Source organism: Amaranthus tricolor, chromosome 1 (assembly GCF_026212465.1).
Source record: "Amaranthus tricolor cultivar Red isolate AtriRed21 chromosome 1, ASM2621246v1, whole genome shotgun sequence".
Lineage (NCBI taxonomy): Eukaryota > Viridiplantae > Streptophyta > Magnoliopsida > Caryophyllales > Amaranthaceae > Amaranthus > Amaranthus tricolor.
Genome location: NC_080047.1, coordinates 140,329 through 212,417, shown reverse-complemented (window position 1 = coordinate 212,417; position 72,089 = coordinate 140,329). Strand labels below are relative to the sequence as shown.

The following is a 72,089-nucleotide window of genomic DNA, read 5'->3' as shown; positions in this document are numbered from 1 at the left end:
AATCACGATTCCTCAATCTCTTCCATCTCATCCACATACAAGAAAACATTGCCTTCCATTCACATTCACATTCACTTTCTGATTTTGCGGTCTTTCCGAATTTTTCTTCATATTTTGAGTTTCCACAGTTTATTTTCTGAAGCGATAAGACGCAATTCTGAACTAACACATTTCATTTTGGCAATACTATCCACAGGAAGGTACTCCAAAATCTTATACAGTTATATTTAAGTTCTGTAGGAAGCCGCATTCAACTAGCCGGACCAACTAAACCCATTTCTTCACTTAGCTCAATCAGCAAGGGATATGAAAGCCCACCCTTCACACTTCTCCAAAAGCAACATATTTTCCCGATTTGGAAATTAATTCCTGTTTCTATTCATTCCATTCAGATCACCAGTATAAATATTGAAGTTTCAAATATAACTCAAACTTAGAAGAATTTCAGGTTCATCCAAGCATACTTGGTGTACATTAGACCCTTTCTTTGGCAAATTCCCGTATATTTTTACAATATTTCCCAGTGACCGAAACTTCAAAACAACATTCTTAATCCTAGAATTCGAATACTTAGGAAGAATGTAATGCAAAGTTATTCGGAAAACTAAAGAAGACCAATACTCAGGAAGATGAAACTGCAGGGTCATAAGCCACAAAACCAGACTCGAACATAACAGCATGAACAACAAGCGCCAATAGCTTATAATACACAACTTTAACCAGCACCATATCCCAACTCCTTCACATATACTTTCTTCAAAAAATTGGAGACACAATACTTGTAATCTTCCTTATCTTCACGTTTACCATATCAGTATCCATCAATTCTCTACTTTATGTGCTACAACCAATCTTATCCTTCTCATAATTTCTAGGGTTTTCCAATTTTGAAATTTCTTCTGATCAAACCACTAACTCACACCAGAAACATTAATTTAATCCAAATTATCACAACCAGTCCTCTAGGTATTCCTCACACTAACAATTTTTACTCACATTTATCTAATTGTACATTATTCAATAAATTCAAAATATGTGTAGAAAATGTAATGAATGGAAGGAATGAAAGATGAAGAATTCCATCAATTGTTGATTTGGAGTGACTGATCAAAGATCGTTGAAGTAAAAATAGAAAAGAAGGACAACCAAACCCTAGCGAACTTCTCGGTGATCACGCCAGTAAACTGTCAAATTGAAACTGATCAATTAAATGCGCGCCTCTTCCTCTTAAGCAGGCTATTTCTTTTCTTTTGGATGGTAGTTTTGACTTTTCACCATGTTGTTAAATCCAAACCCAATTCAATCTAAATTATTTGATGTTTTAAACCCAATACCGAATTCGGATCTAGATAGGAATTTAATTTGAAAATCTGGTTTTGAATTTTTTAAAATTTTCTTTAATAGAATAATTTTAATTAGCCCTTTAATGAAGTTAATATTTATAAGGTAAAATTACTTAGAATAATCCAATATATTTACAATTTTCTTATAATAATAACACTTATTAATTAACCATAAATAATCCTAACTTTGAGGGGTATTTTTCTAGGGTAAACTCGGTAACCAAATGAAATGATATATAAAATTTTATTTTTTTAAAAAAAGATAAATTAAAATAAAATGTTGAAAAAAAATGTTTAAAAAATATTAGAAAAAAATTATGTTTTTTTTGTTACTATTCAGAATTTTTTATGTAAATTTTCAAAATGTTTTTCTAATTTTAAATTAATATTCAATTTACTTTTTTGATGAACTACCCATAAAAATTGAATTGTTATAAGAAAATCATAAGAAGATTGAATTATTCTAGGTAATTTTTTCTATTTACAATTCCCAATACAACTAAATTGAATAACTTATCAATTGTTAATTTGTTAATTAATTTAAGCTTTTGAAAATCACACCATATTACCTGATAAGTGCAATTATTTGAACTTATTTATATCATTTTATACTCCTTAATGATGGTCGTTATTAGTAATTCCGTGATTATTTTGAAGATTTATGCTACTTAACTCGTTTTGGTTATTCATGTTGATTTTGAGTGGTTTTGATTGTTTTAAGCATAATTCTTATGGTTTTGATGATGACGGAGTTCACTAAGAAAGATTTTAGCTTGGGTAAAGATGTTCTACAAAGAAAATGAGCAAAAGAGTAGAAGAGTGTTTATAATACAAAAGTTTTGAGGTAAAATTTAATACATGTCTACTCTTTTGGCCATAACATTTTGATAGAAAGATTGCATTAATGTAAGGTTTGCGGCATTGGAAACTAGACTTCAAGAACTTTCCAACGGTATATTATATGTACAATTCCGAAAATCGAGCAAGAAATGACGATCGTTTGAAGTTTGCAGAAACTGTCAGCCAAAAACGCCAACTCGGCTTCTTGGTCGTAGAAGTGGACGGCGAGTAGGCTTTTTCTTCTGGAATCTGTGCAGCCTATTTTTTAATACTTTAATTTTGTATTATTTATTTTAATTAACTTCTTAGGGATTAATGAGGAACATTTAGGTTAAGCCTTCTTTGAAGAGGAACACAAGGAGGAAAACTAAAAACCTCTTCTCCTTGTTACTCCTTCATCTTCCTCTCCATTTGAACACCATTTTAATTCTTCTAAGCTTTTAATTTCTTGTCTTTGATTTACTTTCTCATTATTAGTTTAATCTTTCTTTATCAAATTTGTATTAGTTTAATTGTCATACTTTAATTGTTTTCTTAGAAATTGTCAATTAATAAAATTTATATTATATTATAGGTTTTAAACGACATTCCGAGGGAAACACGCCCTTTGAGAAATGGAGAGATGCGCGAATTAAAAAACAAGATTGTCGCGTATCTTGCTAATATTTGTCCTTGATAAATTGTAATCAGTATAGATTATTTTTTAGGACTTTAATGTATATTATATATATATATATATATATATATATATATATATATATATATATATATATATATATATATATATATATATATATATATATATATATATATATATATATGTACGTACATAATATTATATTATATATACGAGCGAGAGTTTATTATTACAAAGAGATTATTGTTGATTATCTGTGATTATCATTGGATTAATCACTGTTATTACATTGTATTATTATTAGATTATTATAAGGATAAAATGAAAAAAGAAAAAACAAATGTAAAGTATTTGCTGCGGTCAGAGGCAAAACCGCAGCAAATAATGTCCCACTTATTTGTTGCGGTTTTGCCTCTGATCGCAGCAAATACCCCTTTTTATTTGCTGCGGTTTTGTTTTGACCGCAGCAAATAATGCCCTTTTTTGCTGCGGTTTTTAACCGCAGCATTTAAAGTAGGACATTTGCTGCTATCACTATTGCTGGGGGCCAAAATCGCAGCAAATTAGGTTTTTTCCACTAGTGTTCCTATTTTTGTCTCTTGAATCTTTAATTGTGTGTCTCATAGTTTAATTATTGTTTTTCCTTACAGATTACGTTATTATCATCTTTTATCATGCTTAAATTTCATTCTGGGATTTGTGTTCGTTGTTTCCACCATAAATAGTAAGTAGATTTATTTTCTAGGGTTAGGGTTTGAATCTATAATTCAAGTATGATTTGATGATTGAAAATGTCTATGAAATTAGGATTAAAGTGGTTAAATTGTGCTAATAACCCTAAATTAAATATGCTTTGTTGGACTAGTCAATAAAACTAGCGTGTGAGATTAAGATCAACTTTGCTTTAGGGTAAATTTTAGTTAAATTCTTATAATTCGTTCAATAAAACTAGCATGTGAGATTTGAATTAATAGGGTCTAAAACTAATAGTTAATCAACAGAGCAAGAGTTTGAGATTAACAAGATTGTGTTTAACCACGTAATTAATCTGACATCTTATAAACACTAATGAGAATTTGATCATACAAGACTTTAAGGGATTCCCGACACCCTAGATCTCTTCATCATATAGTTTTAATCTATTTTTCTTATTGCGTTTGTAGTATGATAGCTAAACAACCAACCATAGATTTTTCTCCTTGAGCAATATAATTAGTAGAAATTAGCAAGTTCCTTGTCCTAGCTTCCTTGTGTTCGACCCGCGACTACATGTACAACGTGCGCTTGTAAATTATAATTAAATCACCATATTGAGTATTGACCGGATCTTTTTTCCTATTATAACTTACAAGATAGGATGTGGGAATGTGAGTGCTAGGTGAAAATCGTATTCAGTATCTAACACATGAAAAGTGATATATAATCCCAGGCACTGAGACGATGAAACTCAGTCATTTAGGTTGATTATGGAAAGTGATGTATCGGATGATCATTAATACTTCATATTGTGATCCATTTGCTGCACAACAACAAAGAGGAATGAAGATTACCCAAAAATGTCGACTTTAATGCTATGTGATCAATAAAACTCTAAAGTTCACACTGGTCGGGTAGTGTGTTGTGGTGTGGGTGACTTTCATTTATTATAACGTACAGTGGCGGAGTTAGCTTATGTCTATTAATTAAAAATAAATTCAAGAAAGTAATATCTAAGTCTCAAAATCATAATTTATTGTTAAAATACGGATAATTAATTCCACTTTCATACCACTAGACTACTGCATTCACATTTGTTAATTTATAACTTTAACATAATTAATACTTTATAAGAAAGCAATTACAATTAATGACTATTAAAGGAAGGAAATTAATGACTACTAGTTCCTTAATTCTCCCATTTTCGACTCTTCTTCCACCCGATCGTTGTTTCGGAATTCTCAAGCTGTCAAGCACCATTGTTGACGGCTTGTTGCTTGCTCGTGGCCGGCCCACAACCACTGTTGCCAATACTATCGCCGCCATTGCACCATTGTTACCGATAGTCCACATCCCCACAATCCAATCCCCTATTATTATATTAGGTAAATTATTGAAATTGAATTAGAATTTAGAAATTCCTTTACTTGAACTAGAATTTAGAATTTAATTAACTATTGTATTGTAAATTTGAGTATGATTTGATTTCGGTTTGAATTTCAATTTGCTATAAATTATGATAGAATCAATTTATTTGTGTATGATTTGGGTATTATTTGTTCATAAATCGTAATTTTAATTTGCTTTAAATCATGATAATTTCAATTTTATTTGCTTTAAATTATGATAATTTCAATTTCGAATTAGAATTAGTATTTGTATTTGTGTATGATTTCTTTAATTGTTATTCATGAATAACATTAAAATCATCATTTTAATTAATTTATAAAGTATCAAAATTATGTTGAGTTTCTTTATTCATGTTGTAGTCTTTCAATTTATGTTTTACTTGTTTTTTTTTAAAAAAAAGTTACGTTGTAGTGATTGATGAGAAATAAAAAGTTTTTATTAAGCTCACAAACCCATATTTCAAATCTTAGATCCGCCACTGATAACATACAATCTGTCTCACCAAATCCTGACAAACTACATTTAAAGTCGGACGTTTAATTAATTAATTGAGAAAAAAAGATTGAAAAGTGATCGATCAACATGTTGGGAAATTTAGTGGAGACAATAAAAACGAAAGTGAATAACGCATTATTGAAGAATAAGAAGGAGAAAAAGAAAGGCAAAGGCTCATACATGAAGATGGATAAAAGTGCAAGCGTCAAAGTCGAGATTCGTAGAAGAAAGGCTCCCAAAATTATTGATAACACCATGAAATTAAGCTGCTGATAATCCAACTAACTTCAAGTTAAGCCTTTAATATTAATATATTTATTTCCTTGTTCATGGTTTGTGATTAAATAGTACTCTCTATCCTTTTGAATCTTCTCATTAAGTTCTTACAATCTAAAAGATAAATATAATCAAGGTTACATTTAGAAACAAGTATTTCATTTTAAATTTTAGATTTTAATTATAAAATCATTATTATAGAATTTAAGAATGACAAGATTAGAAAAATCATTCTCGAATCTTCACCTTTAACCATTTTTATAATAATTATGGATTTGACTTAAATCCAAATTTAAAATTTTTATATTTACCAAAACATTAAATTTGATCAAATTTATATTTTCAAATAAAATTTCCATTCTCAAACAAAGAAAAAAGAGTATTCATATTACTCTTTATTCTCAAATCTCAAATTGTAAATTCACAATTCACAAGAAATTTTCTTAAAAACGCATATGTAATCAAAGTGGGGAAGTACTTTTGTAAAATATCATGCATGGTTCCGGAGAAGTTGTTATTCGTGACACGATCCAAACACAGTTGGATCGGTCTGTGTTGTTAATCTCATATTTTTCTCGGCATTTTTGGCATAAGAGGCATCAGGAAGGTAGTAGAATGATCTAGAGGCTTCTAGACTATTGTAAGATGTTCTAGAAGAGCCCAGAACACTCATGAAGGATTTAGAATGTGCTAGAGGCATCTAGTACATTCATGAAGGTACTAGAGTATGCTAGAAAGTACTAGCATACTCTAGAAGGGTCTGGAAGGTGCTAAAAGGTTCTAGCTGTATCTTGTAAATACTAGAACATACTAGAGTAGCATAGAATAGTGTGGTGTATTCTAGAGTGTTCTGAGCATGTCCAGAACCTTATACGTCTTTTTAGACATATACATACTTTAGGAGAGTAGTGTAGAGCATTCTAGAGAACTCTAGGTTAGGGCATTCTAGAATGGCCCCAAGGTAAGGGGGGGCTTGCCTATAAATAGGCTTTTTGGTTCATTTTTGCATTCAAGTTCCAACAAGTTTCCAAAAGCTCTTGTAAGCATTTAACTCTCTTGCAAGAGCATTCTCTTATAAATACAAAGCCTTTTCCCACACAAATACTCTCTTACTAAAGTCTTTTCTTAGCAAGTCTAACCAAACTCATCGGCTTGCACACTTAAAGGGTCGAGTTTAAGGTTGAGCTAGTGCAATCGTTGGTCATTGACACTAGTGCCGCACGATTTTCACTAGGTGAATAAGTGAGCCCGTACACATGTAACTTAGTATTGTGCTGTGCAAAGGAGAAAACGTAGTTTTTGATTGTTAAAAAAATTACTCTCTGTTTTTTTTTTTATTTTACTTTTTGCATGATTTTCAAAGCAGATTTTAAACTTTAATATCTCTAAATAGGCATATATTTTATCTTCAAAATATGTCTCACAAACAATTAGAGAATGTATTGAGTTATATTTTATTGTTTGGTTAAGATTCAACTTTTTATTAGGAAAATAGTTTTCAGACCGTCTTGTATAAGATTGTTTTTAACTTTAAGGAGGTTGACTGCTTAAAATGTCCTATTTATTTTTGCGCTGTCTCTTAAAATTGGATCCTTTATTATATTAAAAGATAAATTTTTCCACTTCAAGAAAAATCATTCAAAACAAAATGTATTATAACATTATATTACTTTAAATATAAAAAGGTTTACTAACAAATCACTTAAAAAAATATTGCTGGAAACCGGGCCTGAATAGCACCAATTAATATTCAAGGCCCATTATCTAGAGGAGCCTTAGGCGGTCGGCTACTCGGGTACCCCTAGAACCAGCCTTGGTTCACAGACGGTTGTATTTTTAATTGGAAATTAATAAAAAAATTAATTTAATAAAATTTATATTGATATGAAACAAATAATATTGTGTATGACTATGTTTTAACCTATAAATTAAAATTAAAAAGAATATATAAATTAAGAAAAGAACAACAGTGAATAGGGGAGTAATTGGTAAAGAACATAATTGTTACCAAAAATACTGTCACAATTTATTAATAACCAAATTATACAATATCAGTACTTCATTAATTTAAAGTTGGATGACAAAAATACTTAAAAGATAATAATAGTAAAATGAAAGGACAAAACTGTTTGAATGAATAGTATTGAAACAAAAAATAAAATTGAGAGTTAAATTAAAAAGAAAAAAGGACGATGATCCTCAATCATCACAAGAGTAACGACGTATACTTTGGTATATATTGAACAGTAACTGAACGAGAACGGGAGCAATCAACAAAGTTATTGTTAATTTGGCTCGATTGAATTGGTTGTAGTTGTGACTGTGATTGTAAAGCACCGCTACCGAAGAATCTCGTTATTGTATCAGCATCATCATTATTTGTGATTGTCATTGTTTTTTTCTTCGCTTTGCTTGATTTTTCTAGATCTGCAATTTATTACTCAATAGGTTTGGTGCGAGCCTTAAGCGTCAAGGATGGATGTTTAATTTATAGCTAATTAAAAGATATATTATCATAGCACCTTCCTATAAATACTCCTTTTTTTTTATTTTTTTGAAAATTTCAAAATATGAGTTGGGCTTCGATTTTCATTTTGAACAAAGCAATTGCCGCAAACTAATTCACAAAATAAACTGCTCAATTATAAGGGAATTTCCTTTTTGAACCCCATTTTTACTCTCTGATATTGTTCAAGTATTAAAAATAATAGAAAGTTTCATATATGGCGGTTATATATTTCTGAAAAAATATCCCAGTCCATATACCATTTCCCACACACATACGTGATCAACTTTAAAGCTTATATAATCAATTTCAAGACTAATGTGATTAGTTTTAAAGCATATGTGATCTATTTTACTATTATAAGTGAATACTTTTAAAGCCAATGTAATCATTTTTTAAGCTTATGTTGTTACTATTAACACCTATGTTATCATTTTTATTTTATTGTGTGATCACTTTAAAACTTATGTAATTGCTTATGTGATCACTTTTAAGGTTTATGCGATCACTTTTAGATCACTTTAAAGCATACGTGAGGTTGCACTAAAACGGATATGGACACGGACACGGACACGACACGGGTACGGAAAAACGCCAACTTAAAAATGGCGGACACGGGGACACGAAAATGGTAATATAATAAATATATCAAATTAAAGATAATTTTACAATCTTTCATTTGATATTTGTAAATAACCACTTTAAAAACATAAAAATCATATAAAATTTAAAAATCAAATTACAAACACATTAAAAAACCACAATTAAGAATTGAACTCTTAAGAAAAAATCACATTAAAAATTAAAAAAAAATTACATGAATTTCCAAAATTTCCTAATCAACCCAGCAACTCCAGCAATCAACCCATTCCTAAATTTCCAAAACTCTTAATCAAAGAATTACATGAATTCACAGTCATAACAAATTGCAAACAACCCAATTTAGAATTACATGAATTACATGAATTAACACTAATTATTTCCACTTGAAAGTCAACAAGATTAAGAATTTAAGATTAACACTAAGATTAAAGATTAGAACAAGATTAATATTAGGATTCAGGAGAAAGAGTGAAAATACCTTAAACAAAATCAAAAATTTCGATTTTAGAAGCAGCAGCAGCAACGCAGCACCAAGTTCGAGTGTTCGTAATCGTCTGTGATGGAGGAGCAACCGGTGGTGGCGTGGTGTGGGAGTACTGGAGCGACGGTGGAGGTGGAGGAAAAGTTGAGTAGAGTTTTTAGGGTTAGAGTGAAAGAGAAGGAATTGAGTGAGAGGGAAACAGTGAGTGACTGAGTTTGAGTGAGAAGAACTTCTCAGTTCTGTTCTTTTGTTTAAAATTAAAATTTTTTTTTTAAAAAAACGTGTCCTCCACTCTTATCGTGTCCTTTGCGTGTCCTAGCCGTGTCCGCGTGTCCGAAAAAATATTAAAATATTGGACACTTCATTTGGCGTGTCGAACACGGATTTTCGTGTGTCCGTCACATGTCCGTGTCCGACACGGAACACGTCTGTCAATTGGCGTGTCCGTGTATATGATCCATTTTAAGACCTCCGTGATTACTTTTAAAGCCTATGTGATTACTTTTAAAACATATGTGATCAATTTTAACTCCACCACCGCCACCACCACAAAACACAATCTCCAATAAACTTAAAGGTGGTCACATCATATCATACAATATTATAAAAAAGTTAGAAAATTCCAAGTGTTATCCTCTAAGAAGGCATAACAAATGTAATTATATTAGTGGATGATAGTTGTTGTGGATGATAGTTGTTTATATGACAATATTTACCTAATTTTGAATTTGATTATTTTTAAAATTAGAGTTAAATTAGGTACAATATGTGGTGTATAATTTATTATAGCAATTCTATATAACTAGCTTAAAACTTTATACATTTTATTGAATGAAAAAGTGATGTATTTAATAAATAATTTTTAAAAATTAGTATTTAATTTTTTCTTTGAAAAGGTCGTGTATTCGATAAATTTAATGACGATAATATATATTTGCATTAGTTTTTGAAGTTATATTTTTATATATTTTAAACTCATAAAATCTTGCATTGCACGAGTTTCTATACTAGCAATCTAGCATATTTTCAAAGTGATCACATAAGCTTTAAAAGTGATCATATAGTAAAATAAAAATATCATATAGGCCTTAAAAGTAATCACATAGTAAAATAAAAATGTCATATATGCCTTAAAAGTGATTATATAGACCTTAAAAGTGATTATATAGTCCTAATTTTAGGACAGTCCTAAACAAGAATTTGGGTAAAAACATAACTTTTTTATAAAGCAAAGATTTAAGGCGGTAGACTTAGCCTTTATGGATTGAGTCGACTCCTGACTCCTGAGATTAGATGATAACTTACCATTTGGAAGATGGAACAAAGTGTGCATCAAATAAGCAGAAAAACTCCAGTCCTGGCTCCGTCGGTAAAGCTCACAAACTTACAACACATAATTGAGAGCCGGTGGTTTCAACTTTCAACCCTTCAAGACAATGTCATGGTTATAGAATTCGTTAACGCCGACATACAAAGTCTAAAATAATGCACTTAATCAAGCAGTATAGTGAACAAAGGGTGCAAGAAGCCCAAGGGTTGGACTTGATGCCAATGACAATGTACACATGTAACTAACACGAAAATTTGAAAACAATAAGACAAAAAATCAAAAAAAGGAACAAAATAGTATAACTTTCATCTTATTTCCAAAACTAAGCGTGAAAATTTCAAACTTGTGGTTTGGGTCTGTTCGCAGTTACTCACTGCGAACAGGTCAAAATAAGTCAAACAGTTATTCGCAGTTAGTAACTGCGAACAGCCCTTTGACTTATTTTGACCTGTTCGCAGTTATTAACTGCAAACAGATAGCTCCACAAATACGCAGCAACTTCCTTTCGTTTTCATTTTCCCATTTCTCAAAACCCTAGGTTAATACTACTCGACACTCTCCTTTCAAAACCAATATTAGACTAGCTTGAATCCATTAATTGTTGCGTTCCTCTTTTAATTTGGCACTTTAAAATTAGTCCGGGATACTCTAGATCGCACAAAGGTAAATTTTATGCGTTTTTTAGTATATATATATATATATGATAATGAATCATCCTCATATTATTTTTACAAAAACTAGACATCTGTATCAGATGCAGTACAAGTTACAATTACGACATTAAACCAATTTGAGCAAAATTATTTCATATATTAGATGCAAAAGGTCCCGAATCCAATTCTATAAACATTCTGGATTAGACGGTTACACCCACAGACAAAAGGTAACCAAGTGCTTACATTCACAAGATTTCACCTCTCCCATGAAGTCTTTGAAATTAGTCCATTCAATCATATATCATATAAACATGCAAAAGGAATACACGAAACTACCACTTCCATATTACAGAGCCAGAGGCTATATTCAAAAGGCGAGGGTGTAACAATATGTCAAAACATATACAAAAAGGACATCATGCAACTCAAACCAGTAAATCTTTTCCAATAAATATCTCTAACACAAAATTAACTCTAACTTTTCTATGTCCGGTTTGTGCCCCTAGCTCAACCTTCAAAATATCACTTCTATATTCGTATGTAAAAGTGATCTTTTGATAGTTGAGCGGGGCGCAAACCAGCTTAGACAAGGACTTACAAAAGTTTGAATTAATTTTGTGTGTTAGACTTAAGGTGCTCAGTGTCCTGTAGAGAGCTTAATTTGTCCACGTGGTCATCATTTAACCATATTACATACATGATTTTAACTTAAGGGTATGTCACAGTAGCTAACAGTGAATTTATTACATATATATCACCAATTGACACCAGATTTTGTCATAAACTCCAAAAAAAAAAAAAGTTAATCTTGCAACAGATTATAAAGGTTTTGCAGAAAGCTTACAGCTACATATAGTCAAACCCATTTTATTATTGGATAAAATGATAAAACCTTCCCTTGATCTAGCAATGTCATTCTTTCTATGAAGACATAAGATCTATGTTTGAATCTTTCAATCCACCATCAACATCAACTGCAATTTGCAAAACCCATCGTAAAGGAGATACAATTATTAAATACATGTTTACAAATTAACAAAATGATTCAACAAAAGCTGGGGTCCTGGAAGGCCTTCAGACATACATTTTAATCATGTGCTCTGGAAAAACACAGTTTAGCGCATAATGCAAACTATCGTATTTACTAAATCATAAAGGTTTTCAAATCTAACAAAAAGATACTAGTCGCATCATAAATAAGTAAAGAAATATGTTTTAGGCCCGTTCACCGTATGGAATATATCATGGTTTGATATTTAGTATAGCATAAACAGGCAATAATCTACTCAGAGCAAGAGACACCCAATTGAATCAAGATGTGCCATATTGCATATACATAATTCTAAACTTTGCAGCTCAAGGAATTACTTAAATGCAATATTTGCTAGTTTCACCGGGGAGCCTAATCGTACATAGGACTCAAGAGTCACCACAAAAGGGAGGAAAAATGCATGCAACAGATTTATGTGTTAGAGCATGCAACAGATTTATGTGTTAGAGCATGCAACTCTACACTACAGCACACAATATACCTGATTGCAGTTGTTCTTTGGAACTTTTACACCTGACGCAAATCCAGCCAATGGAAAGTAACTTCTTTTGAGTATGCTACAACTCTATGAATATGTGAAAAGACTACCAAGAAGAAATTTGATAATAAGTATTAAACTACGGAGTGAGCACGCATATTTACCCTTTTCTTTTTGAAAACTCCATGAATCATGATTCCTGCAAAACAGAACGCATAGAACTTTTAGTAAGTTCATATTCACTCAATCCATACTAAAGAATCTAAGGATAATATACTCATAAACTATAAGCAATAAAGGATTAGAATCTGTCAAACTGTGAAATCAACTTGCAGTGTTACACAGAGATATTGATTAATCTGTGGGCAATTTGATTCCAAACTGAACAAGCCGTACTTTTCTGATTGACATAATACGACTAATAACGCAAATAAATTACTATAAGAATAAATGTCTCCTCATTCATTTACCAGACAATATAAATTTTTCTGCTATTCATCTTCTAGACGACCACAAAAACATTTTGCTTACCATGGTTCTGCTCCAAAGCCAATGCTGTAAGCAACATGCCAACACAAAGATCAATAATAACTGCATGCAACTTCATTAATATTACTTGTATTGTTCCCGAGTAGACCGCCCATTTTCTATACATCCACAAACTTTCTCATTCCTGCCACATCAATAACAGCAAATGTGCCAGAGCATAACAACTAGCAAGCAAAAACAATCAGCACCATAGTCTACTACTACATAGCGATTGGAATCATGACTTGTAGCTTTGCTTGTCCAGATGTCATAATGAGTAAGTAACAGATCACAAGAAGTAACAAAACGAAGAGGGTTCCATGGAAGGATCAGAAGGCAGAGGAACTCATCTGAGGAAGTAAAACTATTAACTCTTCTCCAAAAAATTATCACCACTTCTAAACTACAATATCAAGACAGCGAGACCACATCAAACAATCCTCCTCCTTATTCAATGCCCTATAGGTTATATGTTGTGCCCTCAAAATTGAGGGATGAGCTTTATTCCTCCCAAGATTATCCTTAAAAGGGCTGCCAAATCTAAGTCTCCTACAGCAACTCTCATCAACAGGAAATGAACATAATAAAATGCACTGTATTCCATATCCATATTATAGAAAAGCTTAAAGATGGTTGTTATATACTTGGAACACATAATCCATATGCCTATACAGCCAAGTGGCAACGCAGATAACAAAAAATAGGCAGCTAAACAACAACAAACAATAATATACACAACATAAAGAGCTGAAACCAGTCGGAATTAATCATTGAACTTAAACAATCCCTTTTCATTCACATCTTACTCTTAATAATCAAGTGTAATTCAAATTTAGGGAAACCCATTTACACTTATCAACTAAAAATTGAAAAAGTCAGCAAAATTTCCAAATTAACATCACTATTATATCAATTTATATATCTTTATATAATAACTACAACTACTAACTACTATCACAAAAGACCTACATTAAACCTTACTTAAATCCTCATCTTCGATTTAAGTGTTGTTCTTGCGTAGAAGTAGGAAGCCTTCATCATTTTCATCTATCTCTTTTGATATTCATGCTGCCATTGAGGATTTTCTTCCTCCAAATATCCAGGAACAGTTACTCTTACATCAAAATCTTCCCTTTCATCCATTATAAAAAAGGTCAATCTTTTACCTCCAAAATTACCTAAAAGAATCATTTCTATCTTCCAAAATCAAAATCAATTTGCACACTACGATATTTGATATTAGCTCTCCCGTTCTACCCATATTCCATACCAAGAAAAGAAAGGTGTTTTCCTTCATATTCCCAACATGATTGCTTCATTTACTACATCAAAATCCTCATCATTTTCTAAAATGTGAATCAATTTTCAAAATGTAACCAACGCAGATCAAATATGTAACCCATCAAACCCACATTGTTTATAAGTCAGAGATTGCTTCTTAGGACTCAACACAATCTCACAATTAACAGAAACTTGAACACCAGGTGAATCAAAACTAATAATCCTAATTTTAGCACTAACATCACCCATTACAGTCAATTCAACTTTATCATACATGGAAGCATCTTTGACCAAATCCGACGCATCAGCTTGCATCAAATTAACCCTATCAACAGTGACAACAGTTTCAACATTTTTAACACTATGGGCAGGTTGATAAAACCCAGGAACCACCCCTCTACCCAACGGAATTCCCTTGTACATGACAGTAAATCTGGATTCCCCATACTTCAAGCCAACTTTATTGGGATTGACCGCAGTAAAAAGTAAACGTACCGACAAAGAAAGGGAGACGCCAGCAGGAGATGCAGTGGGTGTAGGAGAGATTCCGACATATTGGACGGCGACTTGTTGAAGATCGTAAGTAGGTTTTTTAGGTTTAACGGCGAGTACGATGACGAGGATGACAGCGAGAGTTAGAAGTGCTAGAAGAGAAAAGAGGAGGAAAAGACAACAACAACAACCTTTGATTAAGGAAGGAGACGATGAAGATGTAGAGAAATATGAAGGCGTGTTTGAGTAGTAAAATTGATGTGATGATGGGGTTGATCGGCGATTTTCCGCCATTGTTGTTGAGGTCATGATTTGAGTATTTCTCTCTCCTCTTTCTCTCTAGTTATTTTGTGAGTGGGGAGAGTGGGAGTGTTTAAAGAAAGAAATGGGAATAGTTGCTTTTTTTTTTTATGGATTCTTCTGCAATTTGTTTGTCTCGATTTTTGTGCGCAGATGACTCGATGTTGAGTGTTGTGTGCTTTTCTCTCTTTTTTTTTCTTTTGATTATTGACTTTTTTGGTGTGGTGAGAAATCAGATCCATTTTCTATGTTGAGTAACAAATGTCAAATCTCATTTGTGTTCATACTTATGACAGGATACTTTGGGTTAATCCAAAATATTTTAGTAAATAACGGTTATTTGTGAGGTTAATAAATTATTCTTATACGGGAGGATTTTAATAGGGTGTGATTTTTGTTATTTTAATTTATTTTTTTAATTTTATTATTATTCTTTTTGTCTTTTTATGGTGATTTACAAATCACGGTGATTGATTAGAAATCTTTAGAGTTAATTTGAGCAATGTATTTCTCATTGGTAAATACTTTTTCCATTTTAAGTTAGTTGTAATATTATAAATACCGCACTAATTCATTAGCATTTTGAAACGACGAAAATAATAGATTAATTTTTCATTAGCACTTAATACAGCTGAAAACCATAGAACTGAAGTTTGTGGAAAATAAAATACGTGTATTAGAGTACTTCCTCTAGTTTTAAATAGTTGTCACATTTTTATTTTTCACGTTCTCTATTGCATAATTTTAATTTTTAATATCTTTACTATATATATTAAGACAAATCAAATAATATTTCACTGCTTTACATATTATATATCGAGAATATATGTTTGACAAATAATAGTTGCAACAAAAATAGTAGCTAACTATTAAATGTATTTGCTTGTAATTGTTGAAAGATTAGTCAAAAGTTGTGTGAAAATGATAGGATAATGAGGAATTGAGGACGCACAACAAAATTATTATGGATAATTTGTCCCACTATACATAGAGTATTGGCATATGCAAATTTCTACTCTATCCTTTTGACATAATTTTTGCAACAAAATTGAGTATGTTTAGGTGCTTTAGAATATATAAACCATAATGTGAGTACTTAACAAATATATAATTTTTGATATAATTAAGTTTAGTGCGCACATAGCATTGTTCCTATTTGAAAATTTGAAAAGTTAAATGTGTTTTCATGTATAAATGTGTTTATAATATAATAAACTAGTCGTAATCTTTAATTTAGTTGGATGCAGCTGCAGCATGAATGCATGATGCATGATGCATGATGCATGATGCCTGATGAAGTTGAGTTTATATCACTCTTAGTTGCATCTTTTAAGGTACAAATAATACTCCTAAGGAAAGGAAGGATCCATAAAGTAGTCATCACATTTTTCTGAGTCCTGCATTTTATCATCATCCATGTGTACCTGATTCACTCAACTCAATTATGCACCCTAACAAAGCAACCATGTCCATGTTACAAGAATACTCAATGACAATGACCAATTCATTCTAATTTACCAAGCATCTCCACAAACAACTGGTTTTTTCACCTAACTTAAAAGCCAATAAAAATAATCAATATTTTCAACTGATCAAACAAACCAACTAAAAAAGCCAACAACCACTTACCATACACCCCATTATTCGATTGCAATCTGATGGTCTAAATGTCTTCATCTCATACTCTTAATTGCAAAGTATACTTATATATCTTTTTATTTTGTTAAACTATGTGAACCAAGGTGAGAGAATTATGAATGCCGATAGTAAAATTAGAGGGATGAAAGGAGGAAATTATTAATTACTTTTGGTTGGAAGATTATAAAGTTTTGGTTGGAAGATAATAAACTTTTGCATGCCAATTACGTTAGTATTCGTTTATATATGGATGATCTAAGCCCATACAAATATGGGCTATTGATGGTAGAGAGTAGAGACCCAATAACTTACAAGATGGAAAAGAAAATTGAAAATTAAAACAGTCACTCTCTTGAGAAATTGTCTCTTTGTGAGATGTTTTTTAGACCTAACTCATTAAAATTTAATGTCTATTCTTACTTTAGATTTTTTTATAAATGGTCTAATTACAAATAGTCTTTCAAAAAGACTATCTCCCACAAAAATTTGTGCTAAATTACTCTACTTGAAAGTTGACAATTTGAGATAGCCAAAAGAAGAACCTTTTTGGTCCCATTAATAATAGCAACTAGCCAACTAGTGTTACCTTAGCACCTAAAGAAGTTCAAAGAATGAAGGAACTGAAATCACAATAGGCATCGATCATTTACCCAAAGATACTTTTGTGAATAGCTATTAAGGGTCTAATTAGTTATAGTTGTGAGTTTGATCTTTGTATATTTAGCTATTTATTAATTAGTTGTATAAATTAAAATTGTTTGGTAAAAATAGTGATTATGATAGTTGTTGAAGTATAATTTATCGAAAAAAATATAAAGAAAATTTTTATCTTATATATTCTCTTATAGGTATCACTGTTACTATCACTATCCGTATCAAAAGCTGAAAAATTATTTTATTAATTTGGGAAAAATACTTCATATTTCATGCAAAGCCTGTGAGTTAGTTTTCCATAAAAAGTTATTTGGTTTTCATTAGCTAGTTGATTAACAAGACAAAGATTAATTAGTAGTATGATAAAATGAACAATCCACGCACTAATGACTAATTAAATCCTTGCCTACCGATTCAATTAAGGATTTAAACTAGAACATGTTACATGGTTACAAACGACTGTTCATCTCAAGCACTATACACAAGTAATTATTGGTGTTAGGATTTTTCTCAAAGAAAGACTGCTAGTCCTTCCGGTAGTAAGATCTATGAAAGTATGGATCTGCGCAAGTAACAATGGACGCCCAAGTCAGTAATAACATGAGATGAGCAATTCCAAATACACAAACTAAAGAATAGAATACAAGTAATAAGTAAAGAAGAAAGACATAAGACATTGATGAAGAATTAATAATAATTTACAATGTTCTTCTAAAACGTATTGCACAGGAAGTAACAGAAACCATAATGCTAATTATACAGTGCATAGTTTGGTCAAGAAGTTCGTTAAACCTTATTTCTTGCAGCATCCAAATTGTGGTAACCAACTGGTAAACCCCATCAATAACCCAACACAATGTCGCCATATTCGCCAACTAAAGTATAATGCTCTCACTGAATTTTATAGCAAATATATATACATGTTGCCATTAACAAAAGAAAGGGTAACTTGATATATGTTTTAAAGTGGAGTGAAGCTTTTTTATGGTTGTCGTTATATGGAAAACAATAATAAAGCCAACAATATGTAATTTCTATGATCTTTCTTCGATGATTCCTTCAGCTCATGTGGGACCTATAAACGTTATATTTCAGTTTTTCAATTTTATTTTTTCTGAGACCATATATTTATATTTTTACAAGTTATTTTTTAGTAAATATTCCATCAGATAAAATGAAAAGTGATTATACACAAAACCTAAAACCGATGGATAAAATGAATAGATTCAGGTATTTTCATATTTGTTTTGAAATATCAAAACAGAAAATTGAAAATATGAGAAGGGAATCACAATAGAATATAGACAGCATTAGATTTTTTTTTCCATTTATACACGTGAAGTTAGCAAGTATCTTTTTTTTGATTAAAATAAAACATTTTGAGACAATTTCAACCTAAACAAAGATTCAAAAGGATATTATCATTACAATTAAGGAAAACTTTAACAATCCTTTTAGTTAGTGCTACTAAATAGTGGTAATGAGAATGATTTATAGTGTAAACTTTCATCAAAAGTTTCATGTTATTCCCATGGTAATGAAACTTTTATAATAAAAAAGTTTTTTTATTTACAAATTTCCATTACCACCTATTTCTATCTCTTCCAAGTCCCAATAGTATTGGAATGAAATTTTATGAAGAAAATAAGATGATTGAAGGTTGTCAAGCATGGCCATTAAGGTAGCCAAGAAATTTTTCAATCAAAATTACACTAATTTTCATTTCCATTATCACGGTTTATTACCGCCTACTAAACAGGCCATATTCAATGAAGAAAGGTGTAATGCCCCCATTCAAGCATGATGGCTTAAATAAGGGACCTATCAAGCTGTGTAATAGCATATTTTCGACTGCATTAAAGGCTAATTTTAGCTAAGCTGTAGTTCAATTTGCCTTGTTGTATGATAGAATATGAGCCATTCAGAAGATATATGGGCATTAGATGGAGATAGCATAAATATGAATGTAAGAGCAAATGAATGATGAGCAAAAAGCCAAATGTGATTGTAATTATATATATATATATATATATATATATATATATATATATATATATATATATATATATATATATATATATATATATATATATATATATATATATATATATATGAAATTCAAGCCTTGGTATTATGAAACTTCTTATTTATGATTTTATAATTGAAATTTATAATTTTAAATGAAATACTTGTTCTCAAACACAAACTATGAAAAATTCACATAAGAATAATAATATAAGGATGATAATGAATTAAGAATGCATATTAGTGTTATATTGGTGGTGGAATCATAACAGCTCTTTAATAATAATGCAATGTAAGACTGATAATTAATGTATCTTTTTATAGTACTATTTTAGATACTTTTATGCCGAGTAGATAGTCTTAAGAGATTCAAAATTCAAAACATTTTATATGAAAGATTCATTTGAACAAACAATTATTGTTATTACAATTACAATCTAATTATCTATATATATATATATAGACTATATAATGTGCACATGGAACAGAGTTGTTTGTCATTGTCAAGATTGTAACTTTGCTATACAACTGTATTTATATCTTTTGTCTCTTAATTCATGATCATTCCAAATATTAAGTGGAGCCGATTTTAAGTTTTCATGGAATTAAGGCTCCACATATTCATAATTGATTCATTATTTATTTGAATCTCAAAAACATATATTATTCCTAATTCAATGATGCTTACTAACTTAAATCATTCAATATTATTTGAGATTAAAAATTTAATTTGAACCCAGTATAACCCAACCTTAATTCTGATTGTATTAATCTGATCCGAAACTAATTTGACTTACTTTTGATCATAACAAGTCTCTCACAACTAGTTATTAACTTGACATATATCTAAACTCAAGATTACATAATTGACTCAAGATGACTAGAATATGAAATTACCGGCCTTAAAGGACTCGACTCGATATACTACTAAATAATAAATGTCATGGTAATATTTATTCTTTTATTAATTTATTTAATAATTAACGTTATATTACTTAAATACCCCTTGACCTTTCGGGTTGACTTTGACTTTCGGTCAACGGGCCTTCTTCTGGGTTTTCCATCTCCCTTGAATGGCCCGTGAATTAGTAACCTCTCAATGCCTTAAACTACCTTCCCGTAAAGCAACTTCCCATTCTTCCACAATGCATGGATCTCCTTACTTCAAGATTGATAACTGCCCACTACTCCCATGTTAGTCCACTTCTCCTCAAAGATAACTTCCCCTTGATTGAATGGTAATCCTTCCTCCATGAGAATTGACTGCCCATGTCTTCCATGATCTTCAACTCCCACTCTCTGATGTAACTTCCCTTCCTCACCATTATATATAGGGGCTACCATCAAGAGGGGAGGGGCATCTGAAAATAATTCTCTCAAGTATCCTTACTCATACCTTACCTCCTTAGCCTACCAAGAATTCCACTAACATCCACCACCGCATCTCCTTGCATTCAGTTTCCAATCACTTTCTTCTTATTCTCATATCCACGTTCTAACTTGAGCGTCGGAGGGGTTTTCCGGGAGATCACCCCCGGACAAGGCTAACGTGTTGTTTTGCAGGAATTCAAGTCACTTCCTCCCACGAGTTGCTCCTCTTGATCACACTTCTACCTATCTCCAGGTATTTTAAGTGTCTTTTACACTTCCTCGTTTTTTTACCGAAACAATAAAATTTACAAATTACAATCCAACTACGCCTATAAAAAGTTGATTTAAACATAACATTATATCATTATATGATTTAATCTTAACTCAACTGCTATATGACCCAATCTACGGTCAATCTAAACCCAAAATGCCTCAATTCGAATTGTATTAAACTGAAATATAATTGATTAGGATTGATATAACATCAATGCAATTTGAATTTAGCTCCACCCACAACTAAACCTATCTAAAGATAATGTTGAATAGGCGTAGAACTAAACATGAGATGATCTTGACTACAACTAGAAGAGGATCAAACATTTAGGCATTGATTCTAATATTTAAGTTAATCTAATATGACCTAAAGAAATTTGACTTGAAAACAAGTAAGAAACCAAAAGGCTGACTCAGGGTCTCAGCCTAGTGAAATCATCCAATATTGATGAACACATATTAGGAAGGGTGATCCATGGTAGCGTGACATACAGTTGACTTGAGCTAACATCATGTTCACTCGTCACTTCACTCATATTCAATTACTTTGAGTTCATTTGCTAAAATATATTTCTAATATCATATTAATTGAATTAAAATGAGATCTAAACTTGAACCTTACTCAATTTTAGAATTGGCTTTATGGGCAATTCATCCTAACTTGTTTTGACTTAAACCTCAACCAACACGATTGAACCCTACATGACTGGAGTTGAAAGTAAATATTATATTATAATTACAACTAATTATGGATGTTTAGACTAAGAAAGTTGCCCATGAGTCAATATGCACCAAAACACACGCATATAAATGAAATATATGTGAATGTAAATGAGAGAATATTTATTCTCATAAATGACATTACAGAAGAAAATATATGATAAGTATATTAAAATATAACAAAATTAAAAAAAAAAAAAAAAAAAGGATTGTGACTCTCCAATTGACAAAGTAATAGAAAAGGGTAAATTTTATTTCTATCCCTTCTAAACAAAGAAGGAAGAATTCTTCAATCATTCCTTTCCCATCCAAAGAAAGTGAAGGAGTTAATAAGTTAGTGGTTTAACTTGTTATCTGACTCATTTTTCCATTTAGTTCCTATTCCTAATCATGTAGGAGTTGGACTGTTGGAGTACCAAATTTCTATCTAACAAGGAACAATTAACTTCAGATAATACAACTTAGTGTAATAATAATATTAAATCAAGAATTAAAGAAAACAATAAGAGCAAACAAACAAACTTTTTTTTTGATTCCAACTTTCAAATTATTTACGAAAAACAATTAAGAGCAATCAAACTTTTGGGAGTTTAATAACTACATATCATGTGAAACAAACCCCTTGAATCCATTGAATTTTGTCTAACTCTCACCATCATCCAGTGACCAGTCCAATTCAAATCAAATCTCCCGATCAAAAGCAGGCGTCCAACAGGCAGCAACAGCACAGAGCAGCCAAACTGCAAATCAAATGGAACTTAAGCTAAGAACAGAGTACAAACTCAATACTACCAAATTGACGACATTAGAGTGCTTTAAGAAAATAAAGTTCAACACAAACATATGAGAATAAATAAGTACAGCTACAACATACAACTTAACTTCTAGGATAAGTGTCTATCTTCTCGAAATCCTATAACAAACAAAGCATCTACCAAGACTGCACATGCTACTATAAAGCAATAACATTTGACTGGTCCTTTAAGCAACAAAGCACCAAAACTATTAGCACATGTTTGACAAATTAAAAATTGACCGGATTTGAAAATTACTTTTAATTACTCAGTGTTATCGATTAATCAGCATTGGGAATATTCTGAATATCACATCTCACAAGCATGACGTTAAGGAAAGTGCCTTTACTTACTAAACTTATGGGAGTGCATGAAGAAAGACTAATGGTGGCTTCCATAAGAAACAAGCCTAAACATGCAGGCAAGTTCTCCTCAAGACTTCACAGATTTTGATTTCACCAGATGAGCACTTCTCAGTTAAAAATTACAAAATACAGGACTTTGAACCAAGTCAGATAATAAAGGCTGCCCTATTATAATATTCAGGTCATTACTTCCAACTGGATAAAATATATGAATTATAAATTGACTTGACTGAAACCAGAAGTTGAAGAGAACATCTCATTCTCAAAAAACACATAAGCCCTAAGAATGAGAATAAAACACTAGGCTATATTCTAATAAGGCTCCAGGCTCCAGGCTCCAGGCTTCAGGCTTCAGCACAATTGCCCTATTCCTCTTTATGATTACAGCCTAATTAAATTAATCATTTGCTCATTGTAGTACCTACCACCTACCATCCACCAATTATTAGCATAACCATTCTATTTCAGCTAATCCAAACACACTGCCACCAAAATTAGACTAAAAAGGGAGATATATTCACATGCCTAAATAAAAAAAAACCCATAAAGTTTACGCAATACATAATCATTGGACTCTATTGTCATCTCTAATCCCAATGATATTGCGAATATAGCACAATTACTTCAAATATGAGGAACATCAACCAACTGGATATTTATTACTCCTTATGAAAACAAGATTAAGGTGCAGTGTTACAAAAAATACAACATTCCTTATGGTAATGTGGTTAAGCTTCCCTGGCTAAGAACATTGTATGAAAATAATAGTAATTACTTATAATCTAAGATTGTTCTACCATTCGGATAAAAGGAGCAAGAAAACCCATAAAGCAGATTAGTATAGTGAAAAAAGGCAATTTCCTATGCATAGATTATAGCCAAAAATTCAAATTGCTGCATCTCCTAGAAAAAATTTGAATCCAATTGTAAATCCAATAATCACTGGTACCTTCTGCACAAAACTATAAATTTCTGCAAATAGGCCAACACACAAGAAAAGTTATCATGATCAAACATGGAGCTATCAATCTATCGAGGATGTCTATTGTTTAAAAATGTGTTATAAATTGTAAGTTTAACTCATAAGCTATCATACCACAAACATACAGTGGAAATTCCAAATCTTCGCAAATACCCTACTAACACATTACATAGAAAGCTTGATAAATTGACAGATAATGGATTGATTGTTGAGTAATATGTACAAACTTAAGGTCATCCAGCAAGTAAATGACAGATTATTGACAAAATACCCCTTGCACAAATCTTCAAAAAGAGAGCAAATTTCGTCATAGAAAAATAAGAAGGCCAAGACTTTGCTCACCCAAATAACCAACCCAACCGAAATTTACGGAGAATTGAAAACATCCAACACAGCCGAGTCAACTCGGAGGACTAGAACAAGTAGAAATTAAAAATTTTGAGATCTAAATCTAAGAAAAAGAAGGTATACCATCCTTCCATGAAACCAACGCTTTGCTGCTGTTGCTGAGGAGGAGGTTGAGCATATTGTGGGGCATACTGAGGAGGGGGGTACCCACCTTGTGGAGGGTATCCATAACCTCCTTGTGGGGGTGGGTAGCCTTGTGTAGGATACCCGGCTGGTGGGTATGCTTCTTTTGGGTATGCTTCTGGTGGATAACCTAATTAATACCAAAAATTCAATCAAGATTAGAAGACATAAATATGAAATCTGAGAAACCCCCCCCCCCCAAAAAAAAAAAAACGACAGAATGAATATACCTTGAGGAGGAGGAACACCAACAGGCGGTTGTTGTTGATTATACATGTTTTGTTCTTTTTTAAAAAAAGGGTTATTACAAATGGGAGTGAAGGTTTCTTTATTTTCTTGAATGTGAGAATGGAATGAGCAGAAGAAAGGAGATAGAAAGAATGAAAGAGTGGAGAGAATATATATGGAGTATGAGGCTTTGGGAGAGGGAGACCGAGTATTAGTAACGTTTTGAGAATTGAGAATTGATATTTAAGATTTGAGAATAGCCGCGTACTACTGAGTACTGACTACTATTCACCCGTCAACGCGGTTCCACCACTTTCTATACTTTCTTAGTCGTTACGCCCTTCCAGCAACGGATAATGCAAATGACATTTGCTTTTGTCTATATCCAAACTACTAAAATTAGTTTGGGAAGCTTTTGGCTTTTTCACAAATATTTTTTAAATTTATGCGATAATTTTAAGTTTTTTAAATTTTAAATATGGTAGATAAAATATTAAGTATTTGGTTAAATTTAGTATTCATTTTTATTGAGTTTTGAAATATGTGGTCAATAAGGATGATCACAACGTTTGTTTTTTAAAAAAATAACATTACGCTGGGTAAAAATAGTGTAAATTTAACGAAAAAATTACTCATCTACCACGTGGAAAAGTTAAAAGGTTAAGGTCACCGCTTGGATTAAAAGAAGTTTGTCTACCACGTGAAAAAAATCAAAAGTTTAGGTTACCACATGAAATTTCACAATTAATTTTAAAAAGTTTGACATTTATCTCAATTCGTTTTTAAAGATTTCAATTTTGTATTAGAAGTAATTCTTAAAGATTTTAACTTTATACATAATTCATTTTTAAAGGTTTAAGAATGTCAACTTGATCAAGAAGATGAAAAGTTTTAATTTTGATATGAAATTCGGGAGTGGAAAGAATTATTGATGGATTTTTTATATGAAATTAGGGTGTAAATTAGATATTGAGAAATAAATTTAGATTTTCAACCCAAAAATTTGAATAATTGTGTTTTGAAGGATTTCATACTCATTGCATTAGTACCATTAAAACATTTTGAAGATTTTGTGAGAATCACAAAGGATTTGTATTTTGGATTGATTTAATAGCAGAAATTGATGTATATTTAAAGAAAAATAGCTACGATTTGTGTTTGTTATGGAAATTTTATCAAGTAAACCTGATGATTATCAAATGAATTTAAAAATAGTTACTATCATATAATAAATCCAATATCTCAAGGTTACACGTGAAATTTATCAAGTCTATACAAGACTTCTATAAATCAAGATTCAAAAATTACCAGCGTCCAAATATCAATTAAAAAATCTAAGTTAATTATGGTTAATTGTAAATCACATAAAAAACAAAAGAAAATTTAATAAAATAATCAAAATAAAATAAAGAAAAACAAAATCATTAAAGTCATTAACCAATAGATACTTACCACCTACAAGTGATTTACTACTAATTTGATAAATGATGTTATTTATTAGTAAATCTCTATATAAGTTGAGTAAAGTCGCCAAGAGCTATAGGCGGATAGGCCTATAGCAAAGGCCACACGGTACATAGATACAAGTCTAAATTACAAATAACCGACATTCCAATCCGAATCGATTCGAGTCCAATGCAACCCAGAAAACTTCCACTCCTTAAACATGCCTGCACCACATCCACCATTACTACCACCCCATCACCACCAGATTCCATATCCTCCTTGGCATCCACCATAGCCAACCTTGTTCTTACCACTGAAAATTCAAAAGTCCTTTCAAAAACCCTTTTATCCCCCACAAATTTTAATTTCTCAGAACCGCTAGTTAACCAAACCCTCAAACTCCTTTGGAATCATGGCCCTAAAGCTCTTCAATTTTTCACTATTCTTGACAATCACCTCCATTACGCCCATTCTCTCTCATCATTTCATCATGCCATTGACATTTCTGCTCGTTTGAAAGATTTCGCTACTCTTTGGACTCTTGTTTCCCGTCTCAGAACTCGTAGATTGGGTCCTACACCATTAACTTTCTCCATTATCACAGAAAGGTATGTTCTTTCTGGTAAACCTGATAAAGCTGTTGATATTTTTTTGTCTATGCATAAACATGGTTGCTTACAAGATTTGAATTCTTTTAATACTTTACTTGATATACTTTGTAAATCCAAAAGGGTTGAAAAAGCTCATGATTTGTTTAAGCTTTTGAAGGGAAAATTCGGGGTTGATGTTGTTAGCTATAATATTATTGCAAATGGGTGGTGTTTAGTTAAAAGGGTTCCTAAAGCTTTGGAGGTTTTGAAGGAGATGGTGGAGAGGGGTTTCAAGCCTACCTTGACTACTTATAACATAATTTTAAAAGGGTATTTTAGAATGGGGCAAACGAAGGCGGCTTGGGAGTTCTTTAAGGAGATGAAGAAAAGGAAGTGTGAGATTGATGTAGTTACCTATACTACTTTAATACATGGATTTGGGGTTTTAGGAGGGGTTGATAAAGCTAGGAGGTTGTTTGATGAGATGATGTGTGAAGGGGTGCTTCCAAATGTGGCTACCTATAATGCTATGATCCAAGTTTTGTGTAAGAAGGATAGTGTTGAAAATGCACTTTTTTTGTTTGAGGAGATGGGCAAGAAGGGATATATTCCAAATTCAATGACATATAATTTATTGATTAGAGGGTTCTGTCATGTAGGAGAGATGGATAGGGCTATGGAGTTTGTGGGTTTGATGAAGAATAATGGATGCCTTCCAAATGTTCAGACTTGCAATTTGTCAATCAAATATTATTGTGATGTGGGAGAGATTGAGAAGGGTTTGGAAGTCTTTGATTTAATGGGGTCTTGGGATTGCTTGCCAAATAAGGATACTTACAATATCTTGATTAATTCCATGTTTGTGAGGAAGAAATCTGAGGATTTGGTCGTTGCTGGTAGGTTGTTGATTGAGATGGTGAAACGAAGATTTCTTCCTACGAAGTTTACCTTTAATCGTGTTTTGAATGGGCTTTTGGTGACTGGAAACCAAGGTTTTGCCCGAGAGATTCTGCAATTGCAAAGTCAATGTGGATTCCTTCCTCGACACTTCAGATTATGAAAATCTAGCTTCTTGACATCTATGTTATTGTGGAGGATTTACAATCGAGGTTGGAGCTGTTGGGATTTAAGATTTCAATAGGTTGGATTATGACTTTATTTGCAGGTTTTTGATTATTGATCCAAAGATATTGTTAACTTGAGGACTGAACTGCAAAACTAGAGCGCTTGCTTAACTGATCACAGTTATCAGTTCACTATAATTTGAGAGGTTGTGATGCATTAGATTCACTCTAGAAAATGGTTGAACTACTCCTTGCGTAATACTATACTATCTATTCTGTCATGCTCTTTGATCTTTCAATGTCAGATATTATGCAGCAGATCCTGCTTCAGTGGATTTGTAGATTGAGGTATGGTTGTGCATTGTGGCTGTCTACTATTTCGAAATCGCTGAAAATTTTCGTGGCGAAATGTGACGAGAATGCATTATTTGAATGTTGCAGATTTCCTGATCAGAGAGTACAATGGTCACATAGCAGATTTGCTTATGTGAATTTCGTACCAGGTACCTCTGACTCCCCCTTTCTTCCGGTCTTTATAATTTATCATGAAAACTATCTGCAAAATGTTGCCTAAAGGATTATTCTACATGTGTAATAAATTCATGGCTGCTTCTGAGAAAATTGTCTTATATCATGATCACTGGAATTATTTGCTACTGCATTGTGCAGCCGCTGTCTTTTTGGCACAATAGCATCTCTGATTTCAGAATTAGAATATAATTTGTTAGAGTGCTTGGATTATTGGATTTGGAAACGAATAGCATTGCATCATATTAGAGTGGTCTGCTTACAAAGACGGAAAACTTAAATTCGATTGCGGATAGAAATAAGGAAAAACAAAAACACATTATCATGTATGCAGGAATAATAACACACTTGTAGTTGCGATGAAGAATAATGAATTTTGTTTGATCTTCCTTTCTCGCACCATAGTCAGCAGATACACTACAAAAAAGACTTCCGACTGTGGAAATTAATAATAATTCAATTTGTATTGCTCTATACCGACTGAATTTTGACTTTTTTTTAACACTTGGAACTCGGAAAATATACATTCGGTAAAAAACTAGTCGGAATTTTTGTCGGAATTCTGACTAACACGCTGCTAGTCAGTGTTTTGGTCAGAATTCCGATTGCTTATAATGGTAGGAAACTAGTTGGAATTTTGACTGTCTTCCTATTAAAGTTCAGTCGGAATAGAACAGTTGAAAAATTTAAATTCGTATTTTTCCGACTATTTTATTCGAATTTACTCAAAAAGAGAAATTTTTTCCGACCGATTTCTGACTGTAGAACAGTTGGAAATCAATCACAACTCACAAGGCAGTAGAGCAGATTGAAGATATGGACCCTCTGACTGCCCATTTTATTTTCTATCAATCTATAATTTTATTCACATATACGTGTTTGTTAAATACTATGCTGAAGTTAGTCCTTCAATTGCTCCAGTTTTCAAGGAGCTAGGATTTTTTTTTTAAGTTTAATGAAATAGGTCTACTCATATTATTTTAGAAAGCAGTTTATAGCTTGCAGATTTTATATGTCGCCCAATTCCTTTGCGGTATTAAGTGCTTTACCATCAGCAGCTGGTGTCATAGGAAGCACCTTCCTGACTTTGTAGTGGGAAGATCTAGGTCACCTAAGATTTCCCTGGTTTTATTAATAGTTTGATATTGGTCCGGTCCTTTAGGATACTGTGCAAGAAAGAGCAAGTATGAGAGATATGGAAGTCTTGGGTCTTCCTCTTCATAGTTCATGAATAAAAGTGTTTTGGTTTTCTTCAGACTTCAGAGAGGTGATTTGTGGGTTCTGGGAGACTTGTAAGGATGGAAACCACATCAGTTCTGACCCGTCAAACTATCAATGCGAATTAAATCTGTTGTAGTTTGTAAAGGAGAATTGTTTGAACCCCAAATTAGAAAATGCTATTTTGGACTCCCGGCAGTACTCTTACTCAACTTTCAAGTGATTATCATATTAGTTGGACGACAAATTTCAGACCTAGCCACTTTTGACTCCACAGTCTACAGTCCACACAGGTTTAAATTTTTTTTTTATTCCAAGCATATTTAGGTTTGTTGTACTAATTTATATGGGCCTTGGTGGCATATATGTGAAATCTCCATAGTCCATTCTTTTGGAAGAGAAAAAAGTTGTATCAGCAAGCCATGCATTCTAATTACACTTGCTGTTTTGTGTAAGTGAACAAATATACTCAACAGCCTGCACACGTGTTCGACTCAAAGTATTGCTATACCTGAAGGCAAAATTGTCTTTAATTTGATTTTAAACTAGTAATCGTTGTTTCTTGGATGTTTTTTTTGGATATGCTTCCCATGAACGTATTAAATACACTACAAATTTGCGCTTATAATTTTGTACAACGCAATTGCAGTTGATGTTTACTAAGAGTCAAACAAAACATCTTTGAACAAAAATGGCGTACGGGAAGGGAACAGTCTCAATACTTTCAACTCTCAACAGTAGACAAGGTACATTTACAACCTCAAGCTGAATTGCGAGTAATTGATGGGAAATACTTGTTGGGAAGCTGTTTGTTTTTCTTGCATATTCCTTGTATCATTTGGAATGATTTATGCCTCTTTATTATTATTACCTCTATTTTAATCTGATGAATGATGTGCATTAATTAAATACTGTTGAAGTCATGGAACACAAGAAATTCATACTAATAGATCTCAATTTTTTGATAATCATTCTTTTAAGTGAAAAAAAAAGAAAAAAAAAAGATAAAAGGAAATAAAAGGGTTCAATTGAAAGATCTAAATAATTTACACAACAATGTAGATGTTTGTTTTCTTGAGGTTAAGAGTTTGGAGGCTAGTTTGTGGTTGAAATACGCGGGTAAGGTGTTAAAAATCAAAGCAGGCATCCATAACGCAGCAACAGCAAACTGCAGACATAATCATAAAACATTGCAATTAAGAATTATGTAGTAGTAGTAGTACTAGTAGTAGTAGATGATAAAAATATGTAACTGAAAAGAATAAATGATTTATATTTATAAGAAATTAGAGTAAATAAATTAGGTTAGTTGTATGTTTAATTGAATATTGATTTATGTGGATGATAAGTATTGAAAGTAAAACAAAATAATAGTCCATTAGTGATGAACTCACCATCCTTCCATGAAACCAACTTTGCTTATTTTGTTGGTGTTGAGGAGGAGGATATCCTGCTTGTGGAGGTGGTGTCGCGTACTGAGGAGGAGGATATCCTGCAGCTGGTGGGTATGCTTCCTTTGGTGTAATTCTGATCTGGTGGAGGATAACCTTAACATCCCTTTCCATCAAAATTAACAAACAATCATTAACTCCCTCCTACTACGCAATTTTCTACCAGTGCTTCTCTTTTTATTCTTTTCTCTAAAAGGAACACCATTAAAGTTTGTGATTTGATTATTATTATTATTATTATTATTATTATTATTATTATTATTATTATTATTATTGTTATTACTATATTATTATTATTATTATTATTATTATTATTATTAGGAAAATTTACCCAAAATAATCCAACCTATTCACGATTTTCCTACAATAATCTCAACTATCGATTAACCATGAATAATCCCAACTATTGACTCACTTAACCTGTGCTGTTGTTGCTCTTGTTTTTACCGGTGCAACAGGTAATTTTCTGGCATTTAGTCAATAGTTGGAATTATTGTAGGAAAATCGTAAATAGGTTGGATTATTCTGGGTAAATTTTTTATTTTTTAAAATATTAATCTTTTTTTTTTATATTCAAAATGACTTACTACAATAGGTAGCAGGTCACCCGGGTGTACCCAAGGCAAAGACCCTCCTAAGTTCGGATTATTCATGGTTAATCGATAGTTGGGATTATTGTAGGAAAATCGTGAATAGGTTGGATTATTCTGGGTAAATTTTCCTTATTATTATTATTATTATTATTATTATTATTATTGTTATTATTATTATTATTATTATTGGGTGTATACCAAAAACAAATCTCATTGAATGAAAACAAAATAATAATAATAATAATAATAATAATAATAATAATAATAATTATTATTATTATTATTATTATTATTATTATTATTATTATTATTATTATTACACAATTTTCTACGCAATTTGAATGAAAACAAAATTATTACAACATTTGAGAGCGTTGATGAATTAAACGTCAAAATGGTGAATTAAACATTTGAGAGCATAAAAATGGTTCCATAAGAATAGAAACGTCAAATGGTGAACTAAACGAAAATTGACAAGAATTTAACAAAAAATGCTACGACAAATAAGGCAAAAACTGAATGCTACCATTTGCAAAAATCTTACAAAAGTTTTACCACTAGCGTTTCACGAAAGTTCGATGCTACCATGTGGAATTTCCCTAATAATTATTACTTCCTTCTATTTTACCCGTTAGTCCCATTTAACTTTTCACCAATTTTTAGATGGTCAAATGGGACCACTTTCCCAACCTCAATTATTCTTATTAGTTATACTCAACTCCATATCAATACTTAATTGCTCATGTGAATTATCCAAAATGGATGTTAACTTGATCCAAACCACTCTTTTTGAGAATTTACTTCAATGATATAACCGGTTTTCAGATACATAATGTTCAAACAAACTCATTGTTGACCTGAAATTAAATATGGAAATCAGAAACCAAATATAACTGATATATTTGTGCAACTGAAACTGATATGGATCCATATGAAATTAGATCATACTATGCTATCTCTTCATATTGTGATTTATTAAGTTTGGTACAGTGAAGCCTAATTAGATGATTAGAACAGCTAAGCAGTTACCTTGATAGATGAACTCCACTACTAGTCTTCTACGATATACATACATATATATATATATATATATATATATATATATATATATATATATATATATATATATATATATATATATATATATATATATATCAAACTACGTTTAAACGATTGAAACTCATCATTCACACATTGGATCAAATAAATAAAATTAAATTCAATTTGTACATGTTTATTTTAATTTAATTAACAAGCATGCCATGAGTACAAATTTAGGTCATACATAGTATAATACAAGCGAAGAAGGTAAGAATTTGATGGTCAAGTGGAAAAGCGATCATCAAAAGCAGGCGTCCAGAAGGCAACAACAGCAGAGAGCAGCCAAACTGCAAAATTGCAATCAATATTTAGTTTCACAATAGCTTATTCCTTTATTAGTTGTATAAACAAATAATTGGTTTTGGTTCATTCTAATGTTCAATTGCATAATAATGAACTATATATAGCAACATGACTCTACTTTTTATCTCCTTCGATAAGGGCAAGAGCAAGGTAAAAAAGAAAGAGAAAGGGAAAATACCATCCTTTGATGAAATTATCACCCCCAGTTGAGTGTTTCGGTGAGGAGGAGGTTGCACAACATATTGTGGGTGAGGGGGATATTGGTATTGTGGAGGAGGGGGGTTGCCAATACCATATCCTTGGCCACCCGGATATCCTTGTGGCGGGTACGCATCCTTATCTGCTAAGTGAACACCCAGCGAGTTATACCAACAAATTAAAACATACTCCCTCTGTCCACTTAATTTGCACCATATATGACTCAAAAAGCTTTCACATTTGTGAGTCATATGGTGCTTTCTCATAGGGACATAAGGAGTACTTGCTAAAATATAATTAATCTTGTCCAGTAGAAGTAAATATGATGATTATCACGTAAATTATAATTGCAAAATGTAAAATATGTAGAGAAATAGAAATAATTACTCATTTTTGAATGCTGTAGCTTGTAGTAGCTGCTTTCCTTGGTTATCTGTAATCTGTTGTGGAGTTTTTCCCTTTATAGTATTGCAGGGAATTAGATGATAGGTTGTATAAGCGTACAAGTATTGATGTTTGATTAAAAAGTCAACTCAATGACTTGATCGCTGTTATGCGGTTTATACATTTTTGTTTTTGATTTGTTGCTATATACTCTTCTGAACTACTTTTTAATTGATTTCATTATCTTCTTTTCCTTAGCTTGGTGGAGTAGTTGTTGCAATGCCTATGAGTTTGACGACTTCAAACCACTGCTTTAATTGTGCTTATTTTTATCTCTTCTTTTTTATTGATTTACTTCCTACTCTACTATTCTGTGTAATTCTGAAAATTGAAAACACATTTGAATAGGCATAAAACCATTCAGCGTGCACCTAGCTCTGACCTGACGCCTCAAAATTCATCAGGTATGTTCCTTCAAATTGACACTGCCATGGAAATTATAAATCTTTTAAAATTTTTAAATTTAACGTCTTCTTTGCCGTTTCTGCAGATAATAAAGTATTTCATTGCATCAGACTATCAGAGCATATATGTGTCTAAAGGTGTGCTAAACTCATCACTGCATCACCATGTACTCAGTCTATTATACCAATTCCTGATTGTTTTTGTTATTCCTAGAAGTGTTTACTTAGTCTGTTATACAATAGTTTGGTAGAGACATTTCAGCAAGCAGTTGAATGGGCATAATTAAAACACAAAAGTTTAGAAACTTATCAAAGCTGTATAAACATAAGACATTCAATGAAGCTGTCCACCGGCTCCTTGAATGATCATCTGATGCTATGCGTATTCTTATTATTACTCATGAGATGAACCGTCTATTCTGGCCAAGCTCGCACGCTTTTCTTGCTGGGTTAGTCAACTTTGGCATGTCTTAGGCTGTAGTTCCTTTTTGTAAGCCCGTTAAAAAAATAGCTAATATGGGCCATGTTGTTTTCACGTTTCAGAACTGCCTTAGTCTATTGCTTTGCTACTTTCATTGCAATTTCTTTTTTTTTTCTTTAAAAGAAATCTGTAACCCTTTTCTAAAGAGATGAAAAATTCAGCTTAATTATGTTATATGTAAGTATATTAGTATAATTTTCTGCATGTACTTTTACACATTAAACACACTATTACATGTCATACACATATAATTATGCACAGTGGCGGACTTAGGATTTGAAATATGGAGTTGCGAGCTTATCAAAGTGTCTTATTTTCCATCAACCAGTAAAATATAACTTTTTTTAAAAAAAAAAAACAAGCAAAACATAACTTGAAAGACTATAACATAAATAAAGAAACTCAATATAATTTTAATACTGTATATTTTAATTAAAATGATGATTTAAATGTTATTCATGAATAACAATCAATGAAATTTTTTACAAATACTAATTCAAAATTGAAATTATCATAATTTAAAGCAAATAAAATAAAAATTATCATAACTTAAAGCAAATCTAAATTTCGATTTATGAACAAATAATACACAAATAAATTGATTCTATCATAATTTATAGCGAATTAAAATTCAAATTGAAATCAAATCATACTCGAATTCACAATAATTTACCTAATATAATAATGGAGGATTGGATTGTGGGGATGTGGACTATCGGTAACAATGGTGCAATGGCGGCGATAGTGTCGGCAACAGTGGTTGTGGGCCGGCCACGAGCAAGCAACAAGCCGTCAACAATGGTGCTTGACAACTTGAGAATTTCGAAACAACGATTGGGAAGAAGAAGAGTCGAAAATGGGAGAATTAAGGAAACTAATATTCATTAATTTCCTTCCTTTAATAGTCATTAATTGTAATTGATTTCTTATAAAGTATTAATTATGTTAAAGTTATAAATTAATAAATGTGATTGTAGTAGCCTTGTGGTATGGAAGTGAGATTAATTATCTATATTTTGACAATAAGTCATAGGTTCGAGACTTAGGTATTACTTTCTTAAATTTATTTTTAATAGGGTTGCATATGCAACCCTATCACCTAAGCTAGGTCCGCCACTGATTACACAATTGAAAAATTAACAAACAATTGAATTTGTAATAGACACACATTAAAAACAAGATCAAGTGTACTTGATGCATGTAAATTGCAAGTATAACAAAAACCAAGGAGTAAGTTTGATAAACCAAACTATCTTTGTAATTGGTTTATATTCATCAAATTATGACAATACGAAAATGTTTCTAATTGACTCACTACTGGTTGATGTAATAAGAGGCATGAGAGCGCTCAAATCCTAGCATAAATTTACAGGATATGAAGAATTTTTTTTCTAATTGGTGATTTACAGGATACAATCTATATGCATCAACCTTTAAGTTTTGTTTATCCGACTAACCCTAAGCATGCGTGTCTCCTTCGACGTTCTTTTTACGGTCTCAAATAAGCCCCACGGGCTTGATAACACAGGTTTGTTATAGACTCCCTCCTATTCACCTTAAGAGTCCCATTTGACTTTTTACGGATTTTAAGGAGAGTCAAAAATAGGACCCTAAAGGTAGAAAAGAGAGTAGTATTATAGGTTTTTTAATATAAGGGAGGAAAATTAGTATGGGTAATGGAGGGCATAATTAAAAATAAGATAAAGTTACTAAGGGCATAAAAGTCAAAAACCCATACCAAAAATAGAAATAGGACAATTAAGGTGGCTTAACCATAAAAGAAAATGGGACACATAAGCTGAATAGGAGGGAGTATTAATTTATTGCATTGGATTTATGAATAGTAAATGTGATTCGTCATTATTTATTTTTTGTCAAGAAACTATGACTATATAATCTTTTCCCATTATATTGCTAAAAAAAAAATAATTCCCACTTTGCATTATGTGTGAAAGTATTTCCCACAATACCGTCCACGTGGAAATTAGTTTTTTTTTTCAGACAAAACTGCCACTTGAGATGGCGGTTTGCCTTAAGCATTAAACCGCCACATGAAGTGGCGGTTTGGTCAAGGCAAACCGCCATCTCATGTGGCGGTTTAGTCCCTGGTAAACCGCCACTTCAAGTGGCGGTTTACTTGTACTTGAATTTTTTTTTCATTTTCCCTAAATATTGAACGCAACCTGCATTAAACTAGTTCAATATCATCTATTCCATAATAATCAATTACGAACCAACTTGATTTGAAAAAATTAATTATGAAAATAACGCGAAGATATATTACAATCATGGAAAGTCATACAAGAAGTTCAAAATCATATAAGAATGTTCAATACCAGCTAGTTCGACTACCTCTAATACCCTGTCATCCACCTCCTACTGTAATGTACTCGCCTGGTAGTGCTAACGAGTAATCAATTGGGCAGTGGAGCCCTCTCACGCAGCTACGCTCTTGTGTGTCGCCTGAAGCGTAAGCACTGATGGATCAACTGGGCTCGGCATCGCCATGATCGCTGTTACATACATAAGTGTTATAAAAATCATATAAATATTATCAGACTCAACATGTTATTACAAAATTAAAAAAAAAACATTGTTGACCTTCGAGGGCATGTTTTTTTTATTACGACCACTAAATCCACAAAAGCTACACGTGTTACGAGGACGCGTCAACGGTGCATTCATTTCGTTCCGTATACGAGTTGATCGCGGACGACCCTTTCCACGCTTCGTTGAGGGATCTGGAACAACTGTAGAACCGTTCCAAGGATCGCAGGTGAACATGTCTAGAACAGGCATGAAAGTCTTCATATATGTCGATACGTATTTTGTAGTGCGAAATGAAGGGTCCACAAAAGCATCGTACAATATGTTACGAGCTCGACATACTGCAAGAACATGTGAGCACGGTAACTTGAAGATGGTTGGTTTCTGACAGGAGCATGATGTTGCTGTGAGTTCAACCATGTAGGATTTTTCACCTTTTTCTGCTATCCTGTTCCCACAACCAGTGGTGACCTCAAATATCCCACGCACTGTGTCATATATCCTAACATCATGAAAGCGTGCTTTTTCAGCATTCTTATCAATCGTATCTGTTGGTTTCTTGGCATACACATGTCCATTGTCTAATCTGTTTCTCCCTAAATCCCTCCTTGTGGCAAAGTATTCGTTTACCCGGAAGAATGTCATCCTAACCAATGAAGTGATTGGGAGTGACCTAGCCCCTTTCATAACGTCGTTGAACACTTCAGACATGTTTGTAGTTCTCACTTCTTATCGATGCCCACCATCATTAATCAAAGTCCATTGGCGCTCAGGAATAGAAGCATCCACTAAGTACTTATACGCTTCCTCATTAAACTCTTTAAGGCGATTCATGTAGAAATTATATTTCCGAATCTTTGTCTGTTCAGAAGCTTTTCCAAATAAGTTTTTGACTGCTATGTTTTTGAACTTCTTATGTACGTTCGAAGCAAGATGACGTTTACAAAACCGATGAAATACAAATGGCTCTTCCCAACCTTTTCTAACTCTATTCATTGCATGTAAAATTCCCTTGTGACGATCAGATATAACACATAAGCCGTCCCTCTTAGTGACATAATGCCTTATACAATCCAAGAACCAACTCCATGTGTCGTTGCTCTCTCCCTCCACAACGACAAAGGCAAGTGGGAACAACTGAGAATTTGCATCTATCGCCATAGCAATCATAAGTGTGCTTCTGTACTTTCCGTACAAATGTGTACCATTTATAGAAATAAGGGGACGACAATGGGGAAAACCCTTAATGGAAGGTCCGAAAGCCCAAAAAATTCGGTTAAACATCACTATGGTAGGATCCATTGTCGGTTGGACTTCCCATTGCACCATTGTTCTTGGATTAGATTACATTAACGCCTGCAGATACCTTGGAAGCTCCTCAAAGGACTTATCCCAATCCCCAAATACTTTTGTTATAGCCTTATTTTTGGCCAACCAAGCTTTCTTATATGTTATAACAAATTCGCATTTATTTTTTACAAAATTAACGATTGACTTCACCTTAAACGCTGGATCAACTCTGATCATATCCACGATAAGATCAGCAACAAATTCAGAAGTAAGGAGGGGATGGTCATCACTGTAATGTACTGAGCAATCTTGATTATGACCCTTAAATCGCACAATCTTAAATGATTCCGTTGCGGTCATAACAGCTCGCATCTTCCATTCACAACCTATATCCTCCGCATTAGTGCATTGGATAACGTACTTTGAAGGCTCCGACTCAATTACACGGAAGTTTCTATTGTTAGAAATCGCCCATGCTTTAACATTCTTCTTAAGGTGGTCTAAGGAGCTAAACTCTTGCCCTATCCTAAAGTCTCCATTTTCATTCATGGAGTTGTCATTATTTCAGGTCATCCATGCATCAATCAATCTTTGATCAACTTCATCAATTCTAAGCCAATCTTGAGATGGAGCAGCATCTCTAATCGCTGCATCTAGAGCTTCTCTTCTTTCATCATCCTCTTTTGATTCAGAATCAATATGCTCATCCTCCTGATCTAAAGAGTCAACCTCGTTCGCATTAAGCCTACCCAAGTGACTCGTGGAAAAGATGTTCCTTACACCACCACCAATGCCACGTGAATGAGTTGGAGAGGTAAACTCATCCAAGTGCTCATTAATGTAATTTGGGTTACTTAACATTTTTGTGAATGTATCATGGCGTACACTAGGACCTGATTCTGGAAGTTCCATGCTAGTCATGACTTCCCTCGCATTATTCAAATTTGCAACCAATTTAACATAAACCTCCATTGCTATTCCAGGGGCTTGTGATGCTGCATAAGCAAGAGCACTTATGCTTTCATCATTCTTAATCGGGACTAACACATTTTTCCCAGTCACCGGGTATTTCATCTCCATTTTTAACATAAAAGAGTTGTGATCACAACCAATTTACATCATAGACTTTGCTAACAAACACCTCAAAAGTCGTATTTTGACGATGGATAAACATCACTGTATTTAATCCTACATTATACCCAACATCGGATCCAATATAACTTACTTCCCCACCCCAATAAACTATAACGGGATAATGATCCATATTCTGCAAATACAAACATATTTTTCATGTCATTTCACATACACTTAATTGTTGATTGTGAGTAAGGAAAGTGTAAATTTGAATATAAGAATTTGTGATATTAAGGTATTAGACACTTATTAGAAGGTTCATTTCAAATATAAAAGCTAAAAATACCATAAATATATACTAAAACCATTAAACTAATCCTACAAAGTAATAAACTTTCATTGAAGCATTTCATCAAACACTTTATAAGCATACAAACCAAATCCTAAAATTCAACTACAAATGTGTAAAATGTAAGCTTAAATCATGAAAACAAGAGAATGTAACAAACAATCGACGTATTTATAACTTCAATTGAAAACAATAATGAACAAAATACAATTTGCATATTGAAAAAAAATTAGGGTTTTATTCATACCTTAAATGAGGATGAAAATGAAGTAGTACACAAGGAGAAGATGAGAATGTAGTTGATTAGTTTAGTTGAATGAGAGGAATTGTAAATTTGAAGTAAATGAGAGTGACGGAATTTTTTTTTTACACTAATACCGGCAGCAAGAAGCAAAGAGGAAAATGAAATGCAGTGAACAAATGCTCGAAGCTATTGTTTTATACCGCTACAAAACCGCCACTTCAAGTGGCGGTTTACTCAATTTTATCATTTTTTTTTAAAAAAATTAAAAATTCACAAACCGCCATTTCATCTAGTGGTTTACTTCAGATCCCTAAACAAAACCGCCATTTCATGTAGCGGTTATATTAAAAAAAAAAAATTCTCTCACCTATCCTACGTGGACGGTAATGTGGGAAATAGTTTCCCATTTCAAGCAAAGTGGGAATTAATTTTTTAATTTGCAATGGGAAAACCTTCCATTTTTACACGTTCTTCTATCTTTCTATGGAATAAAGGTATCGAAATATTGAGTTTTGAGTTCGCTATGCAGAACCTCGATCCTTGATCATGTTACTGTTAGTCTGTCACATTTAAAATAGTAGTTGAAGGACTCTCCAATATGTTACAATTACACGTCCATATATTTTATATGTAGTTCACCAAATTTGTCTATAAACCTCATTTTTTAGCTCTTAAGAGGGTTCTTCGCTATCTCAAAGGAACTTTATCCTACGGTTTTAATTTTCATCTACTCAAGCTACTGGATTGCTGCATATTTTAATGCTGATTGGAAATGGTGTTTGACACTAGTTGTTCTATTTTTGGAAACTGTGTCTTTCTTGGTGGTAATTGTTAAAGTATATAACATATTTTAGGGCCTCAACCATCAACTTAAGCTTTTGCTTGAGTTAGTTCTTTAATATGGTATCAGAAGCCAGAGTGATAAAAGGTCACGCGCTTAAATCTCAACCACCCCTCATTTAAAGTGAAATATATAATATTAGACATCTACACTTTGAGTCCAAAGGGCTTTCTTGTGAGGGGGCGTGCTAGAGTATATAACATATCTAGGGACCTCAAACATCGATTTAAGCTTTTGATTGAGTTGGTTTTTTACAATCTAGTGTTGAAGTTGATTACCATGTTGTTGCTATGTTTGTGGCAGAAACTGCTTGGATTCAGAATTTACAATCAAAATTTGAGTATCCAGTGGCAGTCAAAAGGTACATTTGTTTATTGTGAAAATATAAAGAAATTGGAGTATTGAAAAAACTTAGATGATACTTCACGTTTGTTTTAGTCGTAAAGACTTTAATATGATTGCTTGTAGTTGTAGAACTGGTTGCTTAATTTGTCACTCTCACATTTAGATCATAATCGACGAGGGCCATTTTCAATACAGACTTGGTCAATGTATTTAGGTAAACTAATACAAGTACTAAGCGATTAGTTAACTAGTATTAGTCAAATAATTAAAGTTTAATTACTCTACGTACTATTGACCACATGTATCTTTGAGTCTCAAATACTTTAGAAAATAGAATCAAAAATTTTCATTTAGTTCACAGGCTTGGCAAATTAGTTTTATATTTTAAAGGTTGTCAGGGTTTTGCAATTATCATTGTATAAACTCTTTTATTGATTATTGATTATTTATTATTAATGGAGAAAGCAAATTAAAAATTATTTCAAACAAATGTATAGCGTTTCTAGCAAGATTGTGTGACGGAGAATTGAGAGTTATTAATCTCATCAAACACAGACTAACTCAAAAGAAATTGATTTTAGTTTTGGTTGAGAGTACTTCCAGCAGGATAAGAATCGAAAAGCTAATAACTATTTTGATCAAATAAAACCCTTAAAAAAAAATTTTCAGAATGAATCGATTTGTTAAGTATCTAATATGTCTGTTTGGAGTAAGACGTAATTATGTTGTTTTGATTTGTTAGGAGCATTCTCACCATAAAAGAAATGCATTGTCTTTGTAAAGTTTGTAATTTGCCATGGGTACATACAAAATTATCATTCGAAAAAGCTTGTTTTATTTAAAACATGAAGGATCTATATATGGCAATTTTAACATAACACAATTAATTAAAGGGGCATATATAGTAGATCAGAAGCCATGTACAAATTACAATTGTGTGGAGTATAAAACATGTAAAAAATTTGAACTATTATAGTAAAATCAGTATAAAATATGAAATTTTTAATATTAATATATATAAAAATATAATTTTTAAGTAGAGAATTAATGGTGAAATTGATGTAGCCAACATGTTCAATGAGTACGTATAAAGATGGGAGAGTTAACTCTTAATATTTTTTATATTAAAACATTATGTGCAATAATCTAAAATCGTGATGGAATCAAATCAGCAATTTTATTCCATAAAGATATCTAACACAAATATATAACTAATTAGTGACCCCTCTAAATTGAAATAATTAGCTAATAATAAAGGTACATTCTACATTTTAAATCAAATAAACCAATCTATTTATATGTTAGGTAACTTGTTATAAATGTAATTAACCTATATTATTTTTTTACTTTATTTAGATCTATCATACAACATATATTTCTGATTGATTGATTCTTTCAAAATTCTATAAATTATTTAATTTTATAAAGATGATTTATTTTTGTATGAAATAATTTTAAATCATTAAATTATTTTATATAGATCAATTTGGGACACAATCATAGAGTTTTTTTTTTTTTTTTTTTTTTTTTACTTTTTTAAAATAGTAAATTAGTCAGAAAATAGCAATCTTGTAAATTTTATTTAGCACGCAAATTAGCATTAGTCAATAAATTATTCTATTTTAAATTGTGTGATAAGATGCATATATATAGTTTGTGAGAAAGTGAAACTTCATACTCCATAATTTAACTTACAATTCAAACTGTGTTATTATATTAAAAATACAATAATTTCTATATCATATGTTAAAATATACCTTAAACATGTAAGACGTACCTATCAATATAAACGGAAAACAAGGACTAGAAAAAAATTGAGATCACGTCTCTAACACCTAATCAAAAGGTGACATATATTGGGAGAAGGACAAAAGGTGGTAAATAAACTATATATAGGGTGAAAGTGTATGGAGTTGGGCTTAGAGTTTTAAAATACTAGTAGTGTATAAGATTACATCAATAACATAAAAATATGTAATGAGTTTGATACCGAAAGAAAATATATTTTTTGTCTCATTAAATTTATTTTATAGATATTTGATGGTAGAATAAATAGAATAAATTGATATTGTTAGAGGAATAAGAAAAATGTGTAGATGCTATTTAAAAGTAAAATAAATACATTAATAAAAAAAATTTAAAACAATTACGAATTATCACCGAAAATAAAAAAGACATAAAATATTGGAAAATTGTGCTGAATAATTTCACCTTTTGCCGATATGCTGTGAATAATTCAGACAAATTTTCAAAGCAAATAAACAATAAATAAAATTATTCCGGACAAATCTTCCTAAAATTTATGTTGTGATAATCTAGGCGAACTACTCCCCTACTAGCACTAGTTCTATCAGAGAACACGAACTTAAACGAACAAGCTTAAATGACAATCATTATAAAATGACTTTCCCTGCATCTTGGTCAATGACTATTATGGATGCGTAGGATATTGATGCAGAATTCAATGGGCTATAGACACAAAAATAAAGAAGCTTAGCTATAGAATATTGGGATCATGCATGCACACGTCTAAATTCTAATTCATGGAACGAAAAGAACAAGCAAAGATTAACAATGACAATTGACATAGGATAATTTAAATCAAAACTCGGTCTATGTTATAAGGTGAATTTCTTACAACCCGACTGAATTATTTTTATCGGGTAAGACTACAGATTTTCTAAAGAAATTAATTTTTTTTAGATGGTGATAGTTAAATTCTTGTTATACAGTTGAATGAGAAAGTCTTCAACCACAAAAGACTACACCATCCACAATTCTCTTGAACAAACTAAACCCATCCACGATTCTCTTAAACAAAATAAATTCTTTTTTATTATATAGTAAATAATTGACGGAAAGGGAGATGACAATGAGAATCAATCTTAAAACTTTAATTAGAAAGAATAATGCTTGTTGTAATTGTGACGAGATTCAATTATTATTATTAAACCTAATCAAATTTAAAGCATGATTAAATTCAATGAGAACTTGTAATATTGGAAGGTTATACATAAAAGTGCTAGGATGATCCATTACAAAATGAAGATTCCATGTAAATTTGAAATTATCAAAATTTTGACGACATTGAACAAATCAAGATAACCCTCCCTTGTTTTAATTTATTTTTTTTACTTTTTTTGTCAAAGTATTCAAGAATGATAGTTATAATACATTTTATAAAAAAAATATTAAAGTTCATTAAAATTCTAATTTTTATGTATTACAAACATAATCAATAAAATAGAACGGAAAAAGAAATACTCCATCTGTTTCTTTTTGTTAGTTCACTTTACTTTTTGTATGCATTTTTTAGCAAATTTTAAGCCTTAATATCTGTAAATACGCATTATAAAAAATTATAAAAGTTATATATTAAAAAATTTTACATCAAGATAAATTTAAAAAGATTTCACATGAATATATTTTATCTTTAATATATATTTCAAAAATCTAATTTAAAATTCAAATGTCATTGACCATGGGTTGTTTTATCTAAAATTATAATAATGTTGATACATGATAGGAATTTTAGTATGTTAAAACCCAATTAAAGTCCTCTTGGCACTTACTGTGTTTTAAATGAATGACATAGAATTTCAATGCCAATGGAATCTTAAAAAATTGTTCAATTGAAAATTTGATGTCAATTAATAAAATGGTAATAAAAATGTCATTCACTATCGTACGTCTTATACTCTTATAGTAAGTGCTACCAATAAAATAAAGCAATGTAATAATCTAAGACTATTTAAATTACTACCTTGCATTTCACTTTTCACATTCTAAATTTGATTATTAGTCGGTTATTTTTATTGCGCCAGTTTTAATTAAAATTATTTGAGTTATTTGTTTTGAAATTTTAGACACAATGTGAAATAGTGGAAGTAATATAATTATATTAGTAAGATGAAATAAGGCAATGTGCAGTTCACTTGATATAATGCTAAATGGAAGATGAAGGGTAAAAAAAAAAAAAAAAAAAAAAAAAAAAAAATTTTACTGTGTTGACCTTTATTATTATAAGGAGTATTTGTAGAAATATTAGTTAAGAAGAAGACGAGCAAATTCCCAACTAAAAGAAGATGTCACACTCAACTCCCAAAGCTGATATTTAGTCTTACCTTCCATTTCTACTCTCTCCTTTTTGTTCTCAACTTATATTTTGTCTACAATCTCACTAATTATTGCTCTAATTCAGTAATTGTATTTGGCTATTGGAGTATTATTTTACACAAGTAGCAAAAAAGGATGATGAATGAGATGTAGAAAAAGACTTATTATTATTATTATTATTATTATTATTATTATTATTATTATTATTGTTATTATTATTATTATATTTTTGGTATTAATGTAATGTGCATTTTCTCATCAACCTAGCTTACCTCCCCTGTTTTATAGTCTGCATTTGTCTTTTAGAACAATTGAATTATATTCCTTATGATAGTACTGAAAATCAAGAAATAATAATGGCGGCACCTAAAGAAGATATCTTCGTGCCTTTTCCAGTGAAAGAGCAGCTTCCATTCGTCGATTTTTGTCTCACCAGCAACCCTCCTATTCGTATGTTAATTCTCTCTACCTCTTTTGTTTTTTTGTAAATTCTTAATACTTTTGATAAGTCATTTGTTTCTATCAGCATCCTGACTCCCGTGCTAGATAGGAATGAACCAAGAGAAGAATACATGTATTGTATATGTATATGAATATGCTCATTACAATCAATTTCTTACTTCTTACTTGTGAACTAGTCTTAGAAGGACAATAGAGTATAATCTTTTATTTGTCAGGGTTAAATTTGCAAGCTTCATTTTTTGTTTTTTAAAAAAAATTCACATGGTTTTGTGATTATTTTATAATTTAATTTATTATAGGTGAGTGACTGAGTGAGTTTAATAATCATCAATATTGATATTTGATTGGTTCATGTAGTATAGAATAAGTTTACAACATATGAATATGTACTTAAATAGAAAAAGTTGTTTAGCTTACTTTCAAAAACTCTGCAAAATTTCACTCAACACCACAGGAGCATTACCTAACAAATGTTTTGGATCAATGAATATATATAATTGGTATTTGGTAATGTGCAGATGAATATATCATACTTGGGTTTCAGCATTTTGTAGTAATGCTTGGGACTACAGTTATGATTGCAACTATACTTGTTCCTCAAATGGGAGGCGGACCGGTAAATTTCTTTCCCATTATTATACTGTGTTTACAATCTTACTCCTATAGAGTATAGATTATAGATTATAGATATTCCTAAGTTTATGTTACCAATTCACTCGATCTTAGATGTATGTTCACCATCTTGACTTATGCAAACTTTCTTAATATATATTTGTATGTATCTGTCAGATAGAAAAGGCTCAGGTGATACAAACTTTGCTCCTAGTATCAGGACTGAACACACTTGTGCAGACTCTAGTTGGGTGTAGGACTGCAGTAATCATTGGGGGTTCATATGCATTTGTAATCCCTGCTATCCCCATCATTTTTGATGAGCGCTTCAGTATCATCATTGATCCTCATGTGGTAATGTCTGTCCTTTCGATTTTTTCTTTCTTTTTTAGTGTCACATGATCCTTTACAACTATTCTTATAGTGCCTTTGTTGTCCTTGATCGAACAGAGGTTCGTGCACTCGATGAGAGCACTTCAAGGGGCATTGATGTTTGGATCAATGTTGCCTGTTGTTGTTGGTTTTTTGGGATTGTGGAGGATCTTTATGAGGTAAGAAGGTGGAACTTTCATGGCACAAAACACTATGAATGTACTCTATCTTGCTGCTTCTCTAATGGAATTTAGTATGTTATTATTGTAGGATCTTGAGTCCACTTGCTGCTATTCCTCTTGTTGTTCTAACTGGACTTGGCTTATTCCAACTAGGGTTTCCTCAGGTACTATCAAAATCTGTTTTTGGCAATTCTTTGATGTGATAATAATCATCGCTTTATCAAGTTGGCAATTTAGTACTGAGATTTTCGAAATTTGATTTGCAATACTAGCTGGCTAAATGCACAGCAATTGGACTTCCAGCACTGGTTCTCTTGATCTTTATCTCCCAGGTGATTTAAACTGTCATTTTATGTTATCCAAGCACAAAAAATGCTAGCTAAAACAATTAAACTTGCAGAAGAATAAGTGGTTTATAATTTTGATTGCATATATATATATATACATATATATATATATATATATATATATATATATATATATATATATATACATATATATATATATATATATATATATATATATATATATATATATATACATATATATATATATATATATATATATATATGTGTATATATATATATATATATATATATATATATATATATATATGCTACCTTTTTTGCTAACATATTACATCAATTTGTTTCAGTATTTGGCTAGCTTAGTAAAGCCATTTCAAGCCCATGGTCGCCGTTATGCAGCAGTTTTAACAATTGGTTTTATCTGGGCTTTTGCTGCAATTCTAACTGCAGCTGGTGCTTTCAAAAATAGCTCCCCTAAAACGCAGTTTTATTGTCGCACTGACCGTTCCAATCTCATCAGTGCTGCTTCTTGGTGTGTATATCTTTCCAAACATACTGCGTTTGCTTCATTCTTCACTATAGTTTTTTTGACTCTCATGTCGCTTATGAAGGGTGTTTGTTCATATTCTTTTGTATATTATAGGCAAACATCAGATTATATAACATTTGCGCTTTTATATGCTGTATTATGATTTATGTATACGATAGATTAATGTTTTACTTTTTAAATCAGAAGCCAGAGGTCTAATAAGTTATGGTTTTAATTGCTGGGTGTAGGATACGATTTCCTTATCCATTCCAATGGGGACGTCCAACTTTGAATGTTGGAAATGGTTTTGCAATGATGGCTGCTGCTTTAGTATCTATGATTGAGGTTAGAATAATTACAGTCTACCAATCCTTTTCCCTCTTTACAGATTTAGTACTAAAAACTGCTTTATTTGTCTACTTTTGCATGGTGTAGTCTACTGGAACATTTATAGCAGCAGCAAGATACAGCAGTGCTACACCAATACCACCATCAGTTGTAGGTCGCGGGATTGCCTGGCTGGTAGGCATTATGAATTTATGATTCCTTCTAGAAGCTAATTATTCTTACTAAAACTTTGTAGTCTTTCAAATTGCTTCATTTTGAAAGATTTTATTATTCTTGAATCATCTTTCTAAAAAGCTTCATTTTGGTTTTGGTTGTAGGGGGCAGGACACTTTGTGAATGGAGCATTTGGTGCAATTTGTGGCCCAATTGCATCAGTGTAATAGTTCTTTATGAATTTGTTTGAGCAAAGTCAATTGCCTGTAATAAAACAACCTAGTGTGTGATTAATATATTTCCATTTCTTTGGTTCTTTCTTAGTGCGAATGCGGGACTTCTAGGACTCAACCAAATTGGCAGTCGTCGAGTTACTCAAGTAGCTGCTATTTTCATGCTTTTCTTTTCAATTTTTGGTAAATTCTAAATTGATCATTGTTATCTTAACTTAAAATTCAGACCAATGGCAGTGTTTTTCACTTTGCGTTAGGTTTTGATGTGGTGATTTTGATCCTCTGTTTAATAGGAAAATTCGGGGCACTCCTTGCTTCAATACCTTTGCCAATATTTGCAGCTCTTTACTGTGTTCTTTTTGCTTATGTTGGTATACATCTTCTATATAAAATATCTTACATGATTCTATTTCTGAACATTTGGATCTTTTATTCTAGTTGAAATTTATTTATTTTTGTGTAAGGTGATAATAATTTGAAGATATTTTGCAATTTTGAATGCAGTCTCGGCAGGGCTAGGATTTCTACAGTTCTGCAATATGAACAGTTTCAGAACAAAGTTCATACTAGGATTCTCACTATTCATGGGCCTTTCCGTGCCACAATATTTCAATGAAGTACTCTTGGTCACTGGACACACTCCTGTCCACACAAAGTCTGTTGCAGTATGTCTACATCATTTTCTTTCTTTCATTTTTTACATTTTGTCGATGTTGGGATGAGTTATCCCACATCGACGAATCGAACGTTATTGAACGTTGTCGACTTTGAAATTTAACTGACGACTAGCACAAACTAAAACTAACCTTTTACAAATTCTGACTTTAAGATGCTAGTCTCATTGTATTTTTCTGGGATTCCTATACAGTTCAACAGCATATTGCTAGTGATCTTTACCTCTGCGGCGACAGTAGGACTCATCATATCGTATTTCTTGGACACAACTCTGTTGCGTAGCCATGCTGCAACGCGGAGAGACAGTGGCAGACATTGGTGGACTAAGTATAGGTCATATGATGCTGATACTAGGAGTGAAGAGTTTTATGCTCTTCCTTTTGGACTCAACAAATACTTTCCGTCTGTTTAATCACATTAGTTTTTGTGTCACATATAAGATCAACAAAACTAAGATGATTTTACTTTCATTCAGTGTGTTACATAATCAAACTGATATGATATGCATATTAGTGATGCAGATTGCAGATAATATATATGCTAATACGAGTTAGTTAACAGATAAAATGTATGATTGTTGAGGTTGATGATACTATATGATGTTTGTTATATTGAAATTTTCTGATTAATCTTAGTGAAAATGAATCTTATCATTTCCTACAGTTCTAAAGCAACTCACAGTAGTATTTGATACATACAACACTAATGAAAATCCGAAGATATGAGCATGGTGCATGACCAACTCTTTTCCCAAACCCAATCTAAGATATTTCCATTGAAATTCAGATATGTCCCTCAACCTCAGGGAAATTCACCATTCACCAGCATAACATTTTTTGAGAGAACACCAACATAACCTTTGTAACAAATAAAATTAAAAAGAGCATGTACAAGTATAGTAATAGCCTATAGGACATTCCTTATAGTAATTGGACAAATTACATTAGGTAACAAGGGAGCCTAAAGGAGAATACATAGAGCAGTATTGGGCAATATTTACAAAGTAAAGCTACTGTAGTAGTAGTAGTAGTAATAGTATTTCTCAAAATGGACAAAATCTGCTACTCAAATCTAATTTACAGCATTTACCACTTGCATCTGCCGCGCTACTTGTCACCTGAAAATATATTCCCTCTTCATTGTAATTTGTGCTCTCGTCTCATCTTCTTCTTCTCCTTCATTATCTGAGCTGCTAGTATAACAAGCTCTACCATCTCAATGCCAGCTGCAGAAACTGAATCCATTTTATCAGCACTACACTCCCCCACCTTACTATTGTCCTCCACATTAATATTGCTATCTTCCTCCGCAAACCAGCTAAGAGGCAAGGCAGCACTAAGAGCAGTTTTTACCAGTTCTGCTTCCTTCATGATTTCATCCAGCTTCTTTGTTGTATTGGTAGATGCACCTGTCGATGAACGTGTGCGTTTGGCCTACAACCACGTAAATATACAAAGTTTATTATTGACCATGTTAGTTAACAGAGCTAATGCATGTTTTTTCAAGGCTCATTTCATAAATAGTGGTAATGGTAATAATTTCTAGAGTAAAGTTTCATGAAAAGTAGCATGTCATTCTCATGGGAATGTGATTCTATCCTAGTTTTTCTTCATAATATAATATTTCCATACCATCTAATTCCAACAATTCAAGTGGTAACGGATTAAAATGGATTGTGGAAAAAAAATCTTTGGATTTAGACAAGGATGAGCCAATCTTCACAGGTGATTTTTCTAGCAAAATTACACCAAATTCAATTAGTGTTAACCCTTTTTTGGTTATTTTATAGTGCCAAACTCGGACTATTATATCTAGAAAAAAGCTTCCCAAATTGAGCTATTTAAGTGTCAGCTGAATACAGAACATAAAATATGGCTGCAAAAACAAATTAATGAATATGTTGCAAGAATTACCTGTATGAGAGAGACTCTAAGTTTACGAATATCAGATGTCAATCGTACCAAGTTTTGCATGCTCTCTCTAAGGCTTGCAATCTCAATCCGAAGCCTGCATGCTAATTTAATAGCTCCAATTAAAAAACTTAACCATACAGGGAAAATGTAATCTTGCTAACATGAACATATACAAAAATGTGATTGAAAAAACATAGACCTTGCATCATCCATGCTGCGATTAGAGCTTCTGTCCAAAGATTGTTCAGATTCCAAGTTAGGGGGAGCAGGAGGAGGAGAATTCCATTCTGTACCAAGCCAGCGTTTTGAAGTTTTCTTCAAAAAGTTCGTTAACCTCCCATCTCTTTCAGAAGCAATTGTTCTACTATCACCATGACTAGGAAGAAGGTTTTCTTGATGAGTAGTCTTCCTGCACGTTATGATACAGACATTTAACAAGAATAAAGATTGAGGCAAGTAAAAGCTACTTTCATAAACCCTTAGGAGGCAAACAGCATATGATATCAGAATGCGAAGTATAGTTTCTTATAATAAAATGAAGCATCTGAAGAGCAGTTTTTTTCTCCCTTTTTTAGAAACATACATAGAACTGTCACACACATTTTAGTACATTTCATGACAAGTATCAGAGGTACACACACCAAAAAAAGGCCAAGTATTGATTATTGGTAAGATCTTTCTATGGGAAAGGAAGTGGAGCTTCTCTAATGAGCACATACTCTAATAACAACTGATATTCCTTTTTCACATCTGCCAGTTCAACAAGAGCCTTCACCTTCTCCTGAGTGGCCTGAAAACATGATCTCAGTAAATGAAAAAACCACAAAATTAACTAGTACGGAACAAGTAAAACTAATGGACAACAAACATAATCATACTATCAATATCATATGCATAAACAGGTGAAGAACACTAATTAACAATCCTGAATTCCTGAGCACGGTACTGTAGAAAAAAAATAAAAATAAAAAATAAAAAAATACACTAGGGCCAACCCAACCCATCATGGGAAAGAACTATCAGTAAATATCATGCTGCTATAGCAACTGCCCCTGCAGGGAAGGAGGAGGAGACCTATAGAGCAAGGCCAAGTCACTTCTAGCTACCAGATTTGCTTCAGAAATCTTATTTCTCTCCCTAGCATCACTTTTCTAGTCTCCATAATAACTCTACCCAAATTTTAGTACAAAGGATGGATTTTAATAACAAGTAGTTAAGTACAGGGCCAAATATGTAGACTTTCGCCATTTTTAATGCAACAATGGCTGCCAATCATCCTATAAGTGATACCTAGATTTTCTCACCAACTTTAGTCCTCAAAGGTTAAAGATACAGATTGTGGTCTCTTGTGATGTGTAACTTACTTCCTCCCAGATAAAAGCAAAGACCAATCATGGCCAATCAGAGATCACAACAAACGTTCTTTTACTTATCTCCAGGTGTTTTAGAGGAATCTACGAGCAGGGGAGAGAAGAAGAGGAGAACAAGATTATTGAGCATCTTAGCGATGATACGGAGTCAAAGTCTTTATAAACTACGCACATTAAAACCAGAAAGAAATAGTTAGATAACCAGCAACAATCATTTAATAATTTGGTAGTTGTTTTATAGCCTTGTGAGAAATATTAGGAACACAAACACACCAAAATTCATTCTGATATAATGTAGTGTTTGGGAACAAGTATTTCATGTTAAATTATGAATTTCAATTATGAAATCATAAATGAGGAATTTGAAAATGACAAGATTTAGGTAATCATTTTCAAATTCTCAACTTTAACTACTTAAAATACAATGGTGAAATTTGATTTAAATCCAAATTTAATAATTTTTGAGTTGCCAAACAATAAATTTGGGTCAATTCCAAATTTCCAAATGAAATCATGGTTCCCAAACATAGCATAAGGGAATTCAAGATATGGCTGAATGAGAGGGGTCCCACTTATAGCAAAGTTTCCTCTCATCTAAGAAAAGATGTTATATCCTCCTGTCTATTTCAATCCACAAAGCTAAGTTTTTCTTATTTTTTCTACCAGTTCTGCCCTCTGCGCTCTAATTTCATCATTCTCTGCATTAACATCTATTCCACATTTTTCAGGAATTGTAGGAAAATCTTCAGCAATTTTCAGTTGCACCACTTACAATGTTGCTCCTTTTCTCAACTACGTATTGCATTTTTGCCCCTTTTCTCGTGTACCTAACGCAGTTGCAATAAAGCATTTTGCTCTTAGGAGGATCATTTCTTTGTATACACATTTTTAAACATGTTAAAAAGGAACCAGTGTCAAGATTATTTTCGCTCAAGAGGAAAAGAGAAATTACAAGCTGTAGTGTTCTCTGAAGCTCATCCAAAGTTTCCTGAAAAGCAACTTGGACATTTTTTTCAAACAAATGTCTTTCTTCTTGCTGTGATAGAAGCAGTAAAGCCGAAACCTGATTAAAATCAAGTTATTGTCAAACAACAAACATTCCAAAACACCAGAGAACTGAGAAGAGAAGGCAAATAAATGATTTTTACTTTCTCCTGCAACGCCTGTGACAGAGCAGAGGAATCTATCATCTGAGAAACATTTGGTGTATTGGAATCTGATACCTACAGTGAAATGGTAACAAACATCAGATAAAATAATAGCTAGTTTCCATAACGAAAAATCAAGTTTAGCCAGCATGGCATTTACAAAAGTGGCCATTCTAATGCAAATCATATATGAAGAATTTGATCAAAAGTGGCCCATCTTGTAATTTACCCAACTCGACATGCAACAGTCAACTGACGAGACCTAATATAAATCTCTAATTGATCGGAACTCAAATTAACCAATCTAAATAGCTAGTTAACTTTAAGTATAACCAACTATGACTGAACCGTATTAATGCGACCTAGTGTTAACCCAACTTGAATTCAAATTGATGAGGATCCCAACCTGAACCTAAAAATTTACAACTTATTCAGGGCACTTAATTATCCCAACTTGAAATCCTCCTAGACTCGGCCAGAAGCACTCTTGCGAGTTGCGCCACCTCTAGGAATTGTTCATTTAAAGAGCCATAATCACTCACAGGGAAATGTTGCCTCGGCAAGCTCCTCAGTTTTCCCCATCGCGTGATGAGATGACAGTGGTTCTCTCATTGAGCCAAAGCAAGACATCGTTTTCAAGCCTCACTATTAGAGCCTGAATTTTATCTTTTTCATGGAAGTCATAAAAGGTGAAGTAGCATTCCATTCTCATAAATCACCCTTCTGGGTTTGTTGTAGTGAAGAGAGGTAGGTTTAGTTTCTTTTGCCTCCATTGATTTGGATACCCTGAATCTGTTCTTGGCTCATGTTTTCTATGGTCAAAACTATATGGAGACCTCATTCTGGTTCTTGGTTTATGTTTTGTTTTTGTTTTTTGAAATTTATCTGTTTGTTGCAATATTTTATCAATCAAGTTTCGGATTTGGGTTTGCATATTCTGGAACTCGGTTTGGTTAAGTTGGGTGGTAATCTGAACTGGATCCGCTTGTATTACATAGCCTAAATTTGAGTCTGTAGCAAGGCAATGTGTTTGGTCCCTAGCAATAGTTTGTTGGAGTGACGAGTCTTTGGGTTTGGGTGGGTATCATTGAAGCCAGCTCCTACACCAGTTGCAATGGGCTAAGGTGTAGTCTGGTATAGGTCATGTATTGTTTGCTTCAGGCAGAAGTCTCTGCTAAGCAAACCGTTTAAATTCAGAAAAAAAATGGAGATGAGAAGAAAAGTAACAAATTAAAGCAGAGAAAAACATGACATAACAGAAACAAAATGTACTAAAATATAATGAAAATATAAATAGAACATAAACATGTAGAAAAAGTGAAACGATAATATGTATGATTAACTGCTCGAGTAGAAAAAACTCCCAAATAGTCATCCAACTTTTCTGAATGCCATTTCTCCTTTTTCCTATATACATATCACATTTGGCCACTTGACAAATTTCATTCTGACATAATTAAAACCTTAATAGAGTTCTATTACACAATACTCCTCTATGCCCTTGACTTGGATACAATTTCTAGTTCATCCAACTAAATTTGCTACGTTATGTTTTTTGGAAATGACTCCACATGACCACACCCTCATCAATTCTCATACACCTGTTTAATCGTTTCTTCTCATTCCATCCACACATTTCAAATATTTGTTTTATTCTCCCTAAAACTAAACAAATTGAAAAGGCAACAGTGTACTAGTGGCAAATACAAGAGGACTAATAGTTGTCCTACCCAAATGTCAAATATCGCATGGCAGCCTTGGCATACTCTCAACATATGGCATATTCCCAAGATCGTATTGTTAGGTATATTGATTATCCACCTCATGATGTACATTACATTATCCTTTGCTTGCTTGCTCCTTCATACTCCTTTGCGTAATTCAAAAATTCTTATTTAGGACCGTCCTAAAATTAGGACGCTATTTCATATGTGATCATTTTTAAAGCTTATGTGATTTTTTTTTTTGTAAGGCTTATGTGATCAATTTTAAGGCTTATATGATCATTTTTAAGGCTTATATGATCACTTTGAAAGGCCTATGCGCTCATTTTTATTTTACTATGTGATCATATAGGCCTTTCAAAGAACAATAAGGCCCTGAAGACATGTTCTTGAGCACATTGCTATTGCATTGGCACCTAGAGACTTGCGAGTTGAGCACATTGATATTGCTATTGCCTTTGCACCTAGAGACATACGAGTATGAGAAACGATCATGCAAACAGATGGGCTAACTGACCTCAGCAGAGTAGATGTCTTTTGACAACTTCTCAATCTTTTCCTGAATGTTGCTGACAACAGATTGTAGATAGAATTTTTCAGTATCAAGTAGTTCTATGATGCATGTCTTTTGTTGAGAATGATATTCACGTATGGATGAAATTCCTTCAATAAGTCTGTCCGACAGAATCTGATTTGAGAACATATTTACCTTATAAATAGGCTATATTTAGAGAAGGATGATTGAAGTTTGAGCATAGAAGAATGCAAAAAAAATCTTACCTTTTTTCGCACCAAATCAGTAATCTTACTCCTTAGGTGCTTTTCAATTTCCAACCCCTGCAAAACATAAACATGAAGGAGTCAAGGCATAGAAGTATCAAAAAAGAAAACGGAAGGTAGAGGCATTCATTTCTTCAGAAAGCTATTGAGTTCACACATTGCATAAATATGCATATGAGCAGAAGAAACCTGATGTCAGTAAAAAATAAGGATAGAAAAAACAGATGATTGTTTCAAAGAACTCAGAATTGCCACATTTTCATTATCTTTATCGGAAACACAGGGAAAGAGGAAACTGCACATTATCTTAAGCAGATTTTGGGGAAAACAAAAGATAATCACCAGAGGTACAACTCAAACAATAAGTATAGAAAACAAACTTGGTGGACAATATAATCCTAACAAGAATACACTAAAAAATATTTAATAAATGCAAGTAGAAAAAGGACCTAACGAGGTTCACTTTCTGAAAAATTTCCATCTCACCATTTGCATCTTGAATTGAAGATCTCCTCTTAACGTCTCCAGCTCTTCTTGCATAGCAGCCTGTCTGAGGAAGAACTAATAAATATGGCTAGGTAATATGATTATTTGACACACAAAAAGCCCATGATTTTGTTCAAATAGAGAAAGCAACACGTTTAATTTTGCACTTCATGTAACTTATTAAGCTCGATGATGTATTGCATATAATTAAATTTTCAAGTTTCCTTAAATCATTCAAAAAAGACTCCAGAGCTTAAGAGACATTTTAGCCAAAACCACGTATAGCCAAGGCTTTTTTGTTGCCTCTGAAAATCCAATAATAGTACAACACGACTTACACTTAACAGACAGCTTATGTGTCTTACCAATCAACCCAGCCTTTAAATATTGTGAAAGGGTACTATGAAATATAAGTACATACACTCTAAGCAATATAGTCAATGCTACAAGAGTATTCAGTCAAACCAAGACAACAACTTTAGTAATTGCCCTGAAATAGGACACAAGACTTGTTGCAGGGCTTGCGACATAAGAATCTACTTCAAGGTTCCTATTATAAGATATTGAGATAATTTTATTACAAAACAATGAAAATAATGTACAAAATGAACAAGAACTCACTACATAGGCGGCAGTCGTAGTCTCCTTATAAACATTGAAGCTCCATGATTCTGGGGGGTCATTACAAAGCCATGCACATTTTTCATCCCAGCAAACATCTTCATACTGATCGTCACACCCACTTTCTCCATCCGTCTTACCTTCAAAAGTTTGCTGTCGGATCTTGTAGAATTTATTAATAATCTGTCAAAACAGGAACACAGTTTTACAGAAGCCAGGTGGATAAATCTATGTTAAAGCACAAGTCTATATGCAAAGAAAATTACCTTACTGAACATTTCTATCTCCTGACCTTGTTCAGCAAGTTTCGTCTTTAAACTCAATAATTGCTCTTGTGCCTCTATCGATCTTGCAGTGAGTTCTAGTAACCTGCTTCAAAACTTATTAGAAGTCTATCATATCCTATATCAGCTTTTTGCATATAAGAATCAAAATTATATAATTACATGAAAACTACAGATTGAGAATTTATGCTTTAGAAACCTTATATCCAACCAGAGAAAGGTAAAATATGATTTTCATATATCTGCTCAAATTAGTGGTAGCAAAGAAGTGTACTGGTGTATCATGTATGGCATATCATCTATGGTATTACAGCTACAAAGGCCTTGCTTTTGTAAGTAAAAGTGAATCGCATCAAAAACACACCAAGAGATTGCAAACCGATACAAATGACGTATAGAGTCGATTAAACATCATGCTCCTAAATCACTTACAAAGCTCTTGAACAAATAATTTAGAAACCAAATTAATATCTATTTCACTTTCCCTAACATGTACTCGTAACATTAGTCTAAGTGTCTAAATTCAACACTTTGAAAAATGGGAAATCCAGATAACAGTCTGTCATTACCAAAGTTACAGGCTCATACAAATGATCAGACCACTGCCATCTTGCAATGCAAAAAATAAAAATGAAAAAGAAAATGTGGTAAGCCTCTCAACATCTCTCCATTGAAACAACCCACATTGGATCATGTATTCCTATCAATTTCAAACCAATAACATGAAGTAATAAGTTTTTCCAAAACCCCAATAAAAAAATTAATTTTAAAAAAACTTTCCCAATTCAGAGATTTAACAACATTACTCTAACACTAGAAGATAAGTCTCATAATGGCTAGATTAATCAGCCGAATCCATAAAAAGGTTATTTTCATCAAATGAATGTAATGCAGCAACTAGGTAATTGCTACTTCACATAAATACAATGTACACTCCAGTCCTTCACTGTTCACAGTATGCAAACATCATTATTTTTCAATACAGATTCCCATAATAAATAAAAAATAAAAAAAATCTTTAACTCACTCATAAACCATGCCCTTGAAATACACACAGAAAAGTAATGCCAAAGCTTTAATTCCATATTATTGGGATGGACTACATCAACCAGTTTTCAAACTCAGTGGCTGTGACAACCACGAGCCAAAAAAGGAAAATTTCAGAAAGTATTAAAAAGGCTACGGTGTGGAGGATTATAAAATGAGGTACACCAAAACACTCCATAAGAACCTTCCAACAATTTTGTAGAAAAAATCCAGAATGTTGGAGTAATGAAGGGATGATTTTTCATTTTTTACAAAATTATCAATAAAACGAGAACGGCGACATTGAACTTCCACTCTTATCTCAGAAGAAACTTACACTTTCCAAGCAAATACAGCTCAGCTTATTAGACTTGGGTTGCAATAAAATGGTTCTACAGAAGTTGTAAGGAGACTATTTACCCTGGATATTTCACATTCATACAACCATTCTTCAAAGAAAAACAAACCATAAATGAACTTTCTAACTTAATATCCTGATACAGCAAAGCAATTAAAAAATTAAGCACAAAGAAACCATTGAACTCATCAACTTTCACATCAATTACACAAACCATAAACACATATCTCAAACTTGATAAGCAGATCAAATGGAAACATATTGAGATATACCTTTTTTCAGTATCATTTAATTTCTGAGACACCAGATCTTCATTTTCTTTGGCCTTCTCAGCCTGAAAGCAATGAGAGGACATTGATACAAATACAAGTATACACGATCATGAATACTACAGTTCACAAAGCACTAATCAAGATAAAGAGTGTGGTGAATAATCACCTCTAGTATTGCATGATCACGATCAGCGAAAGCATTAGTAACAACTCCACGCAAATATTCAAGCTGTTTAGTTACTTCTGAATTCTGCACAATGGTGAAAGGAGATGAGAGAAGCCAGAGATGACAATCAATTACATAATTCCAAACAAAAACGAACACAAAATCCTGTCTGTAGTCAGATTCGTGCTTTAAGTAAGAAAATGAAGAAACATGTTCAAACTCACGAATCCTCAAACATGAAATTCTATTATCGATATGATATATAATATGCACACCTTAATATGGAGAGTGGAGACTATATGAGGAAATTCTATGATTCTACTATGCTAGCACTAGAACAAGTTAAAATCTACAAAATTGACAAACTATTTATTCATTCTCAATGGGGCCAAAAATATTATAGGTTTGATTTTGGGTTATTGGGTTATAATGAACTAAACACTTCTAATTTATAATGGTAAGTTGCAAATGATGTTTTCTATCAAGAGTCAATCGTAAACAACATTTTTGTTGTCACAAGGTACGGTTGCATACTTATGAGTTCCTAAATAGCAATGTAGAAATGTCAAAGCTTCAACCATAAGAGAAGTGCACAAGTGAGGAAGCCAGGTTAGTAAAGCATATCAAGAAAGAGAACAAAGAGAATAACAGAGTTAGTGTGAGAAGCATACACAGACCTTTGCAACCTCCAGTTTGAGGAGTTGATCCAAATGAGTCTGGATATAGAAAAAGAACCCATCAGACACAGACAATAGTACATAACTACCTACGAAGCAAGGAACTCACTTTTATTCTCTTAGCCTCAGATAGCTCCTCCGTGATATTTGAATTCTCTTTAACACAATCAGCCAACTTCTTCTTCAAGTTCTCAACCTCTTGTTCCAAGCCAGCAGTCCTAATAGATCAATTAAATTTTTAGGTCGTAGAATGCCACCAACTTAATTTTCCAATCCCAGACGACAAAACATTACAGATTGCTATAATTCCCAGCAATCTATTATTAACATAAGATGTGTATACCTTCGACAATACAACTGAGTAGCAAATGCAACATACCCAGGACCTGCTTGCTTCATGCACAATTCCTCAATGTCTTTTTGTAGATCATCTCGCTCTACCAATAAAAGTAATATATTAGTAAGATGTAATCAAGGTAACAAAACCTTGATAACCAACAGAAAAATCAGAAAGCTCAACTTTGCTCGCCACAAAAAAGTACAACACTAAAGCCTTTAATCCTAAAACACGGGTCTGCAATAGACCTATCATAAATAGTAAACATTTAAACTTGGCAATGGACTAAAAAGGGGATGCAAACCCTCAACCAAGAATCAGGTAACAATCCTAAACAGAATGAGCTTACTACTTACTAGTTCCTAGGGTATCTGACTACAGACAGTAATAGAATTAGACTTTCAAACATACCTTTTTCCAGTTCCTGTATACGGGCGTATAATGACTCACTGTCACCCGAACTCCCATCCATTTCTGAAAATGCAAATTGTCACCCAAATTTAACAATCGAGCGTAACATTATGGTAAGAATTATTCACAAACACTAACAGCCCATTTAAATTATATTCAACGGTGATAATTTTCATGCTCAGTCATCAATAATGACAAACTTGTAATCGGAAAATCAATGAAAAATACAGAACTATACACATAAATTGACTAATCACAAATATTAATCTTTTACTAAACCAATAATAAAAAATCATGCATTGAAACTACTGATACTAAAAACAAAAAAAGTGCATGCTTTAAACATGAAAATTAAGAAGTCTTTCTTATATGTGAACATGGAGAAGAGAAATTGCAGTAAATAGAAGGATACCCACCTGAAAAAAGGAGAAAATTTGAAACCTTCGAGCCAGTATTGGATGAGGGGTGCCAAATTGAAGAGGGAAAAGGCTTTAAAGTTGAGACTTAAGACCACTAATGTCTGCAACACATATAAACCCAGTAGTTGTTGATGAGGGCACGTCAATCAAATCAAAGAGAAGAAGATGAGAAATACTCCAACTCCGGAAGGAAATGGTGGAGTTTTGAGTAAAATAAAATTGTGGAAGATGAATTGACTGGTTCGATTACTACACGATCTGACGTGCATACACCATCAGTCCATCACCATGTTTGACAAAAGGAAGATGTCAACTACTCCTAAATCTAAATCAATTGGACATGGGAAATTGGGAATCAGATTCAGGATTGTGAGTTCTAGTTTTGGATATTTCTCGATTCTTGGTTTTTGATTTGTAAAAGGGTTATAAATTTGGTGCACGCCACAACCAATATCTATTAAAAAGATCGGAAAATTCCAACTCACATTTATTTAAGTTTTGTCCTATGGATTTAGGAGATTTGTTAATTTTTGATTATTTGACAAGGTATTTTTACATTTTGTTATTTTTTACCAATTAAAATAAAAAAATCAAATATTTAATTATGTCATTCTATCTATTTAAAAGATTGAAAATTTTTGAGTGGCATTTATTGGGAGTTTTGGCACCTGAATTTAAAAGATTTGTCGAATTTTAATTATTTGGCAAGGTATTTTTGCACCTGTCATTATCTACCGATTAAAATAAAAAAAGAAAAATCAAATATCTAATTATACAATCTATTAAAAATATTAGAAGATTACAAGTGACACTCATGGGAGTATTGCCACATGGATTTATCAAATTTTCTAAATTTTGATGATTTGGCAGGGTATTTTTACGCCATATCATTTTCTACTAATTAAAATAAAACAAGAAAAATCAAATCATATCATACTATATGAAAACGACGATGTATTAGAGTTCGAAAAATGTGTTTCAAACTCTAATATTGCCAAGATCGAGTGTATGAAGTTTTGTGACAAACAAATTACGCTATCAATAAAATCAATGTTTGTAGGAGAAAATAAAGCAATAGAATGACACAAAGATTTAACGAGGTTCACCCAACTAAGGCTAGGTCCTCCGGTGTGTAGTATCTCTTATATAATCAAAAGGAGTTCAAAGAACTCTCAAACATGGAGAATTACAATAGAGAAGAGATATAGGCTAGTGTTTGGCTTGGGGTGTATTTTGTGGATTGATTACATTGTGAATGAGAGCTCTCTATTTATAGGAGAGATCATACTAAGTTACATTAAGTATATTAAAGCTATGATTAAATGATAATGAAACATCCCTAAGTACTTAAAGAGTCAAAAAACAGCATCCTATGAGCCCTTTGCACTTCTTCATTAACTCTCATAACTCTCACACTTCATTACCTTATTAATCCATACTTAATCACCATCATAAATTAATCATCAAAACTTAATTTAATATACCCACATTAACACATTCATGGGATTCCATCCCAAAGGTCACACATGAATGCACCTCATCAAATGTGTACTCAAGTCACACCAATCACAATACTATATATTAAAAAGATTGAAAATTTTCAGATGGCACTGATTGAGAGTTTTTCCACGTGAATTTATGAGATATGCTAAATTCTGATAATTTAGAAAGTTATATTTACACCAAGTTATATTCTATCAACCAAAATAAAAAATGAAAAATCAAACCATCTGACGTTCAATGATGAATGAGACTGATCTGCTTTAATATGTAATTATTAGATTGTAACCTTTGTAATTTAATATATAGTAGTATGAAGTATTTATTAAAGTTTAATTTTGTTCTCAATACAATAAAATCTAAGGATCTAAATTAATAAATTACATGTATTAATTTTTTAAAAAGTTAAAAATAAGTTAGAATGGAAGAATGATCTTAAACGTTAGAGGCGATGAGTGAGCATCGACGCTAAAACTGTGTGAAATGGAAGAAGAAGATTGATCTTCCAATGTGGGTGCATCAGCATCAGCATCAGCATCAGCTTTTTGTTGAAAGACGTTGAGTTGATAATCACCATGAAAGAGGGAGATGTCGACAAAACCATCGGCATCTGTGGCAACTACAACCTCCCTATGGCTTTGGGTTTGGGTATGGCGACCCCATTCTCCCAATAGCTTGTCAACAACATCTCCTGGGGGCAGATTTTCAAAGTTGGGATTTACCAAACACATTTGGTAACATTTGCCTTGGGGTGACCATGGTCCCCATATCACTATGCCTTCTACTCCTGGGTGGGAATGTACTTCCCTAAGTATTTGCTCAAAGTAAGATGCCTATTATACATACATACGATCAATATCATCAATTAATCTATATAATGATATGGAAATTAAGTAGATCGATCATACTTGAGAGTTGTAATCGTATGTACGTACGTACCTGATTAGGGCCAGCTTGAACATCCAGCTCAGTGACCCAAATAGGCACATTAGTTGCAGCAAGCATATCAATAGCTGATCTCACATAAGCAATGTTTGGGGTTGCAAAATGACCCTCAAGCCCGATTCCAAGTTTAAGTCCACCACCAGATCCAACAAAGCCTTGTATCTCTTTTATCTTTTGAATGTACTTAGAAGGTGAAGATGAAGTATCAGCTTCATCCTCAATTGTATTGTACTCATTCATAAACAATCTAGTTTGGGGATTGAGTTGGGATGTTTTTTGGAAGAAAACATCAGTGATAGTTGGGCCAAGCTTGGTCTCGAAATAGTTAAAATGCAAGTTTTCGTTGTTAACATCCCAAGCTATCACATTCTTCCCATACCTGGATACTATTGAGTTTAATCTCCTATCAGCAGCAGCTTTGAGTTGATCCGGAGGAAGATTATTAACCCATCCAAGTTGGTATTTAGGATCGTCCCAAAAAATATTATGACCACGAACTTGTATGCCATGTTGGTTAGTGAAGCTAATCATGGCATCAGCTTCAGAGTAATCTTCTTTACCTGGAGTGCTCTCTGTGGTATACCACTTCATCTCGTTCTCAAATGTAGTTACCGTAAACCTTGATGTGAACCACTTTTGGTAGGCTGCATTATTCACTATGTTGTAGTTCATTGATGCTCCGAATGGGAAATTTGCTTTGTTTTGTTTGATCGACATATTTGCATTGGCTATTGCTCTACCTTTGGAGTCCACAACTTGGAATTTCACCTTTCCTTTTCTAACCTAACAAAAATTATATAGCAAATCAATCAATTAATTAAATTAGTTCTTGCACTGGATCGACCCTGTTTTATTTGTTGTCTACCTTGGCAATGCTTTGATATTGGTGAGATCTCCATTCGTCTTGGGTGAAAGGTTGTAATGAAACGCTATCAACCCATATTTCAGCAGATGTGTCATTGCTCTGAAAACAATAACAATTTTGAAAATTAATTAATTAATTAATTAAGATACATAAAATAAATATGTTGTTGTATCTGAATGAATAAATTGTTACTTGAAAATATAATTGAGCAGGACCAGAAGACAAAGACTCAACGGTGATGCCACCCTTAAGCATAGACCAACACCCAACTTGAGCAACAACTGAACCAGCTGACTTGTACCCTTCATTTGTCTTAAAAATTGCCATTACTACTAAATTCATCCTTCCACCTCCACCTACTTGTATCCAAGCTTTCAAAAAAATAAATTATTTCAACTGAGAATAAATAAAGGAAATTGAGCCCTCAAAGGGAAGTATATACTTATACTAACCAGAAAATGTGTAAAATTTGGCCTTTTCTAACAACACTTTATGTGATACACTGCCATGAGCTACGATGAAGTTGTTTGATCTTGTTTGTGATACTTTCAGTTCTCCATCACTTGTCCACCCATTCAACCCATCATTCATTTCTGGGTTCACTATGATTCCTCCATTATATTGTGGCTTATTAGGATTTGCTGCACACTGAAAAATATCATTTACTCTTTTTTAAAAGTATTGTTATTAGGATAATCAATTTACATAGAATTTGAGACTTTTGAGGCTTTTTATGGCTACAAATACTAATGTATAACAAATTGAAAACTCATTGTTAGCCTAGGGAGTGAGAGTTTTTTCTTTCTCTTCTAACATGTTCCATTTTTAAAACTTGCAAATATATATATATATATATATATATATATATATTTCTTATTTTTTAGAGGCGAGGGTCTTAATGTTCCCAACCTTCTAATTATATCTTTCAATAAATGTATACTTTGCGTCATCGAACTTAAGAGGTATTATAACAATTCAATTAGTTCTTATGTTCAATTGAAATCTAACTTCTGCAAAATACTAAGTTGTTGACATTAGCTTTGTCCAACAAAGATCACCATATAAGAATATTAAATTATTTTTATAATATTATTACGCGTAAATGTGCATGAGTTTTTTAAAGCAAATATAGTTATTTTGCAACATATGAAAAGTACTTACATCAATAGCGGCAGTGTAATCATATAAAGCATTTGCGTATCCTGCAATGCCGAAAAGCCAAATTATTGTCATTATTTAAGGGTATGCATAAGAATCATGAAACTCCATTCTAAAATTTCACGTGGCATCTTTTTATAAGCCTCTTAGATAGAAGAATTTTATTGATTGATATTGTTTTAATTAATGGCAAATAAAATTAACCAACATGTTATTTATAACCCTTTTAACAACTAAGTGATTTACCATTTTTGTAAACTAAATAATTTGAATAATCATCATCATCCAAGCCAGTGTCTCCCACTCATAAAAAACTAAGGACAGGGTTTGGGAGGAAAAGACAGCGGCAACTTATACCCATAAAGGAGAGCGCGACCAAAGGAGTCCTCCAACTCGAGGAAAATAAAGAGACGTAGATATACGTGTAAGATAACTAAAAGGCGTATAAACTAAATAATTTGAATATTTTTATAAAATTAATCAGTTAAAAATTTTTACAGCATAGAATTATATAAACAATGTCATTTATATATTTTAATGATGATTATTACTTCATATTTAGTATATAGTGTGATTATCAATACATATCTTTGAAAAATACATTTATACATATATTTTCTTACTAAGAAATTCATGCATTACACAAGGTTTATATTAGTATTCTATATTTTCCTTTTGGTTCCACGTATAAAATTTGTATATTTTTATTTACTCTTTCTTTAACTTTTTTCTAATTTATATTTTCATCTCATTTTACATTTTTCACTTTCTATAAATACAACTTTTTCACTGGTATTAGACCACCGATAAGCTATTGGATTAAATAAGCTTTAAAAATTCCTAATCAATCACCATGATTTGTAAATCACCACAAAAAAAACAAAAAAATAATAGTAAAATAAATAAAAACTAAAATCAATTTAAAGGCCCCGTATAGAAATCAATTCGTTAACCTTATATACTACCTTTATTTACTAAAATCTCCATAATAAGTCTGGAAATCAATTTAAAGGCCCCGTATAGAAAGGTATATCAATCAATTGAAAGAACCATTATGGTATTAGAATGATGTATATGTGTTGTTTATTCTTCTGTAGATGACCAATAACTCTTCAACCAATAAATTAATTTAATTTCAAAAATTTTGGTATTCAATTTAAAATTTAATTTCCTTGAAAGTTGTCTTAAAGTTAGCATATTAGAATTCCAAAAATTAACTTGTAACCCAGTATTAATCCAATTTGGGAATCCAAAGAGGTGGGTTAAATTCGACTACAACTCAATTAATTTGACCGGTTTTAACTATATTTTTAGTTAATTTTTTGCTTTAGATCAATATTTATTCGTTGAAATATTAGTATCATTATTATAGAATAGAAAGTAATATAAAATAAATTTATTTTATGTGGTTTATATTAAAAAAATTTGATCATAAGAAAATAAAATATATATATATAAAAGGTTTGAGCCATTAAAATAAAAAATTCAAAAGAACTAAAAAATGATTTGACCGAAAAATAATTGGACGGAAAATAACAACCAAAACCTTAGTGACCATTTGAATAAGTCTAAACTCTTAATAACAGTAATGTACATATTAGCAGTTGAGCAACCGATGGTATTCTAATAGGCAAATAATTATAAAAATAAAATCATTTAATCTTAATATTTTGCAAATATTATCTATAAAAAAGCATTAGGGCAATAAGAACTTAATAAGAGTACTCACATGACAAAACTTAAAAGTTATTACGACGACTCTTAACTATGCAAATTATAATATGATTCCAATAAATTTACCTAAGCAGATATCATGTGGTTGATGAATTTGAGTCTTAATTATGATCAACAATTAATCTTACCTTCAACTATGAACCAAGATGCTAAAAACAACGCCACATTGCTTGTTCTTCGTTCTATCTTCATTTTAAATTACTGTGCAATAAACCTACACAAATTCTTAACAAAATTAATAATTAACAGAAGAAATATGAATTCATTAGCGAACACAATAAATTTCCTACTCGCTACATACCTCTATATATATCATCAATCACTCTATTTAAACAAGAGTATATCCTTTTTTTTTTTAAAAAAAAAAAGAGGCTTGATAATAAATTGTTTTCCCAATAAATATTATACATTTAGGTTATTTATAGGTTCCATATATATATATATATATATATATATATATATATATATATATATATATATATATATATATATATATATATATTTAATGAGTTAAAATTGTTAATAAGTCCAATAAATGTTTGAATGGAAAGGGACTTATCTCCAATAAGAGGAAAGAAAAATATATCACCTCTAGGGTCCAGGGTCCAGGGTCCAGGGTCCAGGGTCCAGATACCGCAAGTAGGTGGATATCTTGCAGAGAAGATAACATTCAATATATTGTTAGTTGCCTGCACTCAGACTAATCTTGGTTACTATTTTCACACTCGAATAATATATTCATCGGTTATTTATTGCTTAATTAGCTTATAATAGCTGATTTGCTTCTATAAATTTAATTATTCATGAATATTTTATTACTCAAATTACTTATATTAGCTCATTTGTATCCAAGATGCCAGCTTGATTAAGAGTGAATTTCTTTAAGACAAGGTAATAGTCTAGGATAATATATACCATTAAAGTATCTTTGACTAATAATTATTTATTAGTTAAATTTAGTAAATTAGTAGAACATAATATACTGCATTATCTATTGTTGACATTTCCACAATCATAGAATTACTTTGTACATATAACTGTTAAAATTGAGTGTTTCTGTTGCATAATGTCTCTGACATTTATGTTTTTAATATTATAAACATCAATGTTAAAAAACCATCCAATGCACGAATTATGGAGTACGCTCTTCAGTTTGCAAACATAAATATGTAATGCTATTCTTAACTAAGTAACTGTATTGCAAACTTATTATTTAAACTCTTAATTTTTTTTTTATCAAACCCCGATTTTTAGTTGATGTAAATTAGTCCTTAGCTTTAACTTTTTTCTATTGCCAAATCAAATGCAATTGTTATTTGTTGACATATTTTTCTCCGGAAATTGTAGACATTAAAATGACATTTTAATTAGCTTTAAAAATTATGTTTTATCTATTGTTTTCATTTAGATTTTATTTATGGTAACTATGTTATATAAATGACATTTTAATTAAATATATAATTCTAGGTTAGGTATATAACTCTGCTATAATAAGTTATAATCCTATAAATATTTTGTATAGTTTAGCTCCAATAAAAAAATCAAAATCTAAATAAGGTATATATTGTCATGTATCAACTATTCATCCACTAATTCAAGTCTATTTGTCTGGGCTTCCCTAATAAAAATATTTGTCATTTTTTAATATTTTTATTAGTATATATGTATGATCTTTTTTCATTTAGGTTTTACTTATGGTAAATACTTTATATACATGACATTTTAATTAAATATATTGAATTCTAAGTTAGGTATATATAATTGCTATAATAAATTATATATATATATATATATATATATATATATATATATATTGCCTAATTTAGCTTCAATAAAAAAATCAGTATCTAATAAGGTAAGTATCGTCATATAATCAACTATACATCCATCAAAATAATTTCATTTGTCTGGACTCCCCCCTAAAAATAACATTTATCATTTTCTAAAATTTCAATTAGTATGTATGATATGATTGGTTTTAGGTTCACAATTTGAAACCATGGGCCTAATTTGCATCAAATAAAAGTTAAGGCTTTTTTTCATAATCAATGAAGAGGCTAATTAACTACGTGTAGGTGGAAACTTAAAAGGATCAAAAATATTATTTCATTTATAAATCAACACTAAAAAAAATTTGGCAATAAATATGTTGCCAAAATGGCGACAAGCAGGTCTGCCACCAACATAGAACAAACGATTCTTATTGCCAAGTTTGTCACCAAGAGACATAACTTTTTATAGTCGATTTTGTCGCCAATATTTTAGGCGTAAAAAAGTCAAATTTAAATTTTAGAAACTAAATGTTGTATATGTTTTTGTTGCCAAATTTATTGCTAAATAATATAAGCGAGAAAACACGAAAATTTGAATTATTATATTGGAAATTTTCGCCTATAAATAGAAATGATCCCAATCAAAATAAGCACAAAGCAATACAGTTTCGTTGGTATGGAAAAAAATTATCTAAAAATGTCAAGTATGTTTATCAATTTATTGTTACTATATTTTTGTGTGTTTTAAAATATAATTATATGTGTTATATTTTATATATGTAAGTTTATAGCTATATCAGTAATTAAGCACAAATCATGTTTTTGATTAGTCGATCAATAAAATCAAATTTAAAGAATATGTGCCAAGCCAATTAATAGTAATTATTAGTTTCCAAAAAATTATTATTATTATTATTATTATTATTATTATTATTATTATTATTATTATTATTATTATTATTATTATTATTACTAAGACTATGACACTTGATGTATTAAGCATATTATATATATATATATATATATATATATATATATATATATATATATATATATATATATATATATATATATATATATATATATATATATATATATATATATATATATATATATATGGATAGCAATGGGTTGGATCTAGACCGAATCCAGATGGACCCGATCTGGATCCGCGGGTCTAAATTTGCAGGACCCAAATTCGAATCCATGGACCCTACTGATACAGTATCAAATCAAACAGGTCCAACTTATTTTGGCATTTTGATGAATTTTGGATCATGTTGAGATTGTCAAAGTGTTATATTCAATAACTAATGATAATTTTGTGTTTTTGGATCAATAATTACTAGTTTGTGAAATATAGTGAGTTTTGTAATTTTATGTTTTTGTCTCAATCGTGATCTTAGATTTTTTTATCTGATTGAAATCAAGGGTGTATAATGCTTCTTATCCTTCTCATTTCAACGACCTTCTTATTGGATCCTTCCCTTATATATATATATATATATATATATATATATATATATATATATATATATATATATATATATATATATATATATATATATATATACACTTCAAATTTAGTATATAGTGTGATTATTATTACATATCTTTAAAATTATATTTATTTATATATTTTTTACTAAAAAGTTTATGTATTACACGATATTTTATACTAGTAATGTAATAAGATTAAAAAAATCGAATCTAATTTCAATTGGCAATTTATATATGTTACGTTAAAAAGGACTTAACCATCTAAGCGCTAGGAGCGCACTATTGAATTAAGGCCAAAATTGGATCAAAAAGCTCTTAAGGATTTTGATGATTTATTCGATGAACACAACTAATAAGTGCTCTTAACTGGGATATTAATGACTCACTGTTAGTACAAATGCCAAATGTTCATTAGAAGCTAGAAATCATCAAAATTACAACTAAATTAATAAAAAAAATACTTCACTACAGAACAGAAGAAATATGGAAATATACATACTACAGAGGTGTAATGGCCACTTCTATACATCCACAAAGTCATTTAAGCTGATTAGGAAATCTATCAACTTGTACACATCTCAAACTAGAGCAATACGTAGTTTACAGGATCAGCAAGAACCAAGTGCAAAATGCTCGATCCCCAAATTAGCAAAGGTAATAAGCTGCGTCTAGTTACTAATTAGCTGACAACGGCGAATATTCAACCTGTCCACAGTATTGGTAGTTTGGTTCCATCACTAGTTTTCTACATTAATGTAGCTCTTGTGAAGCCTGCAAATTTTGAGAGGTCATCTTGAAGCAGAATCTGTGGATTTCCTTGTTCGACCTTTGATTCAACAAACAGAATTTACTAGAGTCAAGGATCTAAAAATTTCACACTAGTAAAGATTTACTTGTATGATGCTATGAGCTACAACAGAGCTGGGCAGGTAAAGAAAAAGTGACGAAGAAAATGGAAAAGCAGGGGCAAGTTCGGAATTCCCACACTATTTTATCAATTGATAAGGAAACAATGAGGGACCTATGGTAAATTTTGGGTAAAATTTGACAAAACAGGTCCTAAATGAATGTCCAAGATAGGTAATTACTAATTAGTAATAAAGATTAATGAATCATGTGTGAGCTGATATGCATCACC

At 31.8% G+C, this 72,089-nt stretch overlaps 7 protein-coding genes across 13 annotated transcripts in view; 2 read left to right on the top strand and 5 right to left on the bottom strand.

Moving 5' to 3' along the window:
• Positions 1-14,072: 14,072 nt before the first annotated feature.
• On the bottom strand, positions 14,073-15,970 carry LOC130818501 (NDR1/HIN1-like protein 13). The gene has a single exon (XM_057684677.1). The coding sequence runs from the start codon at positions 15,410-15,412 to the stop codon at positions 14,717-14,719; it is 696 nt and encodes a 231-aa protein (XP_057540660.1). The 5' UTR covers positions 15,413-15,970; the 3' UTR covers positions 14,073-14,716.
• Positions 15,971-22,530: 6,560 nt separating this feature from the next.
• Positions 22,531-25,255, bottom strand: LOC130818491 (cysteine-rich and transmembrane domain-containing protein WIH2-like). Of its 2 annotated transcripts, XM_057684668.1 has the most exons (3): positions 24,987-25,255; positions 24,697-24,886; positions 22,588-22,824 (listed from the first exon to the last, which is right to left on the bottom strand). In XM_057684668.1, exons 1-3 carry the CDS (start codon positions 25,030-25,032, stop codon positions 22,779-22,781), a joined length of 282 nt encoding a protein of 93 aa, XP_057540651.1. In that variant the 5' UTR covers positions 25,033-25,255; the 3' UTR covers positions 22,588-22,778. The 2 variants fall into 2 exon arrangements, with proteins under 2 accessions (XP_057540646.1, XP_057540651.1); XM_057684663.1 differs by having other exon boundaries at positions 22,531-24,886.
• Positions 25,256-26,495: 1,240 nt separating this feature from the next.
• LOC130818487 (pentatricopeptide repeat-containing protein At1g74900, mitochondrial) lies at positions 26,496-35,087 on the top strand. Its single transcript, XM_057684661.1, has 5 exons — positions 26,496-28,432; positions 28,526-28,587; positions 30,480-30,576; positions 34,269-34,324; positions 34,411-35,087. The coding sequence occupies exon 1, from the start codon at positions 26,620-26,622 to the stop codon at positions 28,078-28,080; it is 1,461 nt and encodes a 486-aa protein (XP_057540644.1). The 5' UTR covers positions 26,496-26,619; the 3' UTR covers positions 28,081-28,432; positions 28,526-28,587; positions 30,480-30,576; positions 34,269-34,324; positions 34,411-35,087.
• Positions 35,088-45,645: 10,558 nt separating this feature from the next.
• On the top strand, positions 45,646-50,142 carry LOC130818481 (nucleobase-ascorbate transporter 4). Its single transcript, XM_057684655.1, has 14 exons — positions 45,646-46,061; positions 46,592-46,689; positions 46,863-47,039; positions 47,136-47,236; positions 47,328-47,403; positions 47,512-47,571; positions 47,895-48,079; positions 48,325-48,421; positions 48,512-48,598; positions 48,742-48,800; positions 48,902-48,993; positions 49,104-49,181; positions 49,315-49,475; positions 49,679-50,142. Exons 1-14 carry the CDS (start codon positions 45,968-45,970, stop codon positions 49,895-49,897), a joined length of 1,584 nt encoding a protein of 527 aa, XP_057540638.1. The 5' UTR covers positions 45,646-45,967; the 3' UTR covers positions 49,898-50,142.
• A 231-nt stretch (positions 50,143-50,373) lies between these two features.
• Positions 50,374-61,914, bottom strand: LOC130818474 (uncharacterized). 2 transcript variants are annotated; one of them, XM_057684647.1, is made up of 18 exons: positions 61,475-61,914; positions 61,059-61,121; positions 60,654-60,747; positions 60,420-60,528; positions 60,311-60,349; positions 59,634-59,717; positions 59,468-59,529; positions 57,794-57,896; positions 57,528-57,710; positions 56,907-56,966; positions 56,421-56,477; positions 56,158-56,328; positions 53,917-53,991; positions 53,721-53,831; positions 52,118-52,188; positions 51,598-51,807; positions 51,399-51,492; positions 50,374-50,918 (listed from the first exon to the last, which is right to left on the bottom strand). In XM_057684647.1, exons 2-18 carry the CDS (start codon positions 61,117-61,119, stop codon positions 50,622-50,624), a joined length of 1,881 nt encoding a protein of 626 aa, XP_057540630.1. In that variant the 5' UTR covers positions 61,120-61,121; positions 61,475-61,914; the 3' UTR covers positions 50,374-50,621. The 2 variants fall into 2 exon arrangements, with proteins under 2 accessions (XP_057540630.1, XP_057540635.1); XM_057684652.1 differs by having other exon boundaries at positions 60,690-60,747.
• Positions 61,915-63,393: 1,479 nt separating this feature from the next.
• LOC130823361 (endo-1,4-beta-xylanase 5-like) lies at positions 63,394-67,871 on the bottom strand. Its single transcript, XM_057687984.1, has 7 exons — positions 67,808-67,871; positions 65,949-65,989; positions 65,240-65,435; positions 64,980-65,158; positions 64,788-64,886; positions 63,917-64,705; positions 63,394-63,810 (listed from the first exon to the last, which is right to left on the bottom strand). Exons 1-7 carry the CDS (start codon positions 67,869-67,871, stop codon positions 63,394-63,396), a joined length of 1,785 nt encoding a protein of 594 aa, XP_057543967.1.
• Positions 67,872-71,282: 3,411 nt separating this feature from the next.
• LOC130818451 (ABC transporter C family member 13) overlaps positions 71,283-72,089 on the bottom strand; it is a 32,730-nt gene continuing 31,923 nt past the window's right edge. For all 5 annotated transcript variants that reach the window (XM_057684623.1, XM_057684629.1, XM_057684633.1 and 2 more), the window contains one exon: positions 71,283-71,777. In XM_057684623.1, coding sequence (XP_057540606.1) covers positions 71,697-71,777 — 81 coding nt within the window. In that variant the 3' untranslated portion in view covers positions 71,283-71,696. The remainder of the gene's footprint in view (positions 71,778-72,089) is intronic.

Bases quoted from the DNA above. Each gene is read 5' to 3' on its own strand.
- LOC130818501 (XM_057684677.1), bottom strand. From the start codon at position 15,412: ATGACCTCAACAACAATGGCGGAAAATCGCCGATCAACCCCATCATCA.
- LOC130818491 (XM_057684663.1), bottom strand. From the start codon at position 25,032: ATGTATAATCAACAACAACCGCCTGTTGGTGTTCCTCCTCCTCAAG. The intron at 24,887-24,986 runs GTATATTCATTC...GGTATTAATTAG, and splicing joins TGGTGTTCCTCCTCCTCAAG to GTTATCCACCAGAAGCATAC.
- LOC130818487 (XM_057684661.1), top strand. From the start codon at position 26,620: ATGCAACCCAGAAAACTTCCACTCCTTAAACATGCCTGCACCACATCC.
- LOC130818481 (XM_057684655.1), top strand. From the start codon at position 45,968: ATGGCGGCACCTAAAGAAGATATCTTCGTGCCTTTTCCAGTGAAAGAG. The intron at 47,572-47,894 runs GTGATTTAAACT...AATTTGTTTCAG, and splicing joins TCTTGATCTTTATCTCCCAG to TATTTGGCTAGCTTAGTAAA. The intron at 48,080-48,324 runs GTGTGTATATCT...TGCTGGGTGTAG, and splicing joins CTCATCAGTGCTGCTTCTTG to GATACGATTTCCTTATCCAT.
- LOC130818474 (XM_057684647.1), bottom strand. From the start codon at position 61,119: ATGGATGGGAGTTCGGGTGACAGTGAGTCATTATACGCCCGTATACAG. The intron at 60,529-60,653 runs GTATACACATCT...TTGATCTATTAG, and splicing joins ACTCAGTTGTATTGTCGAAG to GACTGCTGGCTTGGAACAAG. The intron at 53,992-56,157 runs GTCAGTTAGCCC...ATTTCACTGTAG, and splicing joins AAGACATCTACTCTGCTGAG to GTATCAGATTCCAATACACC.
- LOC130823361 (XM_057687984.1), bottom strand. From the start codon at position 67,871: ATGAAGATAGAACGAAGAACAAGCAATGTGGCGTTGTTTTTAGCATCT. The intron at 65,990-67,807 runs GTAAGATTAATT...TCGGCATTGCAG, and splicing joins ATCTTGGTTCATAGTTGAAG to GATACGCAAATGCTTTATAT. The intron at 65,436-65,948 runs GTAAGTACTTTT...GATATTTTTCAG, and splicing joins ATTACACTGCCGCTATTGAT to TGTGCAGCAAATCCTAATAA.